This window comes from Mauremys mutica, chromosome 13 (assembly GCF_020497125.1).
Source record: "Mauremys mutica isolate MM-2020 ecotype Southern chromosome 13, ASM2049712v1, whole genome shotgun sequence".
In the NCBI taxonomy this organism is placed as follows: Eukaryota; Metazoa; Chordata; order Testudines; family Geoemydidae; genus Mauremys; species Mauremys mutica.
This window is the reverse complement of record NC_059084.1, coordinates 4,672,776-4,744,185: the sequence shown is the minus strand read 5'-3', so window position 1 is coordinate 4,744,185 and position 71,410 is coordinate 4,672,776. Positions and strand designations below refer to the sequence as shown.

At 46.7% G+C, this 71,410-nt stretch overlaps 2 protein-coding genes across 2 annotated transcripts; both read right to left on the bottom strand.

Moving 5' to 3' along the window:
• Positions 1-13,532: 13,532 nt before the first annotated feature.
• Positions 13,533-23,290, bottom strand: C13H20orf204 (chromosome 13 C20orf204 homolog). Its single transcript, XM_044985139.1, has 5 exons — positions 23,074-23,290; positions 20,118-20,258; positions 19,299-19,367; positions 16,798-16,950; positions 13,533-15,885 (listed from the first exon to the last, which is right to left on the bottom strand). Exons 1-5 carry the CDS (start codon positions 23,074-23,076, stop codon positions 15,736-15,738), a joined length of 516 nt encoding a protein of 171 aa, XP_044841074.1. The 5' UTR covers positions 23,077-23,290; the 3' UTR covers positions 13,533-15,735.
• A 3,407-nt stretch (positions 23,291-26,697) lies between these two features.
• On the bottom strand, positions 26,698-61,707 carry PRPF6 (pre-mRNA processing factor 6). Its single transcript, XM_044985760.1, has 21 exons — positions 61,497-61,707; positions 58,940-59,105; positions 58,181-58,299; positions 57,382-57,460; positions 56,228-56,404; positions 54,499-54,654; positions 52,462-52,556; positions 51,328-51,484; positions 50,910-51,072; positions 47,622-47,740; positions 46,705-46,923; positions 44,894-45,016; positions 43,858-43,979; positions 42,484-42,622; positions 41,332-41,451; positions 39,815-39,991; positions 38,460-38,593; positions 37,725-37,816; positions 33,348-33,462; positions 30,826-30,952; positions 26,698-28,219 (listed from the first exon to the last, which is right to left on the bottom strand). Exons 1-21 carry the CDS (start codon positions 61,676-61,678, stop codon positions 28,067-28,069), a joined length of 2,934 nt encoding a protein of 977 aa, XP_044841695.1. The 5' UTR covers positions 61,679-61,707; the 3' UTR covers positions 26,698-28,066.
• Positions 61,708-71,410: the final 9,703 nt, after the last annotated feature.

Genomic DNA, 71,410 nt, shown 5'->3' with positions numbered 1-71,410 from the left:
GCAGAGTGGGCGTGTCCCGAGCTGGAAGCATTTGACACCTGCTTTGCACTAGCATAAGTAACTGCACAAGGCAGCGGCGAATCCGGTGTAGCTGCCAGCCGTCCTCATCTGGCTGGGGACGTCCTGGGTTTTACAAACCTGTCCCGAGCCAGGTCAGGTTTTCTAAACCTTGAGAAGTCAGTTCCAATCCCCTGTGCTGAGGCAAGACCAACTAAGCCTGGACCATACCTGACAGGTGTGTGCCCAACCTGTTCTTAAAAACCTCCAAGGATGGAGATTCCACAACCTCCCTTGGAGTTTAACCTCATAGCTAGAAAATTTTTCCTAATTTCTAACCTAAATCTCCCTCGCTGCAGATTAAGCTCATGACTTCTTATCCTCCCTTCAGTGGAGAGGGAGAACAACTGATCACTCTCCTCTTTATTACAGCCCTTACCACATTTGAAAACTGTTATCAGGTCGCCCGTCAGTCTTCTTTTCTCAGGACTAACCGTGACCAGGTTTTTTAGCCTTTCCTCACAGGGCAGGAGTTGTTGTCTCTGCTGCTCTGTGCCAGCTGGGGATGTGGCAGGAGCACCCCCCAAGAGATTCCTTCTTACTAGTCCAATCTCTTGTCCCTGGTAGGAACCATGTTTCTCTGGATCTTCTGGCTGATCTTTGTGGCAGCCCTTGCCCAGCCAGGGGATGCCAGCACCAGGCTGGGCTGTACAACTTCCTCACCCTCAGCGCCAGTGATCTGATCACATTCGCGGCTTCCCGCCTTCTTAAAGCAGGGCAAGCTGAGAATGTGCCACCTGCAGAATGCTACCTGGGGTCATTGGGGCGTTGGCCAACATGATGATCACACCGGCTGCTACCTTCACCCTGGGCAGCATCTTCTCTTTGGCATGCATCCGGGTCTCAAGTCTGCAACTCCCTTCTGGACTGGGAAACTCCATCTCCAGCAACAGTGTTGCATCAACAACCTCCATGACCTGTGTGGCATCATTGGCACCATGGGTGGGATGGTAGCCATCTGGGTTGCTTCTGCAGAGATCTATGGCCCCCACCTCTACCAGGTCTTCCCTCGGCATGCCCAGCCAGGTGACAATGTCAGCTTGGATGCAGCCTCATTGAGGGCGAGACGGGGACAGAGCACCTCAGAGCAGGTTCTCTACCAGGTTGAAGGTTTTGAGGCATCCTTTGCGGTGTCCCTCTTTGGAGGGTACCTCCATGGGCTGGTTCTGAAACTCCCCTTCCTGGTCCCACCATCTGATGACCTCTGTTTTGATGATGCTCTTTATTTTAAGACTGAGATCTCGGACACTGTTAACCTCCATCAGGAAGTTTACCTGCCAATGAAGGACAAGGTTTAACTGTCCTCTTCTGTCAGGGCTGCAGGCCTGACTTGACCTCCTCTCCAAGCACCAGCTAGATCAAGGCCCCCCATCCTCTCCCAGGCAGGCGGCTGTGTGTGCATGGCACTTGAATTATTCAGTGACTGTGGTCCCTGAAGAAAGGTGGGCGAGAATCTTTCACTGTGTCCACTCGGCCTCTGGTATCTCCAGACCTCTCTCCCGTGGCTGTATCTAAATAATGCTGTGTCCTCGCATTGTGTCCATCCTGTTCCCTTGTTCTGCTTTAGGTGGGAATGACTTAAATCCACGGAAAAGGCGACTTGGCTTTTCAAATCAAAACCGTGTCACACGTGGGCCTGGATTGGATTCTGTCTCATTCTTGCTTTCCAATGGGGAGGCTTTGGGCTGGCAGACTGGGTCCCACACTGCAGTTGGGTCTCAGCCAAGCCCCTTCCCCAAGCCTTGGGGAAGGCAGCCAGGTACCCAGGCCCATCTGCACTGAGCACACGTAGAGGCAATAGATTTGCCAAGTCAAGGGGTGGGGAGCAAGGGAAGAGAGCCAGAGGTCTTAGGGCAGACCTGGGGGACCAGTCTCTACCTGTGCTGCTCACTGCCTCTGCACATCCTCCTTGCTTCTAGTCATCGGGTTATGAACCAATGGCTCACGTATTCTTAGGGCTCCTGGGCGAACAAGCTCCCAAATCCTCTAGCAGTGAATTGGTGAGACTCACTTGTCTTCCTCCAAAACACCTCACAGTGCCCCTGCACCATGTTTCCTTTAGATTATGAAGTCTAAGTCCTCTACTTTTCTTGCCTACCAACCCCCCCTCTTTTCTTTATGGGGGAAAGGACCCATCTCCATTGTTTCCTAGGGAGGATAATGAGACTAATCTAAGGTTTGGCTCATATATATGCAATGACTCCCCCCTACTGCAGGCTTTAAACCTGGGACATTCTGCACCAGCGGGTAGACCTTTACCGCTTGTGCTAAAGGAGCAACTCCACTAGCTGGCAGCAGTAGCCAACTGTTATCTCTTTGTGGTCTGGCTGCTGGAGGGAGACAGGACCCACGCTGCGCAAACGTGTTACAAATATCTCGCCTCTGCCCAGTGTTGCTTTTAAATGTCCCCAGCCATGGATCCTCCAAGGACTTCCCTTGTGGAAGGCTCTCTGCCTATGAGCTCTCGCTATCTGGAAGCTTTTGTGCTGATGGCAAACTTTCATTTTCTGTCTTTCAACTTGCTGAGTCAAAGTATATTGCCTGGTAAACTCCTGGGTGGGCTGCTGGGATTTCACTGGAATCTGAATGTGTCAGGGAGGGCACAGCAGTGGCTAGTTCTCCACTGCAGATCCCAAAGAGGGGTGTAGGGACTTCTTTATAGGGGCTCAGGCACAGGCCTGTCCCCCTTCTCTCTGACAGGACTCCGCTGTGCCTAAATCTCTGCACCACTGTGTGGACCCAACTGCAGCCCCTTCTCGGCAGAGAGCAAGTTTCCTCCTTTATTCTGCTGGGGCTGTGGAGCGGCAGTTCAGCGTCTGGCCCAAGACAGAAAGAGGATGATGATTGCTGGGCACAAAGCTAACCCTGGGCCCCAGAGAGAGCTGGAAACAGGCCAGTATGAGGTTAAACATCCCTTAGGGTGTGCAGAGGGGATTGCCCCATCGCTGCAAGGGGAATCCCATACCTATTACCTGCCCGTGACTGGGAAAAGTTAGGGGGGAGGAGACAAAAATGTCAGAAAAAAGACACCGTTGTGGCAGAGATCCGTGTGAACTGCAACCCCGTCCTTGGAGCAGGATTGCTGGGAAAGCAGCGCAAACCTGGCTGCTTCTCTGCTGCTTCCTGGTCGCTCCCGGACTGCTCCTCCCGCCGTGGCGCACTTCGGTGTGTGCCGTCTTTGACGCCCTGTGCATTGCAAGGGCAGGAGCCCAGGAAGGGGGAGGGCTTGGAGAGCCCAGTGAGGAAATTGCCATCTGGACTGGACTGGAGGGAAGGGAGTGGCTGCCCATTGGAAGGCGGAGCAGTGGCTCCATGAGTGGCCAACATCCACCCCAAAGGCTCCTGGGATTCAGGGAGCAGCCCTTCCCCCTGCCCGCCTCCCTTTCTGCAAGGGGCATGAGAGTCATTACCCCATGTGGGGTGGCACTAAGTCCCCTCTGATCCTGCTGCTGTTGCAGACACAATGCCGTGGCTGGGGGTCTGTTTGCAAGGGTGCCCCAAAGCACCCCTCCCCCTCTTGCCCTTGCCTTAGGAGTATGGTCTCTGCGTGGCTGGAGGTCCAGAACCCAGGCCGTCCGGCTGCCGGCCTGGAGCCAGCAGAGCCCACTTGATGGAGTACACGCCCCTCCTCCTGGCGCAGCGCCATGGAGGGGAAGCACCCAGAGCAAGCCTCGGGAGACGGTCCTGAAATAATCAGAAACAGGCTCCAGTGCCCTGTGTTTGTTTTGTTAATTGTTAGAATAAAATAGCATTAAACTCACCCCAAGGGATTCTCCCTCCGGATCCTCTTCTCCGAGAGCATTGGGCCCGTCCCAGGGGAGGCCACGGGGTGCGGTGACTGGCCCACGAGAGGTGTAATGCAGAGCAGTGTGGGCTCCCTCCTTCCCATGGCCCATCAACTCCATACGAGGCCCAGTGGCTCAGGCCTTTGTCTAAACATTCAAACCGCACCAGTTTAATCTAGATCCAGTTTGAGATCGATTCGCTTCAAGCCGGTGTGGGCACCCGAATGTCAGTGCGAGCGGCTTATTGCGGTTTAGCTTGATCTGCTCCTAAGGACACGTCAACACACACTGGCACCCAATTAGTTAAATCGATGCAACTCCTGTGTGTTTGAAACCAGTTACATGGGTTTCCACTTGGCCCCAAGATCAACTACTCCAAGCCAGGTTCAATCAAATTCAGTGTCCACACACAACATTACATTGGGTTCACCTCAGCAGTTTCAGATAGGGTGATCAGATGTCCCAATTTTATATGGACAGTCCCGATATTTGGGGCTTTGTCTTATGTAGATGCCTATTACCCCCTACCATGTCCCGATTTTTCACACTTGCTGTCTGGTCACCCTAGTTTCAAATCACACTTGTAGTTACAACAGTGTTACTCTGGGTGTCGAGCAGGCCTCACTGACTCAGGGTCACCATTTCAAAAGTGCCCCAGGCCAATCCTCAAAGGTATTTAGGCTCCTAACTCTCATTGGAAGATCTGGGTCTAAGTGACTTAGGAGCCTAAGTCCCATTCATTTGCAAAGAGACGTAGAGCTTAAGTACCTAAGTCACTTTTGAAAATTTGACCCTCGCAAGTGGAGGCGACATGTTGGGGGGAGTGTGGGATCATGTCCCCCCCTCCAATTTCCTGTTTGGTCTGTACTGAGCATGCTCACACGGACTGAGGGACTGAGCATTCTCAATAACACTGGTGAAGCCAGTTGCACTCACTCCCCCCTCGCCCCCCCACGGCAGGCACAGGTCACCGCTGCTCCAGAGAAATCAATGTATGCCAGGGTTAGATGGCGTTCAGCATCCTCATGGCCCTTTGGTGACTAGAACTGGGCAACATTTTACGACTGAAACATTTTTCAGTGAGAAATGCAGATTCGGCTGCTCCAAAACTTCACAAATTTGTGTCAACTTCTCCAAATTGTTTTGGTCAGAAAAAAAAATCAAAAGGGGTCGTTTCGATCATTTCAGAACAAAATGTTTCAATTTTTTGATTCAAAACGACCTTCTGTTTAGGAACGTCCTTTAATTATTTTTTTTAATTAAAAATGTAAAAAAAAAATACTCAAACTCTAAATGAAACACTTTGTTTAGCCTGCAATGATTTTTTTTTCAACTTTTTGAGTCACCAAAACTTTTGAAACACTTTGTTGTTGTTGTTGTTTTAAAATGCCAGCAAACTGAAAAAGCCGTTATCGGCTCAGGTCTACTTACGACATCCATTTTCAGTGGCACCATTAGTGAACCCCAGCTCTGGAGACCCAGCCACCCACTCCCCAGAGAGTGACAGGAGGAGTAGCTTAGGCGTTGGAGAAATTGTTATCCGGCAGAGCATGTACCCTCTGGCTCCTCTCCCATGGTGCCTGCCTCCAGGCAAGCAGGTGTCCTGGGACCAGCCCCCAGGGAATTTGGTGGGGCAGGAGAGATGGGGGTTGGAGCTGCAGAAACGTTGGCATCACTTGATTTCTGTAGCAGCTGCTTGGGCTGGAATCCCCTCTCTGGTGGGGTTGGGAAGGGCTGGTCCCTTGAAAGGAGCATCCCCCACTGAGGACATCCTGCTAATGGAGTCCCAGAGCAGGCACGCCGGGGAGGCCCCCATGCTTTGTGGCACTCAATCTGCTTGGCAGATGGCAGGACTATTTGTTGTCGTGCAGGAGCCTGGAAACCCTGCAGCAGGACCAGAGAAAGGGGGAGGTTCTCCCCCACCCAGAGAGCCTCTTTATTCTTATTTAGCCTGAGGTTTTCAGTGTATTTCTTGCTCATGGGCTCAGAGCGCTGCCTAAAGCCTGGCATGGACCTAGCAGAAAGCATGAGCGTCTCCGGGCAGCTCTGCTCAGGCACCCCCCTCCTAAGCTGCAGCCCGCACCAGAGACAGCCAGACGCCCTGACGTTGCTCTGCCAAGGCACCGCCTTGCGGGCCAACGGGATCCCTGCTATTCTAGTGCGGCCCGGAGCTGTGAAGAGCACGTACTGGCAGGGCGGGGCTGGTGGGGATGGACAAATGTCCTCCAGGGTTTACAACCTGGCCCCTCGTGTTGCGGATTTCCACAGCTGCATTGGATGGGGACAGTCTGTGTTTTCCACTCCTGGGGGTTCCTGCCCCCAGAGGAATTCCTCTCCTCTAGCTGGAGCCAGGGAGGGCCTGCAGATGGGCGCGTTGCAGGGCTCTCCAAAAACAACCGCTCTCCAAAGGATCACGCCGTAAAATATTAACCAGAGCCCCTAGCGTTTATCACACTGTAAATCTGGGCTTTCAACAACTTTATGATGCTGCGCAGAGACAGGGAGAGAACAACACACTGTTCCCATTGTCATACACAGACTTAACATGCCAGGCCAATTCCCTTCTCCCTCAGTGCCCCTCGCTCGAGCTGGCTGGGGGGTGGGGGTGGTGCAGGAGCCCACGTTCCAGGTCTGGAACACCCACAGGTGCTCTGGAACTACAGGTACAAGTGCCAGGGTCAAGTCAACCAGGCGTCCTTCGGAGGCGGACAAAAGGAGCATTGTGTGGTTTACTCCGGGAAGGTCTTTTGAGTGAGACCTTTGAAACCAAGATCTGCCCCATATGCAAATGCGCCTCCAAGGGCATTTGCGCTCAGCCAAACCTCCACCCCAGAGGCAGCTGCATTTTGGTGGGGCAGAGTCCATGGCCATTGTGAAGCCCTTGGGGTGAACAGCGCTGTAGAAATGTGAGAATGTTATTAAATCGCATCCTTGGAGGAGGAAATGCTGCAGCGCCGAGCCGAGGGGTCCCTAGCATGTCACCGGACATTGGCACAGACAGGATCAGCTGGTCTGGACGCCATCAGACCCCAAACCCAAACCCCACCTCTTTGGCCGTTAGAAACAGTTGTCTTAACTGCTGTTGTCACTCTCCCTCCCCAGCTCCACACCCTCATGCTCTCCAGCTGCCCTGAGATCTCCTCAGGGTGTTTTTGAGTCCCCAGGAATGGGTCCATAACAGGATGGCCAGGTTGTGCCCTTCCCGGCCTGACCCCGGTCGAAGAGTTTTGGAGACTAGCCCTGCTGCTTGGGGCATCTCTGCTGTAACTCCCTGGCAGTCTAGCCACCAACAGGGCTGGGCTACTGCCCCAGGGTGCTGCAGAAGGAACAGATCACTGGACTTCTCCATCCTGGGGCACCTCACCCGCGAGCTCCCACTCAATCCAGCCAGGCCTGTATTTAGCAACAGGCTGAGATGCCATGACCTACCCAACCACTCCCTGCACTACCCGGTTAGGAGACGGGCTCCGGGATAAATCCCCTGGAGCATCCATGGGGAGCAGCTACGCCACACTGGTCCCACCCCGCTGTCGCTGCTTCCCGGGTGCAGCCAAAGGACGGTGTAATGAGCGATAATTACACAACAAGAGCCCCACAGAAGGAAGTTTGGATTCAGAGGGTCTCAAGTGCACGGAGCACATCTGTGATGGCCTCTGCAACACACACGCACCCCCACGCACCCCATCACGTGTCCGCAGGCACACGATGGCCACACACCTGGACACAAACACGTGCTCTTACCCAGGCATGGAATAGAAAAGACACGGTGGCGTGGGCATGGGCACGGACCCGAACAGGTACCACTGCTCACTCCTGCCTGCACACAGACAGATAGAAAAACACTCTCCAGGCAATCCCAGACATGCCCCTTCCCCACACACACACACACCCTTTCCCCCACCCATGCATTTGCTTTTCACATTCAACAGCAAGCCGGCAGAGACTGCACAATCCTCCGAAGCACCAGTGCCCCAGAGCCGGGCACCATGCTGGGTGCCAACCAACCGCCTGGCCCTGCGAGGGGGAGGGCGGGGGGCTGCGAGGACCCGTCCGGGGGGCTGGGATTGGGGCCACTTGCCAGGAGCCGCAGCCGCAGGGCAGGGAGCGCGCGCCCTCACTCCCGCACTTGGCCTTGCCTGCCGGCTATTTTTATTTTCCTTTTCAGGCCAGTTTCCTTTTTCCGGCTGTTTTGCTACAATTCCACCATCGCTCCAACCTCCCTTTTCCCCTCCCTCCCTTTAGCATTTTCCTTCCTTTCCATTCACTCATCCCTCCCTGATGGTCCATAACGCTCCGCCTGCCCGGTGCTGGTTCTGACCCCCTTTCTCCCCCCCGGCTAGCTTCAGGCTCCTCCCAGCCCTGCGCACCCTGCTCCCAGCCGGCAGGGGAGGGCGTAGCCGCAGCCGCGTGGCTTTTGGGAGCAGCGAGAGGACCGGGCCGGACTGGAGAGGGGCAGGGGTTTGGTGGGGATTATTAGCTGTTTTTTCTTGCAGTCGTTTTAAAGCCCTAGTCGCTGGCGGTGCCGTGGTCTCAGGTAGCTGCTGGAAGGAGACCTGCTCCCACGCACCCAGGGCCAGTGCGTTCCACATCTCTCTTCCCACGTCCATGTAACTGCCCTGGCCTCTGTCACGTTCCCCCTGGATAACGCAGCCTTCTGCTGTCAGTGTGAGCTGCTGCTGCTCCCACCCTGCTGCCTGATCGGTCTGCAGCTATCCTAGGTCTCTGAGGCAGGGCCTGAGCTGTGACGGCCAAGCGGCACCCACGTGCCTGGATCCGAGTTCAGGCCCGTCTAGGCAAAGCAAGGTCTGACCTGCAGCTTCCAGGCCAGGCAGCAGCCTGGGAGTTTCATGGCTGCTCCATGTTATGCGCCCTGGGCCAAGAGAACGGCCCAGTCTGCCCAGTCCTTTCTCTGGGACTGTGCTGCCAGCCCGGGGGGGACTTTGCTCCATGGCTCCCGCGAAGAACCGAGCGAGACGTTCAGACAATGCAAGTCACAGCCCGGGCCCCATCACGCTGGGAGCTGGCAGACAGAGGCCCCCCGGCCGCGTCTGGACTCCCCGCAGAAGGTGGCGGGCTGTGGTCCAGAGCGTGAATGCTTCTCAGAGACTGGTGGGATTTGTGTGAAGGGAACATGCTGCTGTCCCCTGTACATACAACCCCTAAGCAAACCCTCCCGCTCTGCCAGGCCCTAGGCGACTCAGCTGCCCCCGCAGCCCAAACGACAGACACTCGAACCAAGGGCCAGCCGGTCCCACCAGCCCGAGCAGCGTCTCAGGCCTGGCCCTGCCTGCAGGCCGCAAACGCAGCTAGCTGCAGCAATGCATGGGGCAGCACTGGCAAAGCCCCTTGCCTAAGAGAGCTCTCGCAGGGCAGGCTTGAGCACGTCACTGGGCTGCTACGCGATCCCTTGGCTTTTCCACTGGCCCTGCAGCAGAGACGGGGACAGCGCGGGTGTCCTGGGCACACTACGCAGCAACCCTCATCCCACCCTCAGCCGACCACTGCTGAGAACAAACAGGGGAAACGTTAGCTCTGGGGGGCCTGCGTGACTCATGCTTCCCCTGGTGCGCTGGAAAGGCTGATGGCGGAGACTGGGGGCGATTAAGGAGGGGGCATTTCTCTCCCCACCCCCACCCTGATATTGTTATAAAACCTGGATGCAAATTGGCAAAATCTTTGCTATTTTGGGACTCTCAGGGGGATGGTTGCTGGGGGGCGGCGTAGCTGGTCTCCCCCCGCCCCCTCCATTTAACAATTAAAATGCTCTTCGTATTTGATCTTTTGTTTAGGGAAAAAAGCCCAAACCCAAACAAGGGTTTCAATGCAAAGCCCCCTGCAGAGCTGATAGAATGAGGAGCAGCAAAACAAGCTGGTGTTTGTTCTCTGCACAAGCTACTGTCTCTCGGGAGCCAAGCTGCAAACTCTGCCCATCCCTGCCACCTCCCAGCTGACTTTGCTGGGATGGAGGGGGGCACAGGGTGACGCGCTGCTCCCCGCTGAGATGCCAGGCCTGCCTGGCGGCACGTACAGGAGGGAGCTGTGCTGCTGAAGGAGGCTCTAGGAGTTACAGGGAAGGGCACGGGATCCCTGCATGGGATTCGCACACCCGTGGGCATAAACTCCACCCCAGCTCCAGGGCCCACGAGGCTGCAGCTGCCACCCGGCGGGAACCCCAGACTGCGAGGAAAGAAAACGGACCCAGCCGCCATAGACCGGGCCCGGGAAAGCGCAGGCAGGCAGAAGGGGCACAGTATGAGGAGCGGGGCGGGAGACAGAGGGTCAGGTGTCAAGAGGAAGCGAGTTTGGTGAGACACCTGGCGATCAGGACCACAAACCATTGGCCAGGCTGCTGCCGGCCAGGGGCTGCTGCTCGGCCAGTAAAGATCTCTTTCCTCCAACAGTGCCGCAGCACTTCCTGCTAATGACACCGGGCCAGGGTGGGGAAGGGGCAACTCAGCAGTGCTGCCCTCTCGGGATTTTGTCACAAGCCTGGCGATAACTGATTTTCCTTAAAGCCCCAACTCCTGGAGGCAGGTGATTGTGGGCGACACTCAGCTTTCTCTCTCCTTTTTTTTTTTTTTAAAGTCAGTTTCTAGCCATTGCCTGCAAACATGAGCCGAGGGCGCCCTAAAGGCTCAGGAACCAGAAGGCAAGGCAAAAAGAAGCCCCCTTGTTTTTTAGATCTCATGATTTTTAAGCCTTTCTGGGGCTGGGGTCAGGCTTTCGGAAGGCTCCCATCGGCAATGCCCCTCCGACTAGTGCAGGGACACTTCCTCTCCGGTTACAACAGTGCGGCAGCCTGTAGCCAGTGAAACAAGGAAGCGCTGGGTCTTGCTGGGGACCGAGCCCCGGGCAGCGAGGGCACGACGGGCCCACAAGGACCCTCCGTCCCCATCTCTGGTGAAATCGCACTGACTTCACTCCGAGCGATTTCCCCCGACCAAGAACATAAGGGGGTGGGGGTGGCAGGCTGGGATCCTCCCCAGGAATCCGGGTTCCACCCTCCAGCAATGCTTCTGGCAGCCCCACACAGTGGTCGCCAGCCACGCTGCGTGGCATAGCTAAGGTGGCTCAAGCCCCAGGGTCCCTGGCCGCTTGGCTCCACAGTCTTTCCAGGATGTCTCTAGCCCAGCCTTGCTGCACAGCCCGCTCCTGCCATCTAGCGTCATGCAAAGGCCCGGGCCTGGTTCTGTGCTCCACCCCCGCTGTTGTCTTACATTTGCTCTCAGGCTGATCCTGGCCAAGGGCCTTGGCTGGGCTCGGGTCTCAAGCCCGAGTGCCCTGCAGAGGATGCGGTTGGACCACGGCCGCCCCCCTGGCCGACGCAGAGCCAGACAGGCCGTGGCTCTGGCTCCAGTCTCCTGCCTTGCTCCATGCGCAGGCCTGGCCCCAGTGCGACGGCTGCAGAAAGCCCCCAGCGGCGAGCGGGCCTGGGAAGGAGAGTGACCAGCAGGATTAAGAGAAGCCAGTTCTGCCCCCCTGCTCCTACGCTAACTCACCAGCGTCAGCGGCGCTGAACAGGTTCAGCTGGGGGCAGCGTTTGGCCCCCGGTGCTGGGAGCTGGCCTCAGGCCTCAGGAGGAAAAGTCCTCTTGCGAGGGGCTGCCAGCACTTTGCAAACAGCTAACTGGGCTCAGCAGGAAGGAGAAGCTCTCTGGGGCACGGGCCAGGTCCTTCTGTGCTTGTACGGCACCAGCCCATCCTGAGCAGGGCCTCTGGGCACTCCCTGCCCCTGAATGTTAAATAAAGAGAGATTATCCCCATTTCACAGCTAGCAAAACCCAGGCAGGGAGCAAGGCAGGAATTTGCCCAGGGTTACAAAGAGGGCCAGTGGCAGAATTGGGGGGAGATGCCTTCCGGCCCTGTTCACTGCTTTAACCACTAGCCGATGCTCTCCCTGCTTGCTGGGGGCAGGGAACGTGCATAGGAGGGAGATCGCTGTCTCCTGGAGGGGAGGGGTCATAAGGAGGAGCCCCTCCCCCAACAGTTAGTTTGGGTCCCAACCTTAGCCACTGAGGCAGCCTGCGGCGTCGGGAGGGGAGGGAGGCGGGGTTGCCAGGGCACCGCACAGCGGCAGGGCGAAGGAGGGGGCAGGAGTGCAGAGGCAGAGAGGGGGTGGGGAAGCCAAGGAACACATGAGGGTAAAGGGGCGGGACGGGGCAGGCTGCCGGCTGAGCTCCTCTCCAGCCGGCCCCACTCACCTGCTCCCTGCTGCAGCCGCTCAGTGCACTGACTGCAGGGCTCTTAGGATCGGGCCCAGAGGGGCGAGCTGGAGCCATCGCCATCGTGTTATCACACATCCCCCGGTGCCTGGGCAGTGGCTGGGGGCAGGAGAGGGCAGGGGCCAAGCCTGCCGTGCCCATTAACCCCCTAGCAGCAGGTGGGTGGGCGGGTTTACACGGGGGCCGGTGAGGAAGGGGGCTTTGCTGGGTCGATGATGAGCAGCCCCGCGGGGTCCCTCAGCCGCTCCGGTGTGGGCTGGCTCGAGAGGGTAGTCACAGCCCTGGCCTGAGCCAGGCTCCCTCACTTGGGCAGGGTGGTGTCCTGGAACAAGGGAGGCTGGCTCCCTTCCAAGCTGACGGGCAGCGGCGTGCTGGCCATGGACCACCCAGCCCTAGCCATGCTGCAAAACGTCTGTTAGTCTATAAGGTGCCACAGGATTCTTTGCTGCTTCTACAGAACCAGACTAACACGGCTACCCCTCTGATACCAGCCCTAGTGCTGCTTCTCTGACCTGCCACCTCTCCGGGAACAACCCAGGGGCTCCACGTTTATTCACCCGGTCCGGCTCCTAACAGGCTGGCTCAGGGTACACGCCTTCCTTGCTGGAAGAAAAGCAGCAGAATCATTTGCATGGCTAGAGTTCCCTCCAAGGCAGTTTGGGAGAGGTTCACTTAAAACGGATCAAGCGAGTCTCCAAGCCTACAGGCTGGTGCTCACGCTATGGTGCTAAAAATAGCTGTGTAGATGTTCCCACCGGGGTTCTGAAACCTGGGGAGTGGGGGGCTTTCAGACCCCGAGCCCCAGCCCAAGCGGGAACACCTGCACGGCTACAGTTAGTGCCTTAGCATTAGCCGGCATCTGTAGGCTCGGGCTCTGAGACCCGCTGCTGCAGGGTTTGGGTGGGTGTTTTTTGCAGTGTAAACGTACCCTGGTCTCTCTGCGCCTCAGTTCCCCATCTGTACTCCAGGGACACCAGCACTTCTCTGCTCCCAGGGGTGTTGTAAGGGTAAACTCCTTTATGCCTGTGAGACACTGTAGCGAAGCAGAGCCATAGCTGTACCTACACAGGTTGCTGCAAAGGGTTACTGTTGCAGCAGAGGGAGCGCACCCGCAAAACAACTGGGAGTTGCACGGGATGCTCCGATGAGCCTGCACCACCTCCGTCAGCCAGCAGAGGGAATTCTAGTTTAGTGATAAAATCTGGTCTGGTCTGAAGAGCCATTGACGGTATTTTGGCAGCAAGGATGCGAAAAGATGGTAGTAAGATGTGACTGCAGCTCAGATAGGCCAGACCTGCGCCAGCTTTAATTCAACTGGCATAGCTAAAAATAGCAGCCAAGGGCAGAGGCATGGACTTCCACTCCAGCTGTACAAACTCTAGAAGAGAGGGGGGATTCGTGTTTTCTAGATAAAATACCCAGAATCGGTAAGGGAAGAAGTTTTATTGTCAAGCTTCTGAGAAGCTGCAAACAATGGGGCGTTACACCCAAGAACTGAAAGCAGGCACAATGTGTTGGTAAGAGAAAATTTGTTATTCACGAAACAAACTATCCACTCCCTGACCATCTGGGGTTTTTTTATTTAACCCCATTATGGCATTTCAACATTGGCTACACTGGGGATTTACGTATTTCCGAAGCTCATGGATTTGAAGGATTTTCGCCGAGGTTTTGTTTTGGTGTGTGGAAAACGCGCTCCTTTCCGACGCTGCTCCTTCGGGGAGGCTCATGTTTACATGTCAGGCAGCCAGTAAGTAAAAGGACGTTTCTTTCCGATCTCTGCTCACCCCCTATGACGTTCACTTGTCTGCACTAGGCTGGCTGGGCGCTGCTCGAAGAGCTGCAGGTGCTCAGTGAATCTCAGACCAGCTCCTCTTGAACTCATACCGCTGGTGTAAAAGGGCCACTGACTGCAATGGCGTGGCACTCCCTAACTCCAGGGGAGAATTTGGCCCTTGGTGTTGTGTTTCTGACCCGTAGATACCTTGACCAACAGCCCCCTGTATATGTAGGGGCTTGGTTGCCACCAGTTAGGATGCAGAGTACAGCAATGGCATTGTCCCATGAAGAGCAGAAGATTCATAGATTCCAAGGCCAGAAAGAACGAACTACTGTGATCAAACACTTTTTACTCCACAGGCCATGGACACACAGGGATTTGAACCGCTGCCCTCTAGCATCGCAAGCAGGAGCCAAGCCCCAGTGCCACCTCATATACATACAAGACTTTGCTCAGCAGCCACTGGCTAGGGTGTCCCTGAATGTCCTAATGAACCCCTCAGCATGAATCCGCAGCTGGTCATGTCCTCTGGTGAAGCTAATGGGAGCAGCTCTGCCTCCAGGGCTGGAGCCCTACCAGTAACAACTGGTTTTCTATAACTGATTAAGGGGCGAGCTCTGGTGCCTCTCTTCTAGAAGCAGGGGATTTGTTTTGCTGGTAGGAAGAGGACAGTAGTTACAATAGCATAAAGGCTGGTTTTACATCTAGGCAGCACAGCCTTCCCCTGAGCACCATGAGGCAACATCAGTTCAGCCCTGACCCCGAGGGAAGAGCACCACTTGCCGAGTCCCCAACCCCAGCTCCTACAGCACTTCGGCTTTCCCTTGTCCTCTTGCAAGAACGATGGGAAGAGAAACCCGGCCCCGAGAGGAGATACAAGTGGTTCTCAATTGTCTATTCTTCCTGGTTTTCCAGGAGATGGTAGCAGCTGTAGAAAGTCCATTTCATTCTCCGCACCAGCCTGTTGAGCGCAGGTTGGAAGAACGAGGGGGAGAGAGCTAGTTCAAACCCATGGAATGTCAGGGGGATCTAAGATTGCCTAGACTACTTGTCACTATGGCTACCATGCCCAGCCTTTCCTGGTGCACCAGCCCTTCGGGAGATAGACGGCTTTCTTCCCAGCACCTTCCGGGGTATGAAGACAATATTGCATGTCAATGAACAGCCCCAGGAAAGCAGCAGACACCATCTCAGGTGGTGTAGTTGTAACCCACACACCTCCTGAGTGTGGTGCTCTGTCCCATCTAGTGGCACTGAGATCACTTAAAGAGAGAGATAAAATGAGTCTGCTCTACTGCCTTAGCTAACAGCCAATTGGCTTTTAGTTCATGCGGTAGAGGCTCATGCAGTAAGCGTCAGAAGTCCCAGGTTCGATCCCACCCACCGACGACAAGTTTGTCAGCGTTACACAGTGCAAGAGGTTTCCTAGCAGACAAGAAGCATTTTCATAATCCGGGAGCCTCCTCTTACTCTATTACCCTCTTCTTTCACTGCCTGCGCACTGCCCTGCCCTTCCAAATTCCTAACATACAGACTCACTGGAGCCAAAGCCCCCGCTGTGGAAATGTCCAACAAAGTTTTATTCAGAATGAAGGAGCAAATTCTGTTGATGCCACTCAGTTGATTTCAGGGCTGAATCTGACCCTCCGTATTTGCTACCTGGAACAGTAGCAGAGCAGGCCATGAACACAAGACGTGTCCCTCTCCAATCCCCACAGAGAAGAATGGGATGCAATGGAATGCCTGCTTCACCCAACGGTGGAACCAAGAAATCAGAAGGCAAGGAGTTTCCATGAAATCGGTGTTGCTTACTGGCTAGTACGGAGGTGGTGGTACAATCCCAGGTGCTCAGCACCCATGGGGAGAGCACCATGCACTGCTTCCTACTGACCCTATGTGTCCCAGTCCTTTGAGTGGAGAGAGAACAGCTTCTCCCAGCAGGTGACCAAGTTTTCCACTGTTCGCGCTATCACCTTCAGCTGCTTTCTCCTGTTGCCCTGGCCTCTGTGTTGCGGTTTCTCTGTAACTGTTGACAGACTCTTCTGTTAGCATGCAAAGAAAGAAAAACAGTCACTGCAATGAAAACCTTGGCCTAGATACAGATGCCAAAATAATCCCAGCATTAGATATTGGCTAATTAATGCAGACCACACACATCTAGTATGGAAGAAAGTCACTTGGTAAGTGGAGTAGACACAAGATCTGTTCCCCAGATGACTTGAAATGGTTCCCACCCCCAGGTATCAGTCTCCATTCATAGGCACACGCCGATTGGCTATTGAGACCAGGCAGCCACATTCCCCAATGAGACGACACTAAATAAATTAGTTTCTCTGACAAATTGGGTGGAGGAGGGGCGGAGCCAGGGATTTCCCAAGACTGTGCCAGGTCATCTGAGCTCATCGGCAGAGTCTTGCACAAGGGCATCAAACGTCCGAATGGATTCCCTCAGCTTGGGCTTTCCCCCACGACTCTCCCAGGTGAAGAGTATCCATTAACGAACCCAGCACTAGTGCCAGATAGGGAGAGGGTGGCTACCAGCTTGGGGTTTCCCCAGGGCTCTCCCGCAGGAGGCGGCTAAGGGAATTCATTTCAGACAACAGAACAGCTCAGTGACAGTTCGAAGGCATCATTTCTGGGGAGACCGTGGATCTTGCCCCAGGCCTGCATGTGCTGCTCAACAAAGACAAGGTGGGTGAGGTAATATCTTTGATGGGACCAACGTCTGGTGGTGAAAGAGACACGCCTTCGAGCTTGCACAGACCTGAAGAAGAGCTCAAAAACTTGTCTCTTTCACCACCAGACGTTGGTCCCATAAAAGATATTACCTCACCCACCTTGTCTCTCTAATATCCTGGGACCAACAAGGTTACAACACTTAAACTTCTTAACGAATGGCTGCTATTTTTGGCACCATGCCAGCTGCGTGGCAGAAGAGAAAAGCAAGCCCCGACCTTGTAGATTTTCTTGCAGTTCTGTTTGGTCACAGACTCTGTGTTGCTGACCACCTGCATCACAGCCACCACTTCAGGATTCCTCCAGGGGCCTCTGACCATGTCCCTGAGAGACATGCTCATGGTGGAGATAGACAGCAGGATTTTCTGCTCCTGAACAAAGAAGGATGCAAAATCCAGATGTGCAGAGCCAACTCAAGCAAATAAAACTATAATTAAGTAGAGGAGCCAGTGCTTGCTTAATACAAGCTCAGGGGCCCAGCGTCTTAGATCACTGGAGTAAATACTGCCCTAAAATATAGTCGTCACCCAACCTTGCCAAAAAAAAAAAAATCCCCGTCTCCCTCTCTGTACCGTAATGCCCACTAGAATACAGCTTAGGGAAGCTGTTCTGCTGACCGCTTGGGGAACAAGGCATGAGGCTGTGGCCACAGGCAGTGTCACCATGGAAGTGATACAAGTGTTACCTGCTGCCCATCCACCTGCACCGCCACATTAGCACCCCAGCTGCTAAAGAGACCTGCAGCCTTTCCCTCATAGGGCAGGTCATGGGCACGTCCATTTCCCTTTTTTGATGATTCCCCTCACCCCCCCCCACACTTTCTTTTGTATTCAAACAAGGGGAAAAGCCCTCGGTTATTAGCTACAACAAACAGCAAATTGAGGATTTTGCTGTTTGCTCTGTTCTGAGTTCCTGCCTCACAGCATTTGTGTAGCTAATAACTGAGGGCTTTTTAGCTACACAAAAGCTATGGGGCAGGAACTCAGAACAGAGCAAACAGCAAAATCCTCAGGTGTTAGCAATAAACCATGTGAAAGGTGGGGTGACCAGATGTCCCGATTTTATAGGGACAGTCTCGATATTTAGGGCTTTGTCTTATATAGGCACCTATTACCCCCCACCCCGTCCTGATTTTTCACACTTGCTGTCTGGTCACCCTAATGAAAAGGGCACATATCGCAATGAACTGGTTAGTGTGTCTGTGCTCTACTGCCTCCTCCTGGATGGAATTGTAACTGCTCCAATAGCAAATGGCAGTTCGGAGTCCCCTGCTGTAGCCACGGAGCTCTGAGGTGCTCTGGTGTACAGCACAGTGACAACACTGGCTGTGGACTTGTCACACCAGGGTCAAGAGTGAGACTAGAACTTCTGTGAGTCACACACACTTGTGGCTGGGCTTTGTCTAGCTAGGGGAGTGTGTCGAACTGGCTCGAGAGTGAGCGTCAGTCACAATTTGGCCGTGTCTCTGCTGCCACAAAATGCTGAGTGGCCATGGCATGAGGGTTAGTCACTGCTGGGCAGTTTGGGTGGCCACTCACGCATTCCCACAACACCTGGCTTGCCGGTACTTCTGGAATGGCGTGGGCCCACCCCACCAGCGCGACTTTGCGCACGTGGGGCATAGGAAGTCGCGCTGCAGACACCACTTTGAAGAGTGCGCCGCTCCACCCCTGCTAGGGGGACCTCACACGCATGGCGTGCATGAGGTCACATTGCACAGATGACGCCGTTTTGAAGAGCGTGCCATTCCAGCCTTGCCGCATGACCTTGCATGCACCGGGCATGTGAGGTGACAGCAAGAGTGGTGGAGCAGTGCACTCTCCAAAATGTCATCCCTGTCCGATACTGGACAAAACCACCTCTAGTTTTGTCTCAGTCCCGGACAGGGAACAAACCAACCAAGAAGATGACTCTGCAGCTTAAAACCAGACAAATGGCCTGCCTACATGCATTGCAGGATGGCCTGATGTGTGACCCAGTATTGTACAGACTCACATCTCAGCCGTCCACTCTCTCTCACACACACATTCAATGGCCAAACCTGTGTGAAAACAGGAAGAGAACCCAGGTCACCCTGTTCCACATACACAGCCAGTGCTCATAGACTCATAGACTTTAAGGTCAGAAGGGACCATTATGATCATCTAGTCTGACCTCCTGCACAATGCAGGCCACAGAATCTCACCCACCCACTCCTGTAACAAACCCCTAACCTATGTCTGAGCTATTGAAGTCCTCAAATTGTGGTTTGAAGACCTCAAGCTGCAGAGAATCCTCCAGCAAGTGACCCGTGCCCCATGCTGCAGAGGAAGGCGAAAAACCTCCAGGGCCTCTGCCAATCTTCCCTGGAGGAAAAGTCCCTCCCGACCCCAAATATGGCGATCAGTTAAACCCTGAGCATGTGGGCAAGACTCACCAGCCAGCACCCAGGAAAGAATTCTCTATAGTAACTCAGATCCCACCCCATCTGACATCCCATCACAGACCACTGGGCATATTTACCTGCTAATAATCAAAGATCAATTGCTAAATTAATTGCCAAAATTAGGCTATCCCATCATACAATCCCTTTGAGTTAAAGGGAAGTACTGGCTGTAAGCTAGCGGTACAGGGCTGATGACACACAGTTGAGCAGTCCTGATTCCATCTAGTACAGGATGCTGGTGTGTACACACACACACACACACACACACACGCACGCTGCAGAGAAAGCATTTACCTTGTTAGAGAGGCAGGCTGGGCCAGCTCTCCCCCTCCTCGGGGTTTCAGCAGATCGAGTCAAGTTTTTCTGTGTAAAATAAAAGGATTACAAGCTGCTCAGCTTTGGGCCTTTCTCCCCGGCTCCCCTGAAGTTACTATCCCGTGCTCCGTGCACAGCACAAGCTCTATGCGCTGGGGAGAAGAGACCCACTGAACTGAGAAGAACACCCCATGAGGCGCAATGGCTGGCTTGATGGGGGGAGAGTGCTCCTTACAGAAATTTCCTGGCACCTTTCATGGAGGTGGGCAGGAGCGGCTCCAGGCCCCAGCACGCCAAGCGCATGCTTGGGGCGGCATGCTGCGGGGGGCGCTCTGCCGGTCGCCGGGAGGGCAGCAGGCAGCTCCGGCGGACCTCCTGCAGGCGTCCCTGCGGAGGGTCTGCTGGAGTATCCGCAGGCACACCTGCGGGAGGTCCACTGGAGCCGCGGGACCAGCGACCGGCAGAGCGCCCCCCGCAGCATGCCGCCGTGCTTGGGGCGGCGAAATGGCTAGAGCCGCCCCGGGAGGTGGGGAGTTTGCTGTTGCCTTGGCAGCTGAATTCCAGTGGCACTCTAGGTGCGCGCTTCCCATTCGCAGGGAACAGGGTTATATTTCACAATGCCTAAAGGCCCAGGTGGGATGGACGCCCTATTCTGCCGGGTGCTGTACCCACATCAGCGAAGCCACAGTCCCTGCTCCAAAGGCCCGATGCCGTCTAAGACAACCTGTGCCCCATGGCCAGATAGCGACATTTTTATACCCGCCCGCCCGCCGGCCGGGGATTGTCCGCTCCACTCACCAGGTTCTGGAGCTCATCAAAGATCACGGCTTGGTATTGCCGCAGGATTTCCACAATGCTGCACTTTGCCTTGCCCTTGCTCAGCACCGACACAAGCAGCAGCAGCAGCAGCACAGCACAAAGGAGAGTCCTGGGGAGAATCTAGATGGGAAAGAACGACTCAGCTTCAGCATTGTACACTAGTGCCAGGCTCGGGAGACCTGCCTGCCCTTTGCCTTTTAGGCTGAAAGGAAGCTGGTTTCGCTTGTGTGGTTTAAAAGCAGAATGGTCAGCTGTACAGGGCGGGGTCAGCATGGACCCAGACTCCGGAAGTGCATATGGGGAGCTCCTATATAAGAAGTGGAAAGTATGAAGAGTGCACTGGACTGCAGTATAAATAAGGTATCCTTCGGGAATACATGTCCCCGGGTCAGCTAACCAGGCTGTGCAGCATTCCCGACAGATTTGGGCTTTATCACACCAGGGGAGAGGAAACTCCAAAGCTGAGAGGCCCACCTGGAGAACACACTGCCAGCACTTCCTTCTCCTTTTAGAGCAAAGGAGCTTCAGTTTCACCCCAGGTTGCTGCTCTGGAAGCATGGGAGAAATGCAGTCTTAGGTAGGATGGTCCCAGGCCATTTCAGGGTCAAATCCAAAGACTTCATTTAGAATTAACGGCAAGAGCATCTCTGTCCTTAGAGAAGTGTTTTTGTGTGTCCAAACAAAACTGGGGGCAGCTGTCACGATGGGGCACAGGGACAGAGGAGGCCTGAATAGGCAGAAGAATGGCTGCTGTGTGGGAAGCCTATTTTGTCACATTTTAAAATGGTGCTGAATATAAAATACAGGAGCAATAAAATCCAGTGAGACATGGTCTCTCGTGCAATTGTTCTGCACCGGGTAGTTCTGCATTTGCTCCAGCTTTTCAAAAAGTTCCTTTCATCCAGGTGCTCCGTGGTCTCACACAGGAACGAAACAGATGCTCTTGATGGCTAAATGCGGGGGAAATAGCCTACGCAGCTCTCTGCTTGCACTGGTGCAGCACGGATCCCTAGTCAAACCTTCAGGCTTCATGCTTTCCACGCAGTACTGAAGCCAGCCACGGCATAGCCCTGAAGCCAAAGCTTTGATATCTGAGACTGTTGAGTGGATGAAGTAAATAAATTTTATCTCAGTGCTTGTCCTGTCTTTGAAAAATCAATGATCCTCAGACGCGTCAAGGGATGGTGTAGGTTTACTTCCTTCTGCCCCAGCGAAGGGAGTGCAATTTCTATTTGGGTGTGGCAGAATCTTCTCAGAGACGCCAGTTGCACAGCTTGGTTTTCTCTGTACATTTCTCCAAGAGACGGGAGACATCACTCCAGAGCAAACTTCAAAACAGCATAGAAGATATAAATAACGCTCAAAACCATTCATCAAAATGCCAGCTTCGCTGCAAACGGAATATCCCTTTCCACACCAACACCGGCCAAAGTCTAAGGGTTGCTACTCAGGAAGGCTTCCCCACAAGGGAAAGAAGGCCGTGCAATTTCACTTGAACTATTAAGTAAAGGACTCTTTCCATAAATATCAAATTCTGGAACAGAGCAACACTTGCACCATTTCCAAGCAGCTGGGATGGGTACTACATTTTCAGTCCTTAATATGTGAAGAAACACAGTCTGTCGTTAAAAAGACAGGCTGGCTACACTCTCAAAGGCTGTGACCCGCGATTCTCACAACTCACGTGACCAGCCTGGTGGAGGGGTGCCCGTAAGAGATACACGCTTGTGGAAGGAAGACTAATGAACAAATCACGAAAACTGTTTTCTCTTAGTAATTGGCACTGTTCAGAGGTGGAAAAAGTTATTATAGTTACTCCACATGCCTGGGGATTAGTAATTCTCTCTCCATGACAGTCTGAAGGCTTTGGCTCCTGCCCTCCTTACACACAAACAAAATTCCAAAAATTGGCATCACTTAATGTTTGTTAGTAGCATCCAGGAAACGTTCATTCTGGGTTTAGAAGTCACCTAGTTCCATGGAAGGACCAGGAGTTATTTGTAAGGTTAAGAACAGGTCTGTGAACTTTACAGCAGCTGGTAGAAAAACTCAGCCTGTTAAACTGTGCTTTGCATATGCCGGAGGCCAGGGGCTAATCTTTTCTTTCCTGGCCGTAATCCTCTAGCAAACACTGACAGATAAGGGAAATCACCAGTATTGACAGCACTTCCTGGTGGCACATGCTCTAAACTCAGCGCTCACCAGCTGGGGCACAGAATCTGCTCCAGCAGAACCCGCTTTGGTCCCCACACAGTGTCCTGGCTTGCACTGCCCCGCTAAGTCACCCGGGGGGGGCTGACCCCTGTGGCTTGGGGGAGCGTGGAGGGCAGAAGGGGTCTGGCTGGCTCTGCCTTACACAGACAAGCCCGAAGGAAATGGATTTCAACACACTGCTAATTAAAGCCAGAGCTTTCCCCCTCCGCCAATGCCCCGAGTTGAGTGCGCTGCAGGGCTGGGATCTTCTCTCCCCTGCAAACGCGCCTGTCCCTGGCTCGGCTGGCCCCGAGCACACCCGCCGGCTGCTGCTTTGCGCTCTTTTCGCAGGGCTGGACGAGCCCCCAGTATCTACACACGCCCACGCCGGCTCCGTGCAAGGAACGGGCTGCAGCCATGAGCCCGCACCAGGACCGGCTCTGTGTGTGTGTGTGTGGGGGGGTCCCTCCCCTTTCCAGAAACCGGCCGCCGCTGTTGGAAAGCGGGAACATTTACAGGAAAGCCTGGCCCGGGGCGAGCGGGGTTTCTCACAGTCCCTGGGGGCCGGTGCTGAGTGGGAATTTCCAGTCCCTTCTCCTGGATCTCGCTGGAATCGGTGCTTCTCCTCCGGGGGGGGGGGGGGCGACACCCCACGTGGTCCCCAAATACCCTCTCCGCCCCCCCCAGCGCAAACTCCCAGCTGCCGCCGGCTGGGACCGGCCCGCTCCCCGGGGACACTCACCATTTATCGCTCGCGGTGCCGATCCCCCCAGCTGCAAGTGGCCGCGGAGGGAGGCGCGGCGCCCGGCTGCATGGTCCCTCCGCGCTCCAGGATGCCCGGCGCAGGGGACCCGTCTCAACCGGCGCCCCGGCCGCTCCCGCTCCTGCGCTGGGCTCCCCTGCTCCGCCTGGGTCCCCGCATTTGAACTTGGCTCCAGGATCTAATAGCAGGAGTGGGAGGGGATAAAGCGCTCGCGGCTCTAGTCCCACCCCCAGATCCTGCCTGACGGGGTTATCCCCGCCGGAGACCTGCACCTGCCCTCCCCGAGCTGGAGGAAGGGAAAAGGGGGCGGGAGCGAAGCAGCCTCTTAAGGCCTTGGGAGGGGGGTAGGATGATGGCAGATTATAACTTGTTAATAGAGGAGATGGAGAAGAAAGTCCATCTCTATACCAGCATTAAACATTAAGCTGGTAAAGGGGAGGGATAGCTCAGTGGTTTGAGCATTGGCCTGCTCAACCCAGGGTTTTGAGTTCAATCCTCGAGGAGGCCACTTAGGGATCTGGGGCAAAAACTGGTCCTGCTAGTGAAGGCAGGGGGCTGGACTCAATGAACTTTCAAGGTCCCTTCCAGTTCTAGGAGATTGGTATATCTCCAATTATTACCTCTGCCTGGGAGTGGAGGGTCAGGTCTGATTGCTCTGTTCTACAACGCAAACTGCTGGGAGTCACGTCCCATTGGGCAGAGGGTGGGATTGTTGGGGTGCTCATGAAGCACCTGTCTGAAGAAGGTGCTTTTTGACCTGTCTATGGAGCAACAAGGGCAAGTCCCTTCCGGGTTTCAACTGAGATTTCAAACCCTGAGTGTGAACTCTTTGGGGCAGGGACCTTGTTCCATGTATGCACATTGCCCAGTCCAGCACAGGGCTACCATGCTACAGGTAATAACCATCTCCCTTCCTAAATGTTTCAAACACCACAACCACCTCCAGAAAGTCTCCTGAAAACCAGTCTCAAACTGAAGCACACGGTGCCTGCTCCATCAGGCATGCACCGGCTAGGTAAGGCTTCCAAAACACTATGGAGGTACTACTGCTGAAGACAGCCATGCCTAGGCCAAGCTGCCAGAGGTTTGGAGATGCTGAAACAAAAGCAAGAGGAAACACTTGGGAGTTCTGCTTTGGAAATAAGGCATTGGCTCCATCCTTCCTCTCACACAACCACCTTTTGGGGCTGAGAATTATTGCTGTGGAGCTAATGCTGTGACCCCAGATGTGGCAAGCCAGACCTTTCGCTTTCAGTTTCTACTAGCAACGTTTTAATCATTAGCAATTTCTGAAAGTGGATCGAAAATAGAATTAACCTACTTTAGTGCTCATAACTGCACTTTGTACTATAAAATCATGTTGCTAGACATCAATTTATAGAACTTAGTGTGAATAGCCAGTGTGAAATGGTTAAGACACTTGAGCACTATATACACACACAAATAAAGAGAGGTTATAAAGGTACCTTTGGTGGCCTCAGATGAATGAGCTCAGAATCTTATTTGGAGTGTGATGTCAGCTAAACCTAATTTAAATTCTTTTCACCATGATTTTTACAGAACAAATTCTAATCTAAAGATTTCACAGCAACCAAAAGCATGCGAGGCATCTAGGTATTAATAAGAGACAGCCCATGCCCCAAGTTTACAATCTAAGTTCATACATGATGTAACAAACATTAATGGAACAACAAAAAAGGAATGGGTTAACAGCAATAAAGAGTTACTTGACAAAAGAGAGGGCACAGAACCGTGAAGCAAAAATGTGTGGCTTTTAGTAGGGTACCTGAATAACCCAACTCAATTCTTATAGACATCTTGGCAGAACTGAGCCTTCCAGAGGGATCTGAGAGGGGAATAGTCTGCTGGATCATTGGTTGAAGCAGGAGGAACTATGTATACTCAAGGACACCCCACTGAAGGCTGGATCCAGACATGTTTATTGTGCTCTATGTGCATATAAATAAAATTTACAGGTTCAAAAATCCATTTTCAAAATGTTAAAGACATCTAAAAACATTAAGCTGGTAAAGGGAAGAGTCCATTAAAAAAAAAGCATAAAAAATTATGAGATTTTGAAAGATAAAGTGAAAGGTAGAAACACTGGGTGGCAAGAGGAATTTCATGCTCTAAAGGAAACAAATACACTTGCTGGTACATAGCCCTCACATCCTGATGCTTTCAATACCCCATTCTGTGCCTCAGCGCTGGCAGAGAGTACATTTACCCTGAAGGTGAATTTTTGCATTAGTATGTTGCTACATTTTATGCTCTTTAAATAAAGTTCACTCCAATCTCACACAAGCCTGAATGAATGGACTTTGTGTTGGGAACAAAGCAAGTGCAGACGAGGATGGAATTCAGCCCTCAACCAAGGGGCAGCATCCCAACCCTCCAAACCCCTCTCCTCTATTTTGGATTTTCCCAGGCATTGGAGCCCTTCCCCAGCCCATTCCAAAGCAGAGTGTAAAAACCCCACTGCGTTCCATCCAACACAGCCTCACTGCAGGACTTAAGAGCCATAGAGGGCTTTACAGGCCCTCTGAACCTGGGTGACCATGAAGCCCAAGTTTGCTGCCCTGAGTACTATTGTATGTAGATTGTCTAGCACATTTCCAGTACTGTGGCACTTCCCAACCAAGAGGAACAGTTCCCTCTCCAAAGATCTTACAATCTAAAGAGAGAAAGGACAGATGAAAAGACAGGGAAGGGACATCACCTGTAAGCAGGGGACAGGTCAGGATAGGCCCCATAGGTACTCAATACAGTATGTAAAGGCCATTTGTTAATCTATGCAGTAGCCATATTGGTCCCAGGATATGAGAGACACACGGTGGGTGAGGTAGTATCTTTTATTGCACCAACTTCTGCTGCTTTAAGCTTGTCTCTCTCATCAACAGAAGTTGGTCCAATAAAAGATCTCACCCACCTTGTCTAATTTGTTAACATATTTTTTTCAAGCTGACCTCATGCAGAACCATTATTAGTTTGACCCAACTTTGGGAATCCTAGTTAAACTATCCCCTTATCTATAACCTCCCCACCCCAACAAACTAAAACCCCTGTCCCCTCTCAGTACGGTTAACCCAGACTCAACCCCTGCATTCCCCATGCAGAGAATCTTCATTCTCCCTCTGCATCAGTCCCCATTCTCCAGCGACGGAAAGAAAGTCACTGTTAGTGGTGGAGAATCTCTTGGGATGGGGAGGTCTTCCCTCTCCATGCTGCTTGCCCTAACAGCTGCAAGCCTGAGCCTTTGAAAGCTTACAAGCCCCCAGCACACTAGTGAGGTATACTTTTCTTAATGAAGGTGCAATTGCACATATTCTCACCAGCTACCTGAGAGAGAACACCTGGCTTCATTTTGCATATATAAATCAGGAAGAAAAATTTTCATCACAAGTTGCCACTCCTTAAACAATATGGCACTTAAAGCAAAAGAATATGAGAAAGCTTGGCAAACAGATACATTCCTCACACGGGCATCTTTGTAAGGAGTAGCTGGCCCTTCATAGGGTACCCACCCACTAGTCAGATCCAACCACCCTTTGACATGCAACAGTCACTGCAATGGAGGAGATGGTGGTCAAATAGAATTCAATGTGAAACACAAGACAGTTGTATTTTATAGCATCCCATTACATCTGTACAGTTTTCCAGGCAAGTGACAGGTTTTCTTCAAACATTCTATGATGATACATACTTAAAAAAAAAATCACTATATCCTAATATACAAATGCTATTAAATGAAGTTGGAGACATTTGTATCTTTCAGTTGGTGAAGAATAAAATAGATACAATCTCTCTGGAGGACATTTCTTTTCACTCAAAGGAGGATCAAGAGAATGAAAGTCACCCCTTTGGGTCAAAAAATGGCGCTGCTCATAGCTTTAGACAACTTTACTCATGAACCTAAGACAACTTACAGGGGCTACAGACACAGAGATGTGCTCCAAAATCATCCCAGCAACAAGCTAGTTTCTCCATCTGAGTTTGGAGAAGTTTTTCATATCCATCCATCCTGGAGATCAGCTTCAGTTGTTAAAGCACATGGCGTCTTAATGGTTCTAAGAATAAGGATTTTTCCTTTAAAGAGCCTCGAGTTATTTTTACCATGTTGTTTTAACACTACTGCTGTAGTGTTAAAATGAAATTATTCTATTAAAATAATATGCTTATATTATACATTTAAAAATTAGAGAAAATATCACTAAAAATAGGTTCTGGTTATTGGACTTCACAAAATGCTCAATTAAGAATAGTTTTCCACAAAAATCTGACCATGATTCTATCCCAAAAGTTGAGGAGGCAGTTCCAGTCTGGCTTTGTCACACCAAACATACAGTTTTGCCTTCCATTTCTGCCACCACGCCCTTCCTTCCACCCCAACATTCCAGGCATGTCTTTCAGCGATAATTGTTCTTTGGTTCCTCGTTCTTTAAGCCTCTGCATACTTAAATATCAAGGAGACAGCTTTGTTGACAAAGAGTCATCATTAAAAGGGCCAAACACCAAGAAACCGAAGGCCTGGTTGACAGGATGAGAACTCGTGCCAGGGAAGACACCAGAGAAGCTGCAAGTCATCAGAAAGCGATCAAATAATAATTAAGGTTTGAATTTACAAAATAGGTTCAGACATCCAAATGAGAAGGCCCATCAAACCTACACAAAATGACTCAGCACCAACACCTGCCAGCAATGTTCACAGAAGACATTACAACACAAACACATCTGATTATGCCACACCAAAGACTGCAATGTGCAGTCTCAAGCACTACTGCAGGAGTGGAAGGGACTGTCTCCTCATCATCATATTTTTTTTTGGAAAACCAGTGGTCCTCATTTGTTCCACCAACTTCCTTTGTTTGCTCTAAGCGATTGAATCGCTGGCAGGGTTGAGGGTGTTGGAAACATGTATAGCAAAGGGGCCGTGTCCTGCAGGGGTGATTGATGCAGCTGAACACAGCATACTCTAGAAGGCATTTTTAATTTTGGCTGCCACAACTACTAGGATCTCTCCAATTTTTTTCTGCCAGTTCTCTATGTCCTTGGACACTTCACACCACAACTCTCCATGGCGGGGCTCAGCATTCTCACAGCGCTTCTTCACCTCTTCCTGCTGCTCCTACAGAGCAAGAAAAAACAACAGGTTGGGACTAGGAATGTTAGGATGTCAGGATGTTAGGAATCATTAACAGGACGTTAGGAATCATTAAAAAGGGGATAGAAAATAAGACAGAATATATTATTGCCCTTATATAAATCCATGGTACGCCCACATCTCGAATACTGTGTACAGATGTGGTCTCCTCACCTCAAAAAAGATATTCTAGCACTAGAAAAGGTTCAGAAAAGGGCAACTAAAATGATTAGGGGTTTGGAGAGGGTCCCATACAAGGAAAGATTAAAGAGGCTAGGACTCTTCAGCTTGGAAAAGAGAAGACTAAGGGGGGATATGATAGAGGAATATAAAATCATGAGTGATGTGGAGAAAGTGGATAAGGAAAAGTTATTTACTTATTCCCATAATACAAGAACTAGGGGTCACCAAATGAAATTAATAGGCAGCAGGTTTAAAACAAATAAAAGGAAGTTCTTCTTCACGCAGTGCACAGTCAACTTGTGGAACTCCTTACCTGAGGAGGTTGTGACAGCTAGGACTATAACAATGTTTAAAAGGGGACTGGATAAATTCATGGTGGCTAAGTCCATAAATGGCTATTAGCTAGGATGGGTAAGAATGGTGTCCCTAGCCTCTGTTTGTCAGAGGATGGAGATGGATGGCAGGAGAGAGATCACTTGATCATTGCCTGTTAGGTTCACTCCCTCTGGGGCACCTGGCATTGGCCACTGTCGGTAGACAGATACTGGGCTAGAAGGACCTTTGGTCTGACCCGGTACGGCCATTCTTATGTTCTTATGACTATCTTAATCCCACAATTCTTTCCCCTAGCTGAGTAAGACGGTCTTCAGATTCTACCATTCCTTCTAATGCATTGGTACATAGTGCTGAAAGTTAAGCGCTTATACAGACCATTAAAAAAAAAAAGAAAAAGAGGTGGAAATCAGGGTTAGGAATAAATGAAGGTTAAAGCTTGGCAGCAATGGCAACTGTTCTGCTTTGCAAAGCAGCCCAATGGGCTGCCAAATTATGTTTGGTTTTCCACCATCTACCTTTCCCCACATTCTTTACATAGTTGCTCTTCAACAGAATCTAAGATTTGTTTTGAGAGAACACAGAAAAACGGACATTTTGCAGTTATGAATCTAATATGGTGCTCTATAGCCTAGTCTTAGTACATTCTAGGCTGCCAGACAATTAAACTGTTTCCCTAGTCACAGTTCAGGCAGAATCAAGGCAACTGTGGTGGAGGCCTTCCTTGTGTTGCCTAGACACATCAAGCATATCGAGGGGGACTCATCTCACTGCAGCTAAGAAGTCTCACATCAGCTCAGTACCAGGCTTCTCATGAGCATTACATAGGAACTGCCACACTGGATTAGAACAATGGTCCATCAGATCTGGTATGCTATTTCCAACTGCAACCCAGATAGATATTTCAGGGAATGGGATAAAAACTCTCATAAGGGGCAATTATCCAGCAACACCTACAGGGAAACTTCTTACTAACTCCAAGCAGTTAGCGGATGGCTTACGCCTTGAAGAATGAAGGTTGATCTCATACATTTTTGTATCAGCTAATGTAACTGTGGATGGCAAAGACAGGCTGCCAACTGTCGAGTTCTTTGTGGTGGTGGTTTTTGTGAGATTCACTCCTGGTGGACTGAGTGGAAATACCATCTTTGGAGGACCACACAGAAAAGTTAGTGTGCTTGGGGTCAGTGCTCAACAGTGCACATTTTATTGTATCTATTATTGGGGTAGCAGTTTCTAATTTTAAAAATCCATATTATTTTTCCATGTTGTGATATCTAGTGGAATTGATTAAGGAACACCAGAGCGCGCATGTACAGAAAAGTGCACATTCTGCCTAAATGTACCAGAGCTGTGGCAAGCGTCACATGCACTGCTAACTGATCCTGAAGAGTCCCCCATCCTCCGCTTCAAAAACGGAAACTACACACTTCAGTTTAAGAATAGAAGTGCAATGGCAGTGGGCATTCAATATGGCATTTGGCTTGACAATTACCATTTCCTGCAGAACCACAGAGAGAACACAGATGGGGTACACTAGACTGACGGCTGCTCTGATCTATAATCAAACACTAGGATTGCACACAATTGTTTCCCAGCCACGTAAAGCTGTCTGCTAAGATACAGAACCTTTTTTGTTTAGAGCTTTGAGACAGCTGCTCTGAAAGGTTCTGGATTCAGAAAATGATCAAGTCATTTGTAGGTTTACATTTTCCTTTCGTAAAGGCAATCAGCTGGCAATTTCTGAAGCTGAAATCTAAAAGGTAATTCCATCTATTAACAATGCTGCTTTTAAAACACCATGTTTTAAGTCACACTGCTCATAATTATCTAGTTAGCAAAAGCAGTCTCAGCCTCCCACTCCTCAGGCCGAGTGTACTGCAGAGGCAACATACTCTCTGCTAGGAACAGGGTGCTCTTAACGGCTGAGCAGTGATTTCTGTTGCTGATTAACAAATGGTGATGATGGGCTTCAAAAACAGTCCTGTTAAGCCAGCGGAAGGTGGGGTGGGGACGCCGAACCACTCCCCAGGAGGTCACGGCTTCTATCTATAGAGAGACACACACTCTCCTACCTCAGTGCCGTGCTGGAGCTCGAATTTGTAGAAGAAAGCCCAGGCATCCCCCAGGTCTGAATCTATCTTCACTGTTCGATGGAACCATTCTCGGGCCTTGGTTATTTTACGCTCGCTCCAGAACAACCTGTTGTGGGAAGGAAAGGGAGAAAAGCAGAAGTGAGCAGTTGGCAGATCACTCTCTACTTGCAGAGACAACAGGTCACCTGACACTGCTTGAAAAGTTCAGCTCTTGGCTCTCCCGGCACTGAGGGGGCAGCTTTGCGAGAGATCTTTCTGCCTGGGAAGGTGGAAGAGGGACTGCAGAAGTAAATGAAACATCCACTGCTTCCTTGCCGATTGCTGACTGAGCCTAAAAGGCTAAATTAGGAAGGGAGCAGGGGGGAGAGTCAGATGTTCTGAAGAAAGGATGTTATTACACCTCTACCCCGATATAACGCGACCCAATATAACACGAATTCAGATAGAACGTGGTAAAGCAGCGCTCCGGGAGGGCGGGGCTGCGCACTCCAGTGGATCAAAGCAAGTTCGATATAACATGGTCTCACCTATAACGTGGTAAGATTTTTTGGCTCCCGAGGACAGCGTTATATCGGGGTACAGGTGTACTTCTTGAAACCCAGACAGAATCTCCCCCCCTCATTTGCTTACTGTCAGTCAACCATGCTGCACCAAATTCATAAAATGAGAGGATCATGCAGGCAATCTTATGTCCCACCCCCATGTTCTTAATGTTTTAAGATGATCTTGTAGCTATCTAACAAGCTATGTACAATCTTTAGATATTTGGAGCTTAAGTCCTGTACCTATAGAAATGTGTCCAGATTTACAAAGGCCAAGATCTGAAGCAGATCCCATCGTACTGTGCAGCAGAGCCATCAGTACAAGTGCACATATACAGTGAAATACTAAAACTTACTGAAACAGATGTACATTGAAAATCTGTTTCAATGCAAAAGGGTAGGAGTGGGATTTAGATGTATAAACCCCAACTTTTGCACTCACATTGCCTGTCGCCATTTCTAAAATTTGATCATGAATTTCAAAACTTCGCCCCCCAAGAACTAATCAACTGTGTCAATATTTTATGGGTTTGGTTTCTGTACATCAAATAGAGTTCAATTAAAACTAGCGAGGTCTTTATGAATAGGAGGCTGTGTGATTGGCTAAGCTGTTAAGTTGTATAATTTTATGGTTTGATAACATGATTGTTTTTTAAGCCTTATGATACTCTTGATTGTTCGGTGTTAGATAAACTGTGATTTAAAGAGCAGGAACACTGATAGGAAACAGACAAAACACCTGCAAAGTAACAATTTGCAGTAACATTTCCTTTTAACAAAAGCTCTTCACAATCATGTTACAGCCCAAGGTATCAGAGACACATACAGAAGACTCATTATGGGAGGCGGAAGCAACTTGTGCTGGGTTTAGTTTAGCTACTAAATAGTCTGAGCCTGTACCAGAAGGGGCCTGGAACCAGTTTCCCTAAAGCGAAAGTTAAAATTCTTTTCCTTTGCTGACAAAACTGAAGAAGTCAGCTGTCATTGTCTGGCAGACCCTAGTGCCATAGTAACTGGAGAGAATCCTGTATGATTTGCTTTGGCTTACAAGAAAAGTTGTGTAAGATTTGGGCACTGTTTTACACACTTCCTCTATTAAACTCTTCTGGTATTTACAAAAGAAAAACAGCTGGTTCCAATCACTATTGCACTAAAGTCAGCCCTGCACTTGAATGGAGGCCCTTAACATAAAAGAACAGGAAAAAAGCCATGAAGCACAGTGGATTAAAGTACTCGCCCTTCAACATTAGATAACTCAAAATTTGGTCTAGGCAACAAGAGAAAATGACATTTTAGTCTTGTTTCAATTCCTAAATGGACATTTGCCTGCTTCACAGAAGCAAATTCAGCACGACCAGCAACTTATACTCAGGAAATGCCCAAAATGAAACAGCCTGGGATGATGGAAGCAGCAGAACTGGAAAAGCAGAGTATGCCGGGTCAAGATTATGGGCCACTGGCAGAATTTGGGGACTAAGAGGGAAGAGACAGAGAGTTTAAATAGCACCTGTCCACATTAAACTGGCACAGCGGCCAGCACAAGCAGCCCCACGCTTCCATGGGCATGAACAACATATCCCCAAAAGGAAAAGCAATTATAGCTTGACTTCAAGTCTTTGTCAAAGTTATGTACCAAGGGATCCCATGCTAGTGAACAGATCTCAGCATGAATCCACAGTGTTCCCCACTGCACTCCTACACTTCCCAGCTGACATTAGTACTCTGAGAAAAGGCAGACAGCTTGTGTTCAATCAAGAGAAAGAAGCTGATTTGCACTGATGCTCAGAGGCTATACAGCTGCATCAGTTGTTCCTGGATTTGAGGCATATCAATACTGTATTGAAGCAAGACCACGTGATACTGATCTGCAGCAGTGTTTTCATGGTGTATTGACCTTAACTTTTGTCCAGAGACAAAATGTCTACCTTTACTTCATTAAAAATAGGAATAGCTACTCACTTGGCTACAGCCAACAGGACGTGAGGGTCGTGCTCACACTTCTTCAGGGCGTCCACACTTTTGGTCTTTCGCTGTGGTCTTGCCTCAAGGAAAATTGCTTCTGACCATAGGATTCCTAAAAATCAAATAGGAAGATTCCAATTTTTGTTAAGTCAGAGATTAAAAGGCCACATTACCAAGAATAAATGAGCATGGTAGGTGCTTAAATCCAGAATGGAATGTGTCATTACTGCCTCAGATGTTCTGGCCAGAAGGGACCATCATGATGATCTAGTCTGACCTCCTGCATGCCACAGAACCTCACCCACCCACTCCTGTAGTAGGACCATATCCTCTGGCTGTCCGAAGTCCTCAAATCTTGATTTAAAGACTTCAAGCTACAGAGAATCCACCACTTATTTCAAAACAGGCCAGTGACCCATGCCTCACTCTGAAGAGGAAGGCAAACTCCCTCAGAGTCTATGCCAATCTGACCTGGGGAAAAATTCTTCCCTGACCCCACATATGGCAATCAATGAAACGCTGAGCATGTGGGCAAGAACCACCAGCCAGACACCTGGGCAAGAATTCTTTCTAGCTCAGAGCCCTCCCCCTCTAGTGTCCCATCTTTGGCCAGTAGAGATATTTGCTAATAGTAGTCATGGATGGGCCACAGGCCATTGCAGGCAATCATACCATCCCCTCCATAAACTTAGCAAGTTCAGTCTTAAAATAAGTTAGGTTTTTTGCCCCCACTATTACCCATGGAAGGCTGTTCCAGAACTTCACTCTTCCGATGGTTAGAAACCTTCATCTAATTTCAAGCCTAAACTTACTGATGGCCAGTTTATATTCATTTGTTCTAGTGCCAATGTTGGCCCTTAAATAATTCCTCTCCTTTCCTGGTGTTTATCCCTCAGATGTATTTATAGAGATCAATCATATCTCCTCCTCTACTTCGTTTTGTTAGGATAAACAAGCCAAGCTCCTTAAGTCTCCTCTTGTAAAATAGGTTATTCATTCCTCTGATCATTTTAGTAGCCCTTCTCTGCACCTGTTTCAGTTTAAATTAGTCTTTCTTAAAGATGGGAGACCAGAACTGCACACAGTAGTCCAGAAGAGATCTCACCAGTGCCTTGTACAATGGTAATAACGCTTCCCTATCTCTATTGGAAATACCTTGCCGGATGCATCCTAGGATTGCATTAGCCTCTTTCACAGTCGCATAATATTGGTGCTTCATAATCATCCTGTGATGGACCAACCTAATGCTCAAATACCTCTCACCAAAACTCACTAACTTTGTACTGAATGCTTCTTTGTTTTGTGCTCTGCAGTATCAGCTGCTATTTCCTGAATACTGAAACTCCAGCTATGAGGCGCTTCTACAATACACACTCTTAACTTCCCTTTTTTTTTTTTTTGGTACTTCATACACTAGGTATGTGCCGACCCAAAGACAATGGGAACAGTGCAATATAGAACTATCCTCAAACCTCTTCTGGAGACTCTGCATCATGCAACACAAATGACTGGTGTTATGTGGTGGCTATCTATGGATGCATCTGTAAGCAATGTTTGAACACTGTTATCCCACAAGTGCAGGTAAATGTTTTAATTGTACAGACAAATATCACACATTGCCTACATACTAATTCAGTTAATTCTTGAGTGCCACAAGGTGGGATACACTCATCAACTCTCCAGTGGTTAACATGAAGGGATAAACGGTCTGGGGAAACTTTCCACAGTTCTCTTCATGCACCCAGTATATTTCCCAAGAACACTGCCAACAAATTATTAGAAGCAAAGCTAAAATGCCTTGAAAATATATACATGTCTAGTAGTCTGCTACGAAGGGGGCACTTAGCATGAAAATAATAGACCACCCAAGGTCATTATTGACAGATTGGCAGTAGCCAAACTTGAGCCTGGTCTATACTACAAAGTTTTACCAGCGTAGTTGTTGGCTAGGAGTCCGGGGGAGGGCGGAAATCACACCCGATAGCCAACATAGTTATGCCACCAAAACCCTGGTGTAGATCCAACTATGCTGACAAAAGAAAGAGATGGTGCAGCTATGCCTGCAGAAGAACTTCTGCCAGCTTATACTGCATCTGCACTAGAGGGCTCTGCCAGCATAGCTACACTATAGCTAGACAAGCCCACAGAGAACGACCAGGACCAAGAAGGTAACCAAATCTCTCAGATAGCCAGGAGTGAAATTGTTCAGTATGTAATTTTAATTGTACAGGACACACTACATCTAGCTCTTCAAAGCGAACACGGCAGGAAACTACTCTCATGAGGAAAAACATTAAGAAGCTGTAAAACGAACCACCTGGAAGCAGTTGGAAGAGTCTGATAAGGAACGCTGAAGTCCTCCCAATGATCCTTACTGTACCCCGCTGCCAAACAGGCCAGCCACAGGAGGCCCAGAAAAACTGCTCTAAATGCCCACAGAAGTTTAAGGTTACACATCCCCAGATAATTTTTCTTTCATTGCCAAAAAGCTGAAAAGGAAATGTCATGCTCCTTTGAGCAGATCTGCTGCTTCACTTGCCAGCCAGCCACACCTGTGGAACACTCTAGAGCTGTGGAAATCTTTAGAAGTCTTACATGTGCCAGGATTCCATCGGGGGGGGTCAAAGCAATAGCTTCCTGTAAGTGGCAGCCACGTATGCCCCATAGGTAAGGCTAGGATTCTGTCATGGATAATTTTAGTAAAAGTCAGGGACAGGTCACGGACAAACAAACAAACAATTCATGGAAGCCGTGACCTGTCTCTGACTTTTACTCAAAACATCCCTGACAAAATGGGGAGGGAGGAGGGTCCAGCCCCCTGCCTGGGAGCTGCAGGGGGCCCCGTCAGCAGTAGTGCCTGGGGAGCTGTGGGGTCGCCACGGTGGCTGGGAGCTGTGGGGGGTCCCACTGCTGACCGCAGAGGCTGGGCTGCTGTGGCAGGTTCCCTGCTTCTGGCAGCGGTTAATCAGCTGCAGGGCCCCCAATGTCAGAGGTGTCTGGAAGTCAGAGATTCCGTGACTTCCGCGATCTCCGTGACATAATCGTAGCCTTAACCATAGGGGTGTATGTGTGTGTGTGTACGTATACACACACGTGCACACACACACACACACACACTCTCTCTCTCTCTGTTCTGATTTCACAGATAGTTTAGAGCAATAATTTTCCCTTTGTGTCTTTCAAGACTTCTCCTTATTTGCAGGGTATATTTGTACCAGTGTAGGAAAGGCCATGACCTGACCTGAGCATGTGTTTTATAACTATTGTGGTATTCCACACTAGGGGGAAAAAAATAAAAATCTTTTCTCTCTCAATATTATTTAGCTATGTAGTTGCTACAGGGCTGTTATACAATTGTGACTAGGAAGGGAACTCAGCAATCATGAATGGCAGGGAAGGAGGTTCTGGACGAAATACTTATTTGTGGCTCATGCTACAAAAAAGTTTAGAAACCCCTGACCTAGTGGGAGGGTGAGAGCCGGAACACCTGCATTCTAGTCCTGGCTCCAACACAGATCTGCTGTGTTATCCTGGGCAAGTCACTTGCACACAATCAGTTTTCCCCATCTGTAAAATAGGGATAATATTTACCTATCCCATGGAAGTGTTGTCAAGGTGCCGACAAGCTCCGACATAAGGAATTCTTAAGAGTGCACATCTAGTCATGGAAGATGCAAACAAGTCTCCTAATTCTTCCACTAAATCATACCTTGCTGAACAGTTCTATTTCACAAATGATCTCTGTTAACCCAGAGTACTTTCATTCAACCCCAGAACCCATCACCTCTTTTAAATAGAAGCCATCAGTTTAGTTCTCAGAGAAAAAAAAAAAGTCACCCATGTCCCGAATACTCTCTCAGGAAACCAGGAACCACATACTAGGCACAGGCCTGATAACACAATCCAAGCAACACTGCAGGAAAACTGAACCACCTGTGAACAATCCATGCCCTTCTCTTCAAGCAAGAGACAAGAGCATCTGGGACCTCTAACAGATCAGCAACACTTCTTTTGCATAAAGAAATTACCACCTCCTAGACCAGTGGTTCTCAAACTTCTGTACCGGTGACCCCTTTCACATAGCAAGCCTCTAAGTGCGACCCCCACCTTATAAATTAAAAACACTTTAAAATATATTTAACACCATTATAAATGCTGGAGGCAAAGCGGGGTTTGGGGTGGAGGCTGACAGTTCGCGACCCCCCATGTAATAACCTCCCGACCCCCAGTTTGAGAACCACTGTCCTAGAGCATATCATAATCTAACCAGTACATAAGATGACGTGGCTAGCAGAAACATCTTAGAGAGATGAGGAACCCTCTTATCCACCAAGCAAAAATAACTGCATTTCAGAAAAATCAGCTACTCCTTACCCGAGTTGGGACATTCCTGCAATGCCTTGGCCATCAGCGTATTAGCAATGTTTTTTAGTCCAGCTCTGTATTCTAATCGCACAGACTCTAACCTGGTGTGGAAAAGACACCATTGTCAACATCTCGATTCAGTAACCAAGAAAGCAAGAAACCTGTGAGATGTTTCATTTGAAGGACATGGGACTTGTTAAGAACACATCTACCAGTGCTCTCTGCACAGCTTCCAGGAGACTAATTTTGCTTACTCTCGTAAGCTCATTGGGCTAAATGTGTTCAGCAGGAAATCATGGAAGAATCAATGGCTATTATAATTTTTCCATCCCATGGGTTAAAAGACAATTGTGACCTTTATTTTGTAACAGTCATCTTAGATAAAAGCATTTAGAGGAGACTGAATTAACACGGAAATGGAAAGACCTGGTTTCAGAAAGGTAGTTTAGATTAATCTGCAGTTTCCATTACAAGAAAACAGTTGGCAACCAACTGCATTCCCAAAACAAGTAACATGATGGAAGCTGTGTCCTAGAAGAGCTCCCCCAGGGGACTGCAGGTATTCCGAAGGGAATTGTTGTCCCCAAAGCGTGAAATACCCAGGATTTTCCTTCTGGCTATATGCGACGATGGAGAATCCATGCTCGAATGGCAGGAGGTATGGGAAGGGTGCAAGGTGGTTAGCATGAAGAATACATTGCCCTTATTGTTCATGTGCACTCAGGTCAGCTCTACACTACTCACCAGAGGTCTGGATTCTTTGGATTCTTCAAGCGAGACTTCTCCAAGATGGCTCTTGCTCTGGTCAGTTGCCCAACTTTTTCCTCCAGCCTGGACAGCAAGAGCCACAGGGGTGTGGAATGGGGGCACTTCTTCAACTGTTAAAAAGAAAGCAAACAAGACAGGGTTTAGGGCATCAGGGAGAGATGACGACAGGGAGTTTATAGTATTGACTGCTTTTTATACCAAAGCTGCAGAGCAACTTCCAGAGAAGCGAATCCCCAATGAAACTATCTCTGTGGAGTGTGTGGAGAAGGGGGAAATGGGAGTCACTGACATCACTTGGTATTTTTTACACCCTTTTTGGTGAGTTTTGTGATAGGAATCCCTGCGAAAAATAGTTTTGTCTCATCTCCTGAAGTTCCAGGGAAAAAAAGCGCAATGCGCTGTGTATTACTGAGCCCCCTCAGTGTTATGAGGACACACACCTTGACTAATGGGTGTATTTAAAATCTGTGCTGCCTTGAGATGGAACATAAAGCGCTGCACCAGCAGAGGAGAACATGGTATCCAAATTTAGGTTTCCTTTGACATTAAGGGACTTTAGGCCACTTTTAGCCTCCAATTACTAACATGTCTCCATGTCAGTTTCATGGCTAATTTTAAGAACATTCACTCTCTTATTCCACATCACTCCCAAGACATGCCCCAAATATATTTGAAGTATATGGCAGCATGCACCTTTTTGGTGGCTAATCTATCTCTTTGGACTACATAAGCTCTCTCCTTGCACTCTGTTCCCCGTAAAACCTACCAATGGGCACTTTTTCTTCTTTGGTAGCCATTAGAATATTAAATAGAAAAAGTAAATATTTTAAAGGGGGGCTTGAATTCCTCCCCCCGCCCCCAATCAAGACGAGCATATGGCCAGTTTCCTCTTAACATTGTCAATACAACCGAAAGAATAGGTAACTCGGTTATAGCATAACCACAGTCAATCTACTTGGATGTGTGGTTTGATGTTTATACTACAGAACATGAATGTGTGACAAAGAAGAGATTAGCCTCTCATTTTACACAGACAAATCTGAATGCACCAAATATATGTAACTTGGAATGATCTTGGAACGAATGTTACTCTAGTGGAGGATAAATTCTATCCAGAGACTCTGGTTTAGATGTTCATCCTTTGTTCATCCTCATCACCTAGCCATTCCTATGTGATCATTCTACCCTTTAAGCAAGATGTCAGCATCCAGCCTACCACTCTGCAGGGACAGATTCCTACAAGTTATGGCTTTTGCTTTGAGGAAGACAGTTAATACATGATTTCCCCATATTGGAGGCATGAAGCAGAGATGGAATCATTCCATCCTTACCCCCTGATTATAGGCTTCCCGAGCTTTTTCTATTAGTTCATCTTGCTCCTCGATCTGCCCTTTCATCATCCACAGCTTGGGGAAGTCTTCATAGTGCTTCAGGGCTTCCTCACAGAGCTCCTGGGCAGCAGCAATGTTCCCGAGCACCCATTCCAATTTCACAGATTTCATAAAGACCTAAGACCAGACAAGAAAGTGCTTTATCATTAGCAGTTACTGATCCAGTGACACATCAATGCAGTGGATTCCTTGTTCCACAAACATACAGCTATTACATGTGCAGACTAGGAACAGATTTCTGAAAACATGACAATTGAGGCTAAAAAAATTCTGGGAGTCAGCAACAGCTAGAGATCAACACAAAAGTTATGCAGGAGTTGGAACAACATGATCAAACTTAACCCTTGCCCCAACTATAAGCAGAGTGCAGATAGTGATATTAAAGAAGTATTCCAGGCAAAAATATTTAGGCAGTAGAAGAGCACATGAACATGAATTTGCTCACTGGCTTTCCTACCACACCCCCCTTTCCTTTTTCAGGTCTCTACCACACTTGTCAATGTGGCTCCCAGGACTTCTTTCCCTCCTTCCCCACACTCCAAAGCTCTGAACTAGAAGGCTAAGGACTGCCAGATACTGCTTTCAATTCTTTCCTTTACCATTTAGAAGGGCCATTATTGAGAGATAATGTGCTTCTTGCTGGTCCAGATTGTGACAGACTAAAACCAAAAATCAAATACAGATTGCAAGATACTTAGATACTATTAGCTTCCCACATCTTTGAACACCCCCAATAGCCCATTCAAGGAGCAACAGCATCGAATCTGACATACGAAAGTTTCACAACCCTGACTGCCAGGTAGAGAGGAATGTTTAAAAAATTTACCTCGTATCCATGATCTTTTAAATTAAGTTTTGCTTTATTTTCCCCATTACGTCGACTAGATCTATTTTGTTTGAGGGGTGGGATGGGAGGGTGTTTTAAAATGGCCCAGTTGAAAATTGGCAAAATAACTTTTGACTACAAATAATATTGCTAGCTACATCCTACGTATTGACATACCAATGTAGTTTTATATCACAAACAAGAAGAGTCTGACCTTTGAGATAACATGCCTGTACTAGGAACGCAAAAAATAATGCATTAGAAAGTCTTCCCTACAAATAGGATAGTTTCATTTTTAAAAGCGAGAAATTAAATGCAAGACATGCTTTATGTAACATGACTATTACATAAACTGTCAGCTGTAACTGGGAATTTCTTGGCTTTTTCCATCTGTGTAACAATCTAAAGTTTTATTTGATCCTAGTCTTTTTTCTCCATAATACATTTACTTCATGTTGCAATGCGCTGGGGAAGCACTTTAACAAATCAGCCATGACCCTGCAAAAGACAAATAGCAGGATGCCATCTGGAAAGTCTCTGGGGCCATGAAAGTGAAGGAACTCCCTCTTCTTCCCTCCCCTCTCCCCCACACCAAAAGACGACTGTCGTTCCACCCATCACATGTTCTTACTCTGGCTGTGGGGGCACTGCTACGTGCTTTCGCCAGTAATCTCCTTGCTCTTTCATATTCGTTGTTTTCAGACTCCAGCTTCACAGCAGCCAGCCAGATCTCTTCACTGTTGGGGTTGGCCTAGGAGAAGAGAGTGACAAATATATACTCTGATACATCAGAAGATTTAATCCTTTGTTTGGTTCAGATTTAAACTGTAATCAGGCCCTTGTCAATCTCAGGTCAAGCTCTTCCCAATCATCTATGGCCTTTTAAGGTTACACAGAGTTCTCCCAAACAGACCCACGATCCAAGGATCTACGCCAGTTTAGGAATTGGACATTTCATTTCTAAACTGCTCAGAAGAGTTGGTCCTTGAACTCTCTTCTGAACCATCAATTAAAGTAGTGAAAAGATTATAAAGCTGACGCAGGGACTTTTTTATTACCCCTGTAGACAGTGCTTGGCAAAATGAACCCTTGATCCCTGATTGGGGTCTGTAAGTGCTCCTGCAATACAAGTAACTTCAGCGCATTAATGCTGGGAAAGGTTCAGAGCTCTAAGAACAATTTAAAGTTCCCAGAACCTAGTTGTGGAATCAAACATCAGTCACCTCCAGTAAGAACGAGTCTCTGCTGTCATTCAGTTTTACTACCACTCTGCTTTGGAGGCCTCACTCTCCTCCTCATCAGCACTATGGAGCTCCCCACTCCTTTCAGTGTCTGAAGGATAACTTCCTTCATTTTGCAGTATGCTGATTATACTGGTCCAGGCTACAGACAATTACAGGGGCAAACAGGAGGGCACTGCACTATCTGTGGGTGTGATCCTGGTTCTGGAATCCAAACCTTTACGTTTCAATGAATGGAGGAAGTAGACTAATTCATCCAGAGGAACCTGCTGATAGAGGGGAGACTGCTAATTGGGGAAACTGGGCTGGGAGTGGCAATTTTGAAAGGGTTGCTTCCAGCCTGCTTGTCTATTCTATCTGGGAAACAGAACCAAAAAGGAATGGGAGTTTTGCCATTTTGAAAGGCTAACTTTGCTGCTGCGGGAGCTCAGAGCCCTCTCTAGAAAGGACCTCATCATTTGCTTTGCTCTGTTCCATTCTGGCAGTAATTAATTTATGCATCTGCCATGTGCTCAAGTCTCTCAAATGACAACTACACCCACCTGGAAAGCCAGGGCCAAAATGCTTCTGGCTGCAGGCACATCTCCAGCCAGCCACTTCGATTTGGCTCCCATGAGCCACAGCACTTCTGCTTTAGGACAGTGAGCCACAGCTCTCTGCAAGAGAGCCTCCAGCGATTCCCTGAAATGAGAAAATGTGAGCTACGGTAACATGAAGGCACATCTATAAATCTGAACTGCCAGACCCTACTTCCACTATTACTCCATGTTATAAATAGTTATTGTTGCAAAGTCCAATGCTGTAAACTTTGATAAATCATGTCATAAGGAGATGGGGGTGGGTTCTTTTCCCATGAAGTTTCTAAAATCAACTTCTGAAAAGGGCTCTACAAAAAGTGAATCGTTGTTAAGACACCATCATGTGAAACAAGTGTTTATGGAGAGAGCTCACATACAGCTTGTGTGTCTTGGAAAGCGCTGTTCAGCCAAACAATAAACCATACTAGATATGGTGGCAACTGTGGAAGAAGTCTTTTCCAGCATTATCAGCTGAAGTAGCCTGGATCACACTGATAAGAGGCTATGTTTTCAGTAGAGTAAAAATGTATTTTACAAGTGAAATGAGGGGGGCTAAAGTCAGTCACCACCAGGAAACTTGAAAGGCTACTGACAACGGTGGAGGGGAAAAAAAAAAAGTTGAGAAAGTGCTCGAACATTACAAGCTAAGTCCCAGATCCCACCATCAATTACATCTGAGTAGTCTCACTGGCTTTAACGGGATTACTTGCAAGTGTGTCTGTAGGATTGCGGCCATAGGCACTTACAAGCTTAGCCCCCCTTCCAAGCTTTCTAAGGAGAAAATATTAGATGCATGTGACACACCACAAGCTTTAAGATGCACTATCTGCAGTTTGGCTTTTCTTTTCTTTTCAAGTTTAAGTTCAAGAGTGATCTTAATCAGAACATTTATCTGATACAAATTAGTAACATTTTTAATTAAAACCTGACTGAGGGCCTCCCTACACACACTGGCTGACTGATGAATGAGCGTACCTAGAGAAGTTTAAATGAAACAAGTGACTTACCATCCTACTTTCCCACCATTTCTCGGATGTCCCATTCCCAAGAGGTTTAACACCACCTCCATATCCTTCCCACATACCAGGTAGCCCCATTCACCAAGAGGATTTTTAATGACTTCACACAAGTAGGTGCTGTCTACCACCATAAGAAATTAAACTCAGTTCTGCATACAATTCCAATGGGTTTTCACCAGCTCAGAGACTTTTTAAATCCTATTATTCAATAGTTTATGGTCAATTTATTAGCTTCTCTGCCTACACCAACCCCAACCCACACACTTTAGAACTGTAAGAACACCCTTTTGGTAGCATGAGAATTATGCAGCATATGTACCTGGTTCCATGGTTCTTTTCAAAGTAGGCTGCTCGCAACCAAACACTTTTCTTGCTTGGGAAAACTTGTAAGGCATAAGCATAAATTGCCCGAGCACACTCTAGGGCATTGTGAGCAACACACTAGAGAAAAATGAAGGGAGGGGAGAAAATCCAAAGTCAGTCAGTACAGGGCCTAGAGATATAAAGTGCAGGATAGAATGATGTACATACCAATGGTGACACAGAGCTCAAGGTTTTACAAGCATTCCGGTGAGTGGTATTTACCAAGTATATATAATAGCAACAGGATAAACATCTGAATAGCAATCACTTAACAGAAATTAAATATATACTGGATTCGGAATAATGTTTTACTCTAAAGTGCAATGGTGGGATTCTCACAAGCACCTAGGAGTCTCAGGAAAACGCATGCCATTGATTTTCAATTGGGCTTGTGCTCTTAAGTCATTTAGGTGATTTTTAAAATCCAATGTTTTTAAAATTGGTCCTATATGCTTGCATATGCATTGCTTACCTACAGATCTCACTGGTGAACATGATTACATATGCACTCATGGTTTGTAGGCTCAATTCCAGGTCAACATATTGAAAATGTAGCTTTGGAACTTTTATAAAAGTAATACTGGTAATTTAGTTGTCAGTGCATATTCAGTCTATTCCAGATTGACAAAGAAATCCAGTTAGATGATGTAAACATTTGAGCTAGAATTTTCAAAGGAGCCTAAAGAAGTCTGCCACCTAACTCCCTTAGGCTCCTTTGAAAATTGCCACCTTGGCCTACAATATCTACTCATATTACAAAAACAACTGCAAAATTTCTGCACAACTAGCAGTCTCTAGAACAGGAAGGTTGCTGCAACTCAAAACTGAGAAGTGCTGACAGAACTCAGAGACAAGCTTGCACAGAGTCTGTTGGCATCTGGCCAGTAATATCAGCCCTTTATTTTCACAAAAAATAGATCTAACTTCCCAATTGTCAGTCCCTTTCCCCTATTATAATTAAAAGAAAACAGAAGGGTCCCAATCAGACATACACTATCTGCATCTTCCATCCAGGTATGTTTCCGATCTTCCTCTTCGATCCCAATCCCAATCACGGCTCGCATAACAGCCTGACATGTAGCCACACTCCCAGCTTTATCACACTCCTCAGCATCCTAGAGACAATAAGAACAACACTAAGACAATGTTATTCCAGTGTGAAAAGCCAGCAAAGGAGACAGCACATTATATTGCATCCTTTGAGCAGGAGACGGACTGACAAAGCATGACATCTCCAGCCTGGAAGGGTCCCCTCTCTCCATTTCACTGATTCCCTTTGGACTGAGCCACCTGTGGATTTTTCCAAAATAAAATTCTGAAAACTATGAAGGGAAGTGGGGAGACAGAGCATGAGAAGATAAGAAATGCTCCAAGACAGACTTAGCCATAAAACCTAACAAAAATCCTGTGTGTGAAAACAAATACACAAATGGAGGATGGTGGCATCAATGCTCATAACCTCAAAATTACTGAACTTCCTTTATGTTTGGCTTGATTCTCAGATCTCAATGTTTAAATAAAACTGTCGGCCACCACCAAATTAAGAAACATTTGGCACATTTATCAGCATACACAGGGGAAAAGGTTTGTTTTAATATATACACAACTCAAAAAAGATTTTTTTTTTTTTTGCAGAAGTTGAAACCTGCAAAGTAAATTCTACTTCTGACAGGATATCCAGCATGGAAAATTCCAGCACTACAGAAGTTTGAGAAAGGAGGACAGCAAGGTTTATAATGGAAGTTTAATTTCAGCCCTCATTAGATTGGTTCCTATTGCTATAAATGAAGTTGTATCTGGTTTAAATGATAATGGAAATGGTAGTTTTATAATTAAAAAAATATAGTTTCCTAACTGATATTCTTTTGACTGGTGTGCCAATTGTGCAATGCAGATGTGAAGAAAAGCTCTGTGTAGCTCAAAAGCTTGTCTCTTTCACCAACAGAAGTTGATTTAATAAAATATATTACCTCACCCACCTTGTTTCAGTGCATATACAAGATTAACGTTAATAGGGGTAGGCTCAGACACTGCCTTACTTGAATTTCAATTTGCATTCAGAACAAGAACATATGAAAACACTTTGCTGCCTTCATGCACTCCACCAAGTGCTTTAGGCCAATAAAATATTTTATACGTTATTTTAAAATAATTTTCTGCCTTTCAAGTCCAATTTTTTCAAACAGAAGGATTAGAACATTAAGCCAAGTGAGAGGTACATTGCAGAGCCTATTGCCAATCCAGGGGCTTTGCAGGCATCATTGTTACCCAAAATATTCAGATGTGGACACTGCACAAAATCACTCCACTACTTTTTGCTGTCCACATGCAATCAATTACACCCATTTTTTGTAATGTGTTGCCGGAAAAGGCCTCCTTTTGGTGAGTAGATGGCTTTTAAATCAATAAATCCAGGAGTAGGTAATACACAAAAGCACAGCTTGAGGCTTGTGCCCCTAACGCCCCGCATACAGCAGCTGCTTGAAGTAGCACAGTTTAAAAAAAAAAAATGTAAATCTGACTACAGTAAAGTACGTTCTCCAGCTAGATTGCAGGTTACTTCCAGACATACCACTTAATCATGGCACTAGCCTGGTTCCTTCCAGCTCACATAGTTACTGATCAGAAGTGACTCAGACATGGGAGACTGGTTGATAAACGATATCAGAAATGTTAAGTTCCATATTATTTTGCATCAGTGGGCTTCAGAGCGGGAAGAGAATGAACAATCTGAAATGTATGACTGTAGTCCAATACTAGCATGCATAGAAGGGTTTTTTAAAAAGGGAACACACACGAGTACCTGGATCCACTGCTCCCTGTTGATTTCTACCCCATTTGCCCGGAGGGACGTGATAGCTCTGTCAATGATTTTCTCCACCATCTGAGTGTTTCCATTGGCTTCCTCCAGTTTGGCAGCAGTTATCCAAATGTGACGGTCTGTTGGAATGTTCTCACGGGCTTTGTTTAAGACTTTGCGAGCATTCTCATATGTCTCCAGCCTTGCCAGAGCAAGCCATAGCTGGACAGCAACAAGTTAGATGTTAAAACAAGGAGACGACAACACTTCATACAGCAGTATCTGCCCAGTCAACAGAGAGAGATAAGGCTTTGCACCATGCAGATATATACTCTTTGGTAGACTCTGCCTATCTCACACTATAAGTAGGCTGCAAGATGCCAATATATAAGTAGTAAAATAATCAGAGTTTACCACTGGCCTTGAAAATTCAATACCTTTTATTCCAAATGTATGAATATGTTGTCTGTTGGAATTCTGCAGTAATATTTTCTGTTGTGTTGTCAGTTGGATTTATAGCTCAATATATGGTTCAATGTTTTTAAAGTGAAAAGAACAGTGGCCTAAGTAAAGTGTGTGTATTTGTGCAATTATCATAAATGCATGTGCAAATTAGGTAACCGTGCAAGCAAATATGCCTAACTAGCCATTTATGGGTACAATTACCCAATTTACATGTACAATTACAGTAACAAGTACACAACAAAATGACGTGTAAAAACATGCTGAAAACCATCACCTGAGGCATGCAAATTAACCCAGAAAGATACTGCCAGACCTGTCTTGCTGGTCAGTTAAAACGCCTGGTAAATCTGCCCATGGCACTTTACTGTCAAGTTTGCTTTTCAAACCTTGTAAACATCAGACCCGTTCTATAGGAATATCCTTAACCTGAAGCAGAGAGAGATTTGACGACTTACTTCCACGCTGGTTGGGCAGCATTCCACTGCTCGGCTCAGCATTATCCTAGCATCTTCAGGTTCTTCTAACTCCACTGCTGCTTTCCACAAGCGTACTGAGTTCGGAACATGCTCAAGGGCTAGAAAGGTGAAATAATAATATGAATCTTGGTAAAGAAGTCTTTTACGAGAGAGAGAATGCTGTACTAGCAATAATCACTTCTGCAAACATAGCTATCCCTTTTCTTTCATTGAGGAAGTCTTAAAAAAAAAAATCATTACAACAGTTTTGCTCACTGAAAAATAAAAGTGAAGTTGGAGAGGGAGAAAAAGTACTGTTTGTCCAAATCAGAAGGTCCTCTTGTTTCTCTTCAGCCAGTACAAGATGGAAGAATTGGAGCAAAATGAAATTCCACAGGCTGCAAAAGTCTTAACTGGTAACATCTGTATTAACTCTTTCAGAAACTGCTTCAATGGTTGTCAGAACACAAAAATCAGGAAAGCAAAGAAGCCATAAAGCACTATTTCCCCAATCCAAGCCAAACAAAAGTGATTTTCAGACAACTGTTGTGCAAGTTAAAGGCTTTTCCACTTAATCTTGACTGTGCCCAGTTTGAGATTTTAGAGCTGTTAGATATTACAGGTCTAAGTAGCGTTCAAATCAATTTTAGAACATTATAAATGTTTTAGCTCCTTAGGACAGGCATTTTGTTACTGCATCTTTCACTCAGGTATAAAAACAAGCATATAGGGATTAATTCTCACAAAAATGGATATGACAGAGGGTGTTCCTTTTATTACTACAAGCAACACCAAAAGATTACAACAGAATATTTCTCTACTTTTCAGGTGTTTTTTATTTGATGCACTTTGTGTACATTCAGTTTCACTGTTTTGCCTGTCTGGTTAGTCTGTCCCATGCTTATATGGGAATGTTATAGCAACAGGGAAGAGAAACATTTTTAAAACAAAAAAATGTGATTGTAAAACCACAAAAAAATGAAAGATGATTCCAAGGAAAGTGTAACATCTGAAATTACTTTTAAAACCTGAGTTTTTGAAGTTGAGCAGGTTTCAAGTCAATGGTGTCCCTTTAATTGTTTCAACAAAGGTCCAGGGAAGACAAAGATTGTTATCCTGAGCTTCTCTCAGACTCAAAACCAGAAGAAAATACATATAGAAAATTATGTTATTCTGACTAGCTGGACGTTAACTGTTCTTCATTAAGTTTATAGTGGCGGGAGCTTTTCTTAAAGCCTTCTAAATGAGTAATGTCAGCCTTTGACAGCTTTAAGTGCTACTCAGCAGGAAAGAGCATGTCTTCACAGACACAGCATTAATTTCTACACCTCAAAATGGATTCTAGCACTCAGTTTGCTGCCTCACTAGAGAGGATAAAAGCATTAGAAGCTCTAGAGTGTTTGCTGGGTGATAGGATCATACAACCCACAGAAACAAAAGAGAAGCACATTACAGGATCATATTTCAGTGCTGCTACTTGGCACTTAGCCCTGATTATTTTCTGGTAAATACTGGTTAAAATTGCAAGTCCTCACATGATTTCTGATCCAAATGCCTCCAGGCCTCAGTTTTGTGCTGCACCATAGGAAGCAGTAGCCTAGGAACATCATGAAGCTGATAGTAACATGTGGAAATTAGAAGCAGCATGATAAATTTATACTCTTTTCCACCAACATAATCAGCTATACACCAAACTTTTTACCAGATAATATTCTGAACTGAAAACTGCTCACAGAACATACAATATCTCTAATAATTTAAACATCAGATGGAAAAAATAACTTGTGTACTTAACATGCTGTAAATCATCATTATAATCCAGCTCACAAGTCACATCCAGAAATCTATCACTTTCTCATATGACTAACATCTGTTTTTCTATTTAATACTTATTGCAACTTTTATAGGCAGACACAGTTTAATAGCAGCAGCTGTGCTTAGCAGCACATTGCAGAATTCTTTTGCCGTATCTAACCCATAATTAAAAAGCCACACACAAAATAAATATCTGAACTCTTGCAAGTTCCAGAACAACAACTGAAGCTGAAGCGCAAATCTTTTATTCAAATGTTGGCAAGTACAACACAAGTGTCATTTCATCACAGATAACCAACTAAGTTGCAACAGTCAGATAGGAGGCAATTTACTTCCCTTGGTCCTAATCCTTGCCGTAATCATACTAAATGCTATGCAGTCATTTAATACTATGGATTGATGCATATTAAAGATCTTCAAAGACATTAAATCCTTATCCTTTTCCCTAGACACCTAGAAAACGGCAGCAACTCCAAGTGTTTATTACAGAATTTAAATGCTAGGATTCAGCAACTTGACAAGGAGGTAGTTTTAATCTCTTCTGAAATGGGACTGGCACACTGACTTCAAGCAGCCAAAGAATGAATGTTGCAGTGCCATGGGTAAGACCTCTAATTTCAACACACCAGGATAAATCAGTCATGAGAGAGAAGTGCCAACCGAGCTGTTCTGTGCTAGTTAATGAATAGGCATTATGAGTTTGAAGGAGGCAGTACACTTCAGATGGCCGAGAGCTGTGATGGGCAACAGCATAAAAGATGCAAGCGTTTGAGTAAATAATGTAGAGAAAAACTATTTGTCATAGGAACATAGGAATTTCCATACTGGAGATCTATCCAATCCAATCTCCTGGATCCTCTGACCAGATGCTTCAGAGAAAAGTACAATACCCCACTGCTTGTAAGTCCCTAATACTTAGGCTAGGTCTACATGGGGGGTGAGAGGGGTGTCAACCTGAGATACGCAACTTCAGCTATGCGAATAGTGTAGCCGAAGTTGGCATTTCTTAGGTCAATTTACCTGGCCGTGAGGACAGCGGCGAGTCGACCGCTGCCGCTCCCCCGACGACTCCGCTTCCGCCTCTCACCAAGGTGGAGTTCTGGAGTCGACGGCAGAGCAATCGGGGATCGATCACGACCCACCGATCTGGTGGGTAGTGTAGACAAACCCTTAGAGACTGGCATAAGTCCTGAAGCACAAGGTTTAATATCCCTTCCAAATTTTTTGTTGTCAAAACTATAACTCTATATCCAATCCCATTTTGATCCTGTTAAGTTCTTAGCCTCAACAAGTTCCTGTAGGAATGATTTCCTCAGTTTAATCACACATAGTGTGAAAGAATATGTTCTTGCTGATGACAAGAAGAATAACATTTAAAACCCCAGGCCAAGAGTTTATGTTTAATTATTTTTTTAGAAGAACGCTTGCAGGAAATTGAAGGGTTAGTTGTTATAACCCTGTAGAAGGTCTCACCTTTCCTAAGGACACGTTTCTTTGCTCGTATATCTGTCTCCAGTTCTGCTGCTCTGATATAAATCCGGACAGACTGTGGAAGGTGGCGGACTGCCTGGGCCACCACAGCCTTAGCCGTATCTCCAGGCTGCAGCCGGGCAGCTTCTAACCAAACATCTTCACTCTGTGGGTCAGCAAACAGTGAAATTGACACCCTTTCCATCAGAGCAAACAGTGGCAAAAGTCCCATAACAAGTTTAAACTAGAGCTTTTGGATAAACACTGTTCTAGCTCCTCTGATATGTTACAGGAGAGGTTATACGGTATTAATCTATACTGAGAAGCTCAATGGAGGAAAATATGCTTTTAGTAAGAGAACTGGCCACACTCTTTTCACAAATTTTTGCAATAATCAACAGGGATGCAAAACAACTCTTACCTTGGGGCACATTTCTGTCCCCTTCATGATGAGGTTTCGAGCTACTTGCAGTTTGCCAGTGACCTCTTCCAGTCGGGCTGAAGCTATCCAAGCTGGTGGATGATGAGGGTTGGTCTCCCGCACAGACTTCAGAAGTAAACGAGCTTTCTTGATGTCACTGGTAAAGGTGAAAATACAAACAACAAAGCTTTTAGTAAGCTAAGGAACAGCTCTCCTTCACCAATAAGCTCCCCACACCCAGTTCCTCACAATCACACTCAGATGCACATTAACTCGGACCTCAGACATTTTTAGATAACACATTATATACTACCACTATACCACTATAGAGAATATATTTTAATGTAACTGAGGTCAATATGAAGGTTGTGTATATTTAAGTGACATTTTCAGGAGTTCCACATGTGCACTGTGGATTGTTGCATGCTGAAAGTGAAAGCTTGTTGTGGAATTGACAAGTGTGTAAGCATTTTTGGCTATTAAGGCTTAGGACATTTAAAGCAAAGGAGCTGAGGTTCTTGCACATGTAAATGTTGGTTTCACTTGGCAACTTCCTGGATTTTTAGTGCTGACACTAAGAAAATGGACTTATGCTACCTGAATTCTAAGTAAGTCTTTTTTAAATGACTGAATACAGATGTGAGCGAGGACTGAGCTACAGGTATTTTCACAAAGTCACCAGGCCAAATCGAGGTCAGTATTAACTAAGGGCAGTCACTGATCAGCAGCATGCATGAAATTTATTGGGTTATTTCCTAGCAGATAGGTAACTGCATCAGAAAGCCACCAGCACATCTGGCATGCTTGTTGGCAGTCTACACAAGAACTGAATAGGTAAAGAAACTGTACTCCCTCAGTCACAGAGACAACTCATCCAGGCCCAGAATCTAGGTATGCTGATGAGGGAGAACTTGCAGAACCTGTCCTATGGTACTTCAGTCTCCAATGCCATCAATCTAGCAATTTTCATAAATACAACATATTAGTAAAGATGAGTGGAATCCTTCAGACATGTACAAAGGTCACCTGGAAGCCATTTTGGCCAAATACATTAGAAAGATAAAACTTCCATTTACATGCAGAAGGGTCAACCATTAATAAATGCCAAACCAATTCACCCCAAACTAGACTTACTTGATATCTCCTCCATGTGTAGGTATCATAGAATTCAAGTCTGTCAGATATCCCTTCGGGTCCACCACAGTTTGGCCACTCACAGAGTCAGACACCTGGGAAAGTAAAACCAAAGCTGCTGAAATTACCAGTCAGAGCACTACAGTTTTGGCAATGAAAAATACATTAAGAGTGAAAACAAACAAAAACTGTTTTCTCTTAACTTACATGGTCATCTGGTATGAAAACCAAAATGGAATAAACTGGAAAACTTTGCTTAAACTCATGGTTTTTTGTTTTTCTAAAACAAATGACAATGCAGTGCACCTTTCCTACACAACGTATCCCAAAATGATTTACACAATTAAGCCACATTATCGGAGTTTAAGAAAACGGAGAGGGAAATTAAGAGGCTTAATCAAAAGGAGAAAAATGTTTGCAAATGAGATTAGAAATTAAAGAGAAAGTTACTGAGGTAAAAAGATCCCGAAAGGGTGTTCCAAATGGCAGCTGCAGAGGAGGCAGCTTTTGTACCAACACTAGTAACTTTGTAAAGGAGCAGGGAGGGGAGGATTGAGTAGAGAAGAAAAATATCTGTGAAGCAGGATGGAGCCTGTCCACTGAGGATGCTTTTTAGCTAGACCCTGTTACAATCATAAAATAGGAATTGAAACCAATGCGATGCACTCAAACCTCTCTATATGTGAAAAAGCAGGCAGAAATAGCCTATACATGCTGACTTACAAAAAAATCCCATTAATTTCTTCAGTGAGCTGATCACATTAGATATTAAGATCTTCAGTTTGGAGACGTTAAGGGCATCTGACATCACCTGTCCTATTGACTGGGTTTCAGTCAAGAGAATTGTCAAAGACACGAGAACTTGCTGCAGGTACCAACAACGCTGATAGTCATGAACTGTCTATGAACTGTCATTTGTTAATATTACATACACTCTAATTTTATGTTTTAAAAAGTTGGCAAACACATAAGAACTGTTGATTTTACAAAAAATGGCACTGGTACCAACTTGCAGTTAAAGATAACATGAAGCTGGCTTGCTTAAGGAAATCCCCGAAAGGATTAACTAAGGAATTTAGCTGAAGAGTAAAGTAACAATTAAATATTTGATTTTACTGGGGAGAAGGGACAATTTGAGAAAGAAAAAAGTTTTTGTAATATTGTCTACAGAAACATCTCCATGAGTATGTCTCTAATGGGCATTTGCCTTTAATGTAGCTATTCATTCAACATTCTACGACTATGTAAAAACAAACAAACAACCAGTGTATGTATTCAGTCATAGATGATGTTAATGACATGGTGCATTTTTTACTTCTGTGACAGCACTGCAGAACTAACACAGATATAGGAAAGGAATACCGATTCTGTTCTCTCACCTGAATCAACAGGACTGTTAGTTAAGTTCCAAACATCTGGCCAAATTTTGCCTTTAGTTATACTGAGCAATCCCTCTCAGATAATAGGTTGGACAAGCAGAACAAAGGGTGCAATTTAGCCTGACAAATCTTTAATATTTGCAAATATACACCACAGAGTCAAAAAGCGCACAGCTTGACTTTCAGATCCCATGGGAGAGTGTAGTGCTGGTGGTTAGAAAGGCCATCTTTTCACTTCTGAACCAGAGCGAAATTTGCTCTTGAAAACACTGAAATAAATATAGAACTCCATGATACCATTTCAGGATAAGTGTTGTGTACTGAATGGTTCACTAATTAAGATAAGAGGAACAACCATCGCACCAAACTAAAAACGGACTCTTTAGGTCTGATGTCCATTTCTGCCATGACTGGCAAGTTCAACTCCTCTGTGATGGTCCAAAATGCACTGACCCATCTCCCAGAGAATTCCTCTGGAACAGGCCTGTAGCTAAGGGCTGTAGGGTATTCTTTTAATTCTTACTGCCGTGCTTTTCAATGTTTTTTCACTATTTAATATCCAAAGAGAATAAAAATAGTTTTGCAAAACCAGGCTTCACTACAAAACAGGTACACCTCAGGTACACCTTTCAGGGTTATTGTGTTCCTGTAGCCTTACCTGGCTCAGTCTCATATCCATCAAGGTATTCCTGGCCTGCCCAATCTTCCTCATATCCAGTTCACCTGTCCCAGGTGTCATTAGCCCTGGTGTCATTCCTCCTGGATACGGAGTGTTCAAACCCCCTGGATATGGAGTGTTCAGACCGCCAAATTGCTGCCAAAAATGAGACATATTATTAAGGTTTATGCTGGGATTTTCAACAGAACTCAAGGGAGTTAGACGCTCAGCGCCTATGGAGTTTCAATAGGTGCTAGATCAGGGGTGGGGAAACTACAGCCTGTGGGCCGCTTCCGGCCCATCAGACGTTTTTATCCGGCCCTCGAGCTCTCGCCGGTGAGCAATGTTGGGGGATTGCCTCGCTCCACCGCCTGGCACTTCCCAGCCCCCGACTCACAATTCCATTGATGAGCACCATCTTCTGGCACACAGAGCCACACTGAGCAGGCGCAACTTCACTGTGCTGTTTCCAGGATTGGAAACCCACCCCTACACAGCAGCTCCCCCCCCACACCCATGCAGCAGCACACCCAATCCCTTCCCGGTTTCCTACGGCCCCACCCTCGAGAGTCTCGAAACCACCCAGGGGCCACATCTGTCCCAACTAGGGTGCCTCTGCCTGTGATGGTGCCTGGTATGACAGCCTTGGTGTCACTGCCAGCAGGGCCCCTAGGAGTCCCTGGTACCACCCTGTAGAGCCCCCCTCCTCGCACCTTGGTAACATCCCTTTTATAGAGCCCCCCCATGCTACACCCCATAGAGTCTCCCTCCCCCAACGGGCATTCATGGCCCACCATACAATTTCCTTTGCCCACCTCTGTGCTAGATGTTTATGAGTTTGAAAATCTTCCCCAGAATATTGCCAGTACAAGTTGAACAATTGCCTCCCAAGTCACAGTATGAACAGTGGTTCTTATATTGGGAGTTGAATAACTTCCTATGGATCATCAAGTGGTACTATTCAACAATAAAACATGAGAATAGGTATGTTCTCAGATTTATTTCATTAAGAAGTGTCAAAAGATGATCATGACAATATTAACTGAAAGAATATCAGCAATAAAGTCATATAATCATTTGGTGTCAATTTAAGTCCAATAAGTTTTCTCTTCTATCAGCCAATCGCAGTACTCTGCGCCCATTTAAACAATTAATTATGATCCAAAAAACATCAACCACTGACCTGTCAACTGAAAGGGAAATGTCTTAATTCTAGAAGAAACTGAATACATCAGCCACCAGGGGAAGTTAAATTCCACTTTGTGTTACATATTTGGAAAAGTTTCAGTCAATAAGAAATACATTGGTTCATTGACCAAAATTAATTATGGACATCCCTTAGCCAAACGGAGCTAAAACAAAAGGATTTTTAGAATCTTCCATTGTTAAAACAAAAGGCTGTCTGATTATTCTTGCTCAGATTCTGCTCAGCTCCAGAGTTTGCTGAATAAAACAGAAGTTTCCAATAAGCCTGGGACTGCAACACACAACGACCTCTTCTAAGGCTCTCGTACTAAAGAGGTCTTTCCATATGCTATTCACTTAAGAAAGGGTTAAGCCTTGTGCCTTTGTCTTTATTTTAAATGGAACTGCAGGATGTGTTCTAGGCTAAGAATAAGGCACATTTCACAGCAAGTGCTTGTCTCTTAGTACTATTAACCATTTTCTCCAATTTACCATCGGTAAAGCGGTAACTTCTCCATGTTTGTTTGTTTGTTTTCATGCTCACCGTTTGCCGTGGGTCCACAGAAGTGTGATTCTCCCCAGTCTGTAAGTGTTTAGCAAAGAAACTATCAGGAACAGGAGTCAGTTTCTCGTAACGTGGGTTCCTCTGACGTTTGTTCCTAGCATCACCAACTTCTGGAATACTTAGCCACTCCTCCTCTGTGACTTCCGCTAGCTTCCTCTATACAAACAAAAGCTGTCATTACTGATTTTAGAAAATTTTGTTTTTAAAATTTACAATTTTTAGTGGACTATCAATCTATTGGTTTCAGAGAATTCAGGGTCCCATTTTGAAATAAAAAGTCAACACTAAAGAATTTCAGTGCACAGGAGAGCTGTATACTTTTAATAGGAACCCTCCTTGTACAGACTGGGATCTTGACCTGATATTTTTATACTTTTGCCTTGTTATCTGGTAGCAATTGTTTTTAAATTTTAACAGGGTATTATGAATATGTAGTTTAATCTGACTAATTGCAATGTGCATCTTGAAAACGTTGAGAGTCAGGACTGAAATTTTTCTCCCTCCATATCAGTTATGTCAATCATGCACATTTTGAAAAAGCAGAATTGCAACATAGCTTCTCAGCTGGGTGACCGGACTAACCAACTCTCAGGGTGCAGGGCTTGTTTACACTTGTGGAGCCAAAAAGATCCGATACCAACATATGTGTATATTTCAATACCCTAATATGCCCATTTGGCAGAGAGGAAGGAATGGCAATGACCACATACACCTACAAATAAATGGCTGGTAAGTATTTAATCCTACCAGTCCTGAGAGTACACACACACAAACTACCAATCATACTGATTTACTGTTAACAGCATATACCAACAGTACTTTGGTTTAAATCAATACTGACCAGTAAAAAAACAGCAACCTGTGTCCCCGATCCAAAACCATTTGCTGAAAATCATACTACAATACTTAAGACATTATCAGCCCAAAATTGGTTTCTGCATCACTAGCTACTACTTTCATACCTGTTCTTGTCTATTATTCAATGGAAATCAGTTCTAGTTTGAAGGCAGGGGACATGCATAACATTCTTAATAAGTGCCTGTATAGAAAATACTATAGAATAGGAACTGTGCAAATAAATGCCCCAAGTCATGTCCATCTCTTCTTCATGTGCAGGACAGTTATCGCCTTACTTTTAAATCTGAAAACTGCTGCTGAATTTTGGGACGTTCCATACGGTACTTTTCAATCTCCTCTTTTTCCCGTTGTTCTCTAGAAAATAAAGAGTGCTGAAGTCAAGTTCACAGAAACACTAAATCCAGTACCATTATTATAGAAGAAACCTGTTTGGTCACAGCTCTTAAGGCATAAGTCTATATCAGAGAACAGTTACACATACTGCATATAGCAAGTTGAAGTTATTTATCTATTTACAGAAGAAGATTAAATATGTAGTCAAATAAGGCATATTGCAGGATCCTCAAGCAATAATACTCTAGAATAAAAATTGAACTTTACATCCATGTTTAGTCTTAATCCCCAGCTCCCTATGGATTTGATCAAATACTCTGTTTTTAGTAACATTTGTTAATAAACATACAAAATATTCAGATTAGAAGACTTCTCTAACAATATCTCACTTGTTGTATGATGTATTTAAGTTCAATTATATTAGTTTTGGATTAGCATCTCTCTAAATCACCAAACCTCAGTCACTTCAACCATATGTAAGAGAAGCTAGTCAGTATTAACATCTGTTCAAGGTGTCATACAAAAAGCCAAGCACTTCTGAAAATCAGACCCAGCATCTCTTACATTGGCTACCCAAAATCAATGGCTGCATTTGAGAATTTTGCCATTTAGAGATTTGCCCAAGAACACAGATTGAGACCGTGGAAGAGTTGGAAACAGAAGTCACAAGTTCTGACTCCTAGACTCACCCCCCACTAAAATCAGCAAATAATGCCTCTCTTGACAGTGCAATAATTATACCTTCTCTCTTTTCTCCGTTCATCCATTCTCTTATCCAAAGCTGCATAAATAGCATCAGCTTCCTCATCGTCTTTTTCATATGGACCACTTGAGAACAGGCTCCCAGCATAGCCGTTAAACTGAGAATTTTAAAAACAGTAACTTCAGTTTAAAGATGCTCTGATATGTCTAGCACAGTTATCAACATCATTTGGGATAAGGAAAAGATCAGCAAGCCACTTCTAATAAGAGCATCCAGCTAACAAAACCCTAAATAAAAGCAACCCTTCCCTTGCCCATAGTGTATGAATTTCAACAGCAAAACCTTTTAGTAAACAAAAATTCCCATAAGGTAAAACCATTTCCTTCAATTTTGCCTGGTTCAACTCAAGAGACTATACAGTCCAAATAAAGACAATGATACGTCAAAGAGCAACAGAGCTCAGATTTCACTTCTGGAGGCAGATGAAAGATGCATCCCACAAAGGACCGAGACTAATGTTTTATTTAGAGATCCCTCCCAAGGTATTCGGGGCATGGTATGGACAATTAAACCATAATATACAAACATCAAAACAAAAAACGCTGTGGCATCTATACAAACAAAACGTAGTGTTATGTGACTCTACAAGGAACTCTGCCCTTGTCTCCTCTACTGGAGATCTGCCATGATGAAGGGGATTGGTTAGTTTGGGTGTGCAGGGGTAGAGGGGAGCAGAATTATAGACACCTCCCTCAGCCAGGAGGAAAAAGCTAACAAGAATGCTACAGCTGCATCACCTCATCATAATTGGTATCATTCAGATCTTCATCATCATCATCAGCCTGGTTTTTCTTCATCTGGTCCCCAACAGTTCTCTTCCCTGGCGGAGCATGACGATCATCCACTGGGTCATTGGCATCTCGAGCTGGGCCAATATCAGAACGGGTGGTAAAACCTGTAGCACTATATTGAGAGACCAGTAGCCACCATTTAGCCTGTAGCAATAGTGCTACAATATACAGATGTTTTAATCACTCTGAAAGTGAGGCATTACAAAGGCTTAGAATCATAGGACTGAAAGGGCCTCAAGAGGTCATCTAGTCCAGTCTCCTGCACTCATGGCAGGACTAAGTATTATCTAGACCATCCCTGAAAGGTGTTTGTCTAACCTGCTCTTAAAAATCTCCAATGATGGAGATTCCACAACCTCCCTCAACAATTTATTCCAGTGCTTAACCACCCTGACAGTTAGGAAGTTTTTCCTGGTTTCAAACCTAAACCTCCCTTTGCTGCAATTTAAGCCCATTACTTCTTGTCCTATCCTCAGAGGTTAACAACAATTATTTTTCTCTCTCCTCTTTGTAACCACCTTTTATAGACTTGAAAACTATTATCATGTCCCCTCTCTGTCTTCTCTTTTCCAGACTAAACAACCCAATTTTTTCAATCTTCCTTCATAGGTCATGTTTTCTAGACCTTTAATCATTTTTGCTGCTCTTCTCTGGACTTTCTCCAATTTGTCCACATCTTTCCAGAACTGTGGCACCCAGAACTGGACACAATACTCCAGTTAAGGCCTAATTGGCATGGAATGGAGCAGAAGAATTACTTCTCGTGTCTTGCTTACAACACTTGCTAATACATCCCAGAACGATGATTTTTCATTTTTTTTGCAACGGCGTTACACTGTTGACTCATATTTAGATTGTGATCCACTATGACCCCAGATCCCTTGCCGCAGTACTCTTTCCTAGGCAGTCATTTACCATTTTGTATGGGTGCAACTGATTGTTCCTTCCTAACTGGAGTACTTTGCATTTGTCCTTATTGAATTTCATCCTATTTGCTTCAGACCATTTCTCCAGTTTGTCCAGATCATTTAGAACAAACTTGTAATTCACAGGTATGTTACCTGGCCCCCATAGTTAAATGATGTGATGTCATGCAGGAACAACTGTCTTCTTAAAGAGACAATTTTATGCAGGATGGACCCAGGTTTTATACAGCCCTGCTCCCTGTTTCCCCACCAGCTATTATCCCTACACTCCCACTCCTCCAGGTCCACCTCCTTTTTTAAAATATGTAAGACCGAGGGCAAGGGAGCATGGAGAGAGAGAGAGAGAGAGCCCCCATCCTGTGTAACAGGACACCTGCAAGGGGGAGGCTGTTGGCTGCTCAGAAGCCCTAAGTCCCCATGTCTCTAGCCTTTTCCCCCCTCTCCCAATAAACTCTAATGCAGTTAAAGTGTCTCACACTGAGCTCCTAAGGCCTTGCCCACATGGGAAAGTTGCACCAGTTTAACCTAGGATGTGAATTTAAACAGATTTATGGCTTGTCTACACTTGAAACACTGCAGCGAAGACCCTAGCTACACTGATTTAGGTCAGTGGCTCTCAAACTTTTTTACTGGTGACTCCTTTCACATAGCAAGCCTCTGAGTGAGACCCTCCTTTATAAATTAAGAACACTTTTTTATATATTTAACACCATTATAAATGCTGGAGGCAAAGCAGGGTTTGGTGTGGAGGTTGACAGCTCGTGAGCCCCCATGTAATAACCTCACAACCCCCCATTTGAGAACCCCTGATTTAGGTAATCCACCTCCCCCTAGGTTGACAGATGCACAGCCCCACTGTCAGTTTAACTGGATTGCTCAGGAGTGTGGATTTTTCAACTCCCTGAGCAAGGTCTGTCTCATCTTACACTGGGGTTACGTTCTGCGGTCAGCGCGTAAAGCGAAAACCGCGTATAGTCAAAATTACATTGCGTGTAATGGCGGGCGGAATCACCTGCACTACGGGAACAGTATTTAAATTGTTATTTTTCTCTTTTTTGTTTTTGCCAACCGCGTAAAGCTGAATTCGCCCATGTTAAATCCACGTAAGATGTGACAGACCTGTAGTGTGCCAACCACAGCCTAGACATTTCCGACGCAAATCCCCCCCACCCCAAGCGAGGCAGTTACACCACCCTAACCCCCGGTTCAGAATGGGAGGACTTCTCCCATCAACACAGCCACCGCCTCTTGGGGCAGTGGCGCACTGACACCATTTAAATCAGTTTAAGTTCACCCCAGGGGTACAACTTTCTCATGTGGACAAGCCTTAAGGTGCCAGGAGAGGGGCTCTCCTTGGCCCCACTGTGCCCCAGGCCCTGCAGCCCCAGCGCCCCCCTGCCTCCCGCCCACAAACGGGGGGGAGGCTGCACGGCCGGGGAGGGGGGCGCCTACACGGGAGCTGGGGGCGGGGGGAAGGGGCGCCGGGGAGCCCCGGCTCGCCAAAGCCCGGGGCCCCAGGCCGGGCCCCACGGAGGGGAGGGCGCTGGGGGGGGGGGGGCAGGCCGCCTCCCGCTCACCCGCGACCCAGGCCCGGCACGTAGCCCAGCGGCGCCGGCATGCCCAGGAACGGCTTCTTCTTCTTGTTCATGGTGCCCGTGATGGAGGCGGTGAGGCCCGAGGCCCCGCCGGGCCCGGCCGGGTTGGAGCCCCCGGGGGGCGCCGCGGCGGAAGCGGAGGCTGAGGCGCTGCTGGCCGCCATGTTGGGGAGCCGAGCGAGAGGGCGGCGCTACCCAGGCGAGCAGCGCGGCCGGAAGGGCCCGGTGGGGGCGGGGCGGGCTGTGGGTCCCTCCTCAGGCGGGGTGTGTGTCACAGACCTAGACATACACACACAGTGTTACACACACACCCTGTGTGTCACATTCCTAGACATACACCCATAGTGTGTTACACACACATACCCCATGTGTTACATACACACACACACAAAGTGTCACATTCCTAGACATACACCCACAGTGTTACACATACACACACACAGTGTATTACACATACACACCATGTGTTACAGATACACACACAGAGTGTGTGTCACATACCTAGACATACACTCACAGTGTGTTACACACATACACCGTGTGTTACATACACACACAGTGTGTTTCACATTCAGACATACACCCACAGCGTTACACAACACACACAGTGTGTTACATTCATAGATATACACCCACATTACACATACACACCGTGTGTTACATACACAGACACATGCATTGTGTGTTACATACACACTGTGTATGTCACATACATACACAGTGTCACATACATACAGAGTGTCTTACACAGACACAGAATGTTGTGTGTATACACATAGACCCACAGGGTGTGTAACACACAGTTTTACATGCACACAGACATACACAGTGTTACAGACATTGTGTTACATACACAGACACACACAACATTACATACATAGACATACAGAGTATGTTGCATGCACACACAGTGTTACATACATAGACAAATACAGTGTGTTACATATGCACAACACGTGGAGTGTGTTACATATGCACACAGAGTGTTACATATATATACATATATACACAGTGTGTTATGTGCATGCGCACACAGTAATTACCCATGCATGCATACAGTGATATGCACATGCACACCCAGTGGTACATACACACAGGCACACATAGTGCATTATATACATACACACACAATTCATTATTTATATACTGTTACCCCATTTTTACCTGAGTGGCTAGTCAGGACTTTGTAGGTTATTCCAGTTGGGAGCAGAAATTGACGATGGAGTTTGGTATTTTCTTTGATGCAATCTTGTTTATTTACAAGGTATGTACAATGTTCTACTTCTTACCAGGAGGAACCAAAAACAGGGGATAGCTTTTTTGCCTACAGCCCCAAACTTCATTCATCCAGCACGTGTGACCCAAAGCCTCTTTTTGGACTTCTCCCAGGGCCACATCATGCTTCAAGGCTGCTCCGTGACTTTCTAGCTATGCCTCTCTCAGTTTCATGTCTGCACTCCATCTTCAGCTTGTCTTTTACACACACACAGAGGCCCAGTGGAGCCCTCTGCCCATGTGGTGTTAATTTCTGAGCGGACTCCATTATAGATTGTTTTATGTAGGGCCCCTAAACTGTCTCTGACAGCTATTTTAAATGAAGGGCATGTTCACACCCCATCAGTTTCAATAAGGATTTAACCCATCTTATTACAACAGCACACTCTCTCACACACACAGCACGTTACACACATACACATCCCCTCAGTATGTTTTAGAAGGGGGCAGCAGCAGCCTTTCTGGGACAGGCCTGCGAAGATCCCTATTGCACATGCAGCATGTTTCGTCCCCAAAGGCCCCAGGACACTTGGCAAACTGCGCAGATGCTGCATCCGCCATGATAAGGGGATGTTTTGACTGAGGAAGCCAGGACTTTGTCTACACTAGGTCTTACCTTTTTTTCTTAAATTTCCCACTGGTACTACTGTTCTTTTGGGCCGGTAACTGGGAACACGAGCGCAGACAAAGCTCCAAGTGGCCACTAGTGTTTCAAGCACCGTGGGCTTATCTACACTAGAAACTTGCATAGTGCAGCTGCACCTTATATATGTAGTTATACCAAAGTAATTCTGTAGTGTAGACCAGAGCTGTGTTGCATAGACCTGAGCTGAGTGTGTGGGGTGCGGCATTATTAACAGAATTGTTTTTCAAGGGAGCTGTCTTTGGGGCCATCCACTGGTAGCACAGAGTCCAGGGAGTACTTGGGAGGCAGGGGTCTTTGGGCCCAAACCAGTGGAGATACGGGAGAAAGTAATCTGTTACGGAAGTGGAGTTGCAGCTGCACAGTTTCCTTTCTGGATCTGGCCCTCTGTTCATAAAGTACCTCTGAAGCTCAGCTGAGGTTTCCCACTTCATCAATGCGGAGAAGGCGGGTAGTCGGGAGAGAGAAAAATGGTACATTGTAACATTAGGACATATACCTCCTGTCGTTGCCTCGGCACATCATGATGCAGCATGATAATGGCATATCTGTATGTTAGCATGTCTTTCTCATCGTCAGAACATCACTGCTACTTCGCTTTGCCCAGTTTCCATTCACCCAGTAAAGCTACCCAGGTTCGCTGGAATGAATCTCAGCCCCGCTTCATAAAAATGTCCTTGGCAGAACTTCCAACATATTCTGGCCTGAGTGACAGATTTGTAGCAAAACCAGGAAGAATTGTTTTAAAGCTGCATTAGAAATATTACAGAGTTCTACAAAACTCCACTGCATTGACTCAACTCTGAAGTGACTACTCTCCCACTGTGAGAGGCTTTTAAGAATTTGTTGAGGAGTAGAGACTTTTCTCTGTGAAATCATGATGGTTCCTGGTGGCCTCTGCTCTTGTGTTTACCACCAGATGGAGCACTTTGCACATGAATTTGTCCATCAGAAATCGTCTTTCAGATGCATAGTTGAAGAGGGAAAGAAAGAAGCTAAAGGTTCTTTCTACATGTCCACCCTTAGCATTCAAACCCACCTTTCTGAATGAAAGCATATGAAATCTTCACACTGTACTTCTTACCAGAATTCATTCAAAACTCAAGGGTGAAAAGGGCTTCATAGCTTGAGTAATTTTCTATCCACTCTTCGGCCTAGTGATTACAGCCTAGTTTTGTCCATCAAGTGAACGGGTGTCTCATCTAACAGACCTTTATGAGAAAATTAACTCCATATCTTAGCTCTCTGTATGAAGTTAAGTTTAATCTGTTTAAACAAACCATCTGGCCCGCCAGCAGATTTCCCTGACAGGCCGCGTGCCAAAGGTTGCCAGTCCCTGGCTTATAGCCTGCCCACTGGATTGGGTCCCATTCAAAATTCAAAAGCAGGTGGCGGTTTTATAATTTAAAGGTAAAGGTAATCATTGGAGACATACCAATCTCCTAGAACTGGAAGGGATGTTGAAGAAAGGTCATCAAGTCCAGCCCCCTGCCTTCACTAGCAGGACCAATTTTTGCCCCAGATCCTTAAGTGGCCCCCTCAAGGATTGAACTCATAACCCTGGGTTTAGCAGGCCAATGCTCAAACCACTGAGCTATCCCTCCTCCTGTGTTTATAAACACAGTGGTTAAAGCACTCACCTGGGATGTGGAGACCCAGGTTCAAGCCCCATTTCAGGCAGAGGGGGGAGAAAGGATTTGAATAGGGGAGTCCAACACCTCTTGGGGGAGGGGGTGTTAACCACTGAGCTATTCTGGTGTAGGTCTCCCTCACACTTTCCTATGGATGCTGCTGTATTGGGGATTAATAATTAAAGAATCACTGGAGCAGTGAGACAGGAACATGGGTCTCTCACCTCCTAGGTGAGGTGCCCTAACCATCAAGCTACAGAATCATTCTTCTGCTGGCTTGCCCAACGACTATGATTATTGTAGCACATAACACCCTTTGTGGCTCTCGACCCTTCTAAAATGTTTCCAAAGCTGTTTTGACCAGATTCCATGGTACGTTTTGCTATTACTGGTTATTCTGTGAACTGGATGTCCTGTACCTAATGCATCCTTGCATATACTTTCTTGATGTTTTCCTTCTTTGCCAAAATTAGGGCAAGTACCCAGAGACAGGACAAGGCTTTATGGTTTTTTATTTCTTCCCCTTGGCGCAGAGCAACATTTTCAGTTTTGGCTCAGGGCAGCAGAAAGGGCTTATCCTCCGGCAATTGTAATTCATGTTGTATATGCCTCTTAAAATATTTTTATAGTGCAGTTATTTCACTTTTACAACACGTGCGTATGATACTGTAAAAATGAAAAGTGAAGTATTGCACAGGACTAGCGTAGCTGAACTTAATCAAAAGCAACCCAAATAAGTCCTTTGACAAGGGCTTTAATATCTCTTCAGCACTATTGCTTTGTGGCACCACAGTTCTGCTCAGAAGATAGAAGGAGATCGTAATGCTGGTCACACTGTTGCATGGACAATCTCTAGAGGTATAAGTCCACCCTCCCCATCAATACTGCCCAAGGCCAGTCACGGATGGTACAAACTGCCCAACCGGGACTGCTTCCCTGTTGAGGCAAGCCCTGCAATAGAGACTGAAGCAAGGTCAGTGGCATAAGACTCCCAGTGGAAACAATACCTGGAGCATTTCCAGACAGTTCCAGAAAGAGCTTATGAAGGACAAATTTTAGCATCCCCAGCCATGCAATGAAGACTGCTTGATGGATGGACCTCTTTATATGTGCTAACTATGAGTTAGGCCGTCCAGGTCTAAATGATAGCTCTTGTCCTCCATTTCATCCCCAAACATTCATCCCTTTGGCATATTCAAAATGTTAAGCTTTTCAGGAGCTTTAGTAAACATAAAGAAGGGGAATCCATGTTTGCCTAAATATGATTAAAAAAACCCTCTCAGTGCTGCTCACTTTGCTACATAAAAGGCGCAATAGCTGAAAATAAGTATATAGGACTAGGTCCTTACCAGGTGTAAATCAGCATATTTCCGCGGAAAAAAATGGAGCTGTACCACCTTACAACAGCTGAGGATCTGGCCCATAAGAAAGAGCAATTTGTGTCTAATAATGAGAAAATCCTAACAGATTCATGCCATACTGAACAAAAGATGTGTGCATGCATTTAAATAACTTGGATCTTTTTGCTGATTAATTACAGATTGGGTTCTTCTTCTTTTGCATTTCCAATTAAGAGTTGGAACAGATGGTGAAAGCTTAATTTAAATGTATATATCCCTTGAAATAATCAGAATCTCCCTGTGCTGGGGTTTCTGCTACATCAAGACGCTTTGAAAAGAATCAGGACTATAGGAGACGTCATCTTTTATAAGAAATTTATGCTTGGGTAAGCTAGATGACCCAGAGGTATGCTAATGCTCTGTGTTGCCTTTTGCCTGTGTGTCACCAGTTCAAATCCATTCCAGAGCCGTAGACTGAAAGTTGTTGACATCAGATGGATGGTTGTGTGGTAATGACTTCAATCTAGTTTCAAGGGGACAAAACCCACATGATAAAAATCTTCATCAAGTTTGGCACCCTTGCAACCAGTTTTCATCTAAGCATATGCACAATGTGCCTCAGGTGGGCACCTGAGGGAGGCAGTCCGGCAGCATTCGGCGGCATGCCTGCGGGAGGTCTGTTGGTCCCGCGGCTTTGGCGGCAATTCGGCAGCGGGTACGCCGAAGGCGCGAGATCAGCATATCACCCGCAGAAAGGCCGCCGAAGCTGCGTGACCAGCGGACCGCCTGCAGGCATGCCACCGAAGGCCACCTGACTGCCGTGCTTGGGGCGGCAAAAAACATAGAGCCGCCCCTGCCTGTGAGAGTGCGCTAGCTATAGCTCGCTGGTCACAGATTATTGTGAACAGAAAAGATCACAAGCTTAACTGGAAGCAATTAAACTGTCATGGTGGAGACTGTTGACACTTGGGGGCAATGGCTGGGTAGTGAGGTAATTAGCCCAATAAGGGGACAGTATATAATTGTCAGGAATAGTAAGTAAGGGGAGAGCTCAAAGTGAGTTGTGTGGAAGGCTGTTTCGACCTGAATGCCATGTTCTGCACTGCTTGAAATCTAGAAATAGACTGTATGTTGTGGGCTCTGCAATTAAAAACAAAAATCAGACTTCTCCATTTCACTGAAGGGAGTACAGCTAATGACAATAAGTCAGTAGTGAAATGCAGTGTGAGGAACAGAAGGCTTCACCCTGAGGAAACTATTGGGATGCATTACAGTCCTTCCACACAGGAAACTGAAAGAAGGCTGTGGAATTCTGAGCTAGGACTGGCTCTCTCTGCTCAACAACTTGGTAAATCTTGTCAGAGAGCAGTAGCCAGAGAAGAGGTTTAAATACATAAATAGATAAAGATTGCAGGTTAATGCTAAGCCTGCACTTTTTTTATTAAACTATATTTCCCAGTGTTTTAAATAAACAGTTTTAATGAGGTCTCAGAGAAAGGATTACTTTTTTTTCTCAACTATTACCAAATTCCTCAGCATCCTCCTTCACTGTCCTTTAATTGTCCTGTTCTAGTCCAAAGCATATTAGATACGTGAAAGGACACTTCCTTTATGCGACATTATAGCTGGCATAATGCCATTATTGCTAAATTCCTCTGTGCAAATGTGTTTATGTTTAGGGGATATTTGAAAGGTTTAAAAACAATATTCTCCTGGGAGCCATATTAATCATAGTCAGCCCCATGGGCTTGATCTCCTTTCTTAACCATGAACTTTAATACAGAAACATTGTCTAGCACAGCACTTTCTGAACAGAGACTAATTAAGCCCCAAAGCAATTTTCTGTCCAGCACCAGAAGCAGCAGCAGGTTGTCATCAGGTGCAAGTGGCTTTAATTTTCAGTTTTGTCTTCCCAGAGATGCAGAGGTGTCTGTAGAACGGATGGCCTGTTGAATGTGAACAGAAATGGAAAAATCAGCTTGTCACGGGTAGAGCTCTGCTCTTGCTTTCCAGCCGCTCAGAAACAGCTCAGCCTCCACCACTTAGATGTCCACACTGTGCAGTTTATTTCAGACCCCTTTACAGATCCAGGGGGCAATACTATTTAGAGCAGCGATTCTCAAACTCTTAATGGGGTCACCAGGGCTGGCTTAGACTTGCTGGGGCCCGGGGCCGAAGCCCAAGCCCCACCACCCGAGGTCAAAGCCTGAGGGCTTCAGCCCTGCCTGTTGGGACTCAGGTTACAGGTCCCCCACCAGAGGCTGAAGCCCTTGGGCTTCAACTTCCCTCCGGTCAGTGGGGCTCGGGTGGGCCCAGGCTTCGTTCCCGTCCTGGGGTCATGTAGTAATTTTTATTGTCAGAAGGGGTCGCGGTGCAATGAAGTTTGAGACCCCCTGATTTAGGGCCTCCCCAGGACCCAAGAGGTCTACCTCCCTTCCTTGAGAGCTCTCTGAGGCTATGTCTACACTAGTATTTTTGTCAGTAAAACTTTGATCAGTCAAGGGTGTGACTGACTGGGAGCAGGACCAGACTGGATAATTTAGATAATCAGGAGAATTGGTAAAGAGCTTTCTATCCCTTATTTTAAGATGCGGGGGGGGCTTGGGCAGTCAGCCCTGCACAGCTGGGGCTCAGGCGGCTGGTGATTCGGTTAATATGGAGAGCCGGATAATGAAGGCTTGGATAAACGGGGTTCTACTGTATATCAATAAAACACTGAGTTCAACTGATACCTGTATATAGTGTGGCTAGGGAACCGAAAGTTCAGCATTTCATTTTAACTATGGAAAAACATAGATTTTTTTTTTTGAGCAGGGAAGTTTGGGGTTTTTATCACAGAAAACTAGGATCCCTGCCAATTAGATAATTACACTCTATTCCTCAATCAAACCTCCCCGGGGGAGCCAGTGAACACAGTTCAGGCTCTCTTGCTGGCTCCCAGCACTCTGTCACACTGTCTCTGAAAAGAGACACAGTTCAAATGTATTATTCTCAGGGTGACCAAATAGTAAGTGTGAAAAATCAGGACACTTTGTTTTTTCGGAGGAGGGATGGGGGGATAGTTGCCTATATAAGATAAAGCTCCTAATATCAGGACATCTGGTCACCCTACTCTCAGCTGAGGAGACAATATCAAACGTGGCTGAATTCTCTGTGGTTTACTTAGCCATTTCATGATACTTTTGCAGTGGCAAAACATTGCTCAGGTTTGCTGCCCCTCTACAAAATGCTACATTGATTCCTTCTTTTCACTGCTGCAAAATGCCTTTTGCTTACAGTGAAAATCTTGTGAAAATACACCAGCGAAAAGTCATTTGTGTTTTGCCATTTTGCAAAATTGACAAGAAGCCAAAATAAATCATTTTTTAAAATGGCTTGAAGTGGGTCATTTCTCATGTGAAAAAGAGGCTTGTGCCACCCAGAAGTGTGTGTTTTGTAATGTATATATTGTTTGAAGAAAAGGGCTCCCCTTACCCACTTTGTGTTTCTGTTCTTTTGGGGACCCGTACAGCTCGTGCTATTTGCTGTAGCTATGATTGGCTGATTACAAAAATTGCAGAGCACCAATGGTGAAATTCACCCTGTTCAGAGGGTCGGCATTAGACCTGTAACCGCTCCAATCCCATTTTGGGCTAGGTCTACACTGCGGGGGGTGGGGTGTCGACCTAAGATACACAACTTCAGCTATGCGAAGAGCGTAGCTGAAGTCGGCGTACCTTAGGTCGATTTACCTGGCCATGAGGACGGCGGCGAGTCAACTGTTGCCGCTCCCCCGTCAATTCCACTTCCGCCTCTTGCCAGGGTGGAGTTCCAGAGTCGAGGGCAGAGCGATCGGGGATCAATTTTATCGTGTCTATACTAGACGTGATAAATCGATCCCCGATCGATCGATCACTACCCGCCGATCTGACGGGTAGTGTAGACATACTCTAACATTCATAGGTTTTAAGGGGCACATTAGCCTTATGCTGGCCGCCTGCATAGGGGTGAATTTCGACCCTAATGATCAAGACAGTGCGGAAGGCCAGTCTCTGATGTTGAGGACCAGTCTCTTGATCTGAAGGTCCATATTTCCTGTTGAAAAACAGTCTCCAGTGCTGAAGACCTTTCCCTGATAATCTGTGGACCAGCACAGGTGTGGAAACTGCTTATACGTTTTCCCAGTATCACTGCACCTCTGCTGTCTCTTGGCCTGACTCAATGCCCATTGAGGTCAATGGAAGCCCTTTCCATTGGTTCCAGTGGACTTGGGATCAGGCCCTCTGGGAAAAGGAAAAGAAAACAAATTGACCAGATTAAAGTTCTTTGGAATTTAAATCTTATGGGGATTTGACATTCTACCAAGATCACTGAAAGGTTTTGCACAAGCAATTATAGAGTTCATTTCTAATCATGCTGGAGAGAGAAAGACCTACTGTGCCCTTGTCCTTTTGATATATGGGTTTCCTCTCTGGAGCTATCCTTCTTTTCTAAGAGGATTTTGTCCACAAATGTAAGCTTGTTGGATAGAGAAAGAGAACTTTGCTTCTGCTGTGCAGATGGAGTGACTGTAGGGAGTAGCCTGATTCTTTCCTCCACAGCATTGGATGCTTCAGAATAATATCTGGAAACATAATGAATTGGGAATGAGCTGCTGGGCTGCCAACCCACATGGCAATAATCTGGCGAGCACTCAGTGATTTAAAGATCCAAGTTAAATATTTTGCATTCATCTTCCAACCAGCAGCCTTGAGATTTGCTCAGCTGGAGCTCACATCTCCTGGATAAGTTGTTAAAATTGTCAATAAAGGACAGAAAATAGAGAAGGTTTTCAGTGCGCTGAAGGACAGTACTTAATCTCGCCCAGTGGGGACAAAAAGGGACATTGATACAGGAGCGATTTACATTAACTAGCAAGAAAGGGCTCTGCAAGGCTCCTAGGTATATTAGAAGCTTCATCTCCTTTCATAGCCTCTTGCTGCACAAAAGGCCCAAAACCTGAAATTATTACTTTGCTTTAGCATCAAA

Excerpts from the sequence above, each read along its gene's own strand:
- C13H20orf204 (XM_044985139.1), bottom strand. Across the intron at positions 19,368-20,117 it reads TTGATGAGCTCCAGAACCTG|AAAAACTTGACTCGATCTGC; the intron begins GTGAGTGGAGCG and ends TATTTTACACAG. Across the intron at positions 16,951-19,298 it reads CAGCCTGCCTCTCTAACAAG|GAGCAGAAAATCCTGCTGTC; the intron begins GTAAATGCTTTC and ends TTCTTTGTTCAG.
- PRPF6 (XM_044985760.1), bottom strand. The coding sequence starts at position 61,678 with ATGGCGGCCAGCAGCGCCTCAGCCTCCGCTTCCGCCGCGGCGCCCCCC. Across the intron at positions 51,073-51,327 it reads GGACAGAAATGTGCCCCAAG|AGTGAAGATGTTTGGTTAGA; the intron begins GTAAGAGTTGTT and ends GCTGACCCACAG. Across the intron at positions 47,741-50,909 it reads GAAACGTGTCCTTAGGAAAG|CCCTTGAGCATGTTCCGAAC; the intron begins GTGAGACCTTCT and ends TCACCTTTCTAG.